General features: G+C 36.0%; 8 protein-coding genes and 1 pseudogene across 10 annotated transcripts in view; 2 read left to right on the top strand and 7 right to left on the bottom strand.

The window, feature by feature from the left end:
• LOC135688500 (uncharacterized) overlaps positions 1 to 2754 on the top strand; it is a 15826-nt gene extending 13072 nt beyond the window's left edge. For both annotated transcript variants that reach the window (XM_065205370.2, XM_065205369.2), the window contains exons 3-4: positions 976 to 1125; positions 2050 to 2754. In XM_065205370.2, the coding sequence (XP_065061442.2) occupies positions 976 to 1125; positions 2050 to 2303 (404 nt within the window). In that variant the 3' untranslated portion in view covers positions 2304 to 2754. The remainder of the gene's footprint in view (positions 1 to 975; positions 1126 to 2049) is intronic.
• Positions 2755 to 7300: 4546 nt separating this feature from the next.
• LOC148957921 (uncharacterized) lies at positions 7301 to 8648 on the bottom strand (annotated as a pseudogene).
• Positions 8649 to 9486: 838 nt separating this feature from the next.
• LOC135688506 (uncharacterized) lies at positions 9487 to 14063 on the bottom strand. Its single transcript, XM_065205376.2, has 3 exons — positions 13708 to 14063; positions 11522 to 11653; positions 9487 to 10662 (listed from the first exon to the last, which is right to left on the bottom strand). The coding sequence occupies exons 1-3, from the start codon at positions 13898 to 13900 to the stop codon at positions 10484 to 10486; spliced, it is 504 nt and encodes a 167-aa protein (XP_065061448.1). The 5' UTR covers positions 13901 to 14063; the 3' UTR covers positions 9487 to 10483.
• Positions 14064 to 16683: 2620 nt separating this feature from the next.
• LOC135688498 (uncharacterized) lies at positions 16684 to 22435 on the bottom strand. The gene is made up of 9 exons (XM_089114083.1): positions 22376 to 22435; positions 21426 to 21474; positions 20814 to 20956; positions 20042 to 20326; positions 19326 to 19820; positions 18630 to 18871; positions 17815 to 17937; positions 17294 to 17354; positions 16684 to 16872 (listed from the first exon to the last, which is right to left on the bottom strand). Exons 1-9 carry the CDS (start codon positions 22410 to 22412, stop codon positions 16715 to 16717), a joined length of 1593 nt encoding a protein of 530 aa, XP_088970209.1. The 5' UTR covers positions 22413 to 22435; the 3' UTR covers positions 16684 to 16714.
• Positions 22436 to 22685: 250 nt separating this feature from the next.
• LOC148957920 (uncharacterized) lies at positions 22686 to 26650 on the bottom strand. Its single transcript, XM_089114113.1, has 5 exons — positions 26589 to 26650; positions 26049 to 26105; positions 25045 to 25171; positions 24234 to 24323; positions 22686 to 23321 (listed from the first exon to the last, which is right to left on the bottom strand). Exons 1-5 carry the CDS (start codon positions 26635 to 26637, stop codon positions 23111 to 23113), a joined length of 534 nt encoding a protein of 177 aa, XP_088970239.1. The 5' UTR covers positions 26638 to 26650; the 3' UTR covers positions 22686 to 23110.
• Positions 26651 to 28125: 1475 nt separating this feature from the next.
• LOC135688504 (translocation protein SEC62) lies at positions 28126 to 34813 on the top strand. Its single transcript, XM_065205374.2, has 9 exons — positions 28126 to 28314; positions 29299 to 29419; positions 30017 to 30125; positions 31045 to 31210; positions 31327 to 31377; positions 31644 to 31697; positions 32682 to 32745; positions 33239 to 33358; positions 34364 to 34813. The coding sequence occupies exons 1-9, from the start codon at positions 28264 to 28266 to the stop codon at positions 34762 to 34764; spliced, it is 1137 nt and encodes a 378-aa protein (XP_065061446.2). The 5' UTR covers positions 28126 to 28263; the 3' UTR covers positions 34765 to 34813.
• A 1071-nt stretch (positions 34814 to 35884) lies between these two features.
• Positions 35885 to 45191, bottom strand: LOC135688496 (uncharacterized). Its single transcript, XM_065205363.2, has 6 exons — positions 45004 to 45191; positions 44374 to 44418; positions 42189 to 43726; positions 40455 to 41214; positions 38691 to 38885; positions 35885 to 36433 (listed from the first exon to the last, which is right to left on the bottom strand). Exons 1-6 carry the CDS (start codon positions 45110 to 45112, stop codon positions 36213 to 36215), a joined length of 2868 nt encoding a protein of 955 aa, XP_065061435.2. The 5' UTR covers positions 45113 to 45191; the 3' UTR covers positions 35885 to 36212.
• Positions 45192 to 47455: 2264 nt separating this feature from the next.
• Positions 47456 to 59028, bottom strand: LOC135688499 (uncharacterized). 2 transcript variants are annotated; one of them, XM_065205367.2, is made up of 9 exons: positions 58604 to 58952; positions 57364 to 57423; positions 56681 to 56833; positions 55452 to 55569; positions 54907 to 55082; positions 53783 to 54192; positions 49657 to 49870; positions 48696 to 48887; positions 47456 to 47962 (listed from the first exon to the last, which is right to left on the bottom strand). In XM_065205367.2, exons 1-9 carry the CDS (start codon positions 58767 to 58769, stop codon positions 47703 to 47705), a joined length of 1749 nt encoding a protein of 582 aa, XP_065061439.2. In that variant the 5' UTR covers positions 58770 to 58952; the 3' UTR covers positions 47456 to 47702. The 2 variants fall into 2 exon arrangements, with proteins under 2 accessions (XP_065061439.2, XP_065061440.2); XM_065205368.2 differs by lacking the exons at positions 47456 to 47962; positions 48696 to 48887 and having other exon boundaries at positions 49843 to 52941; positions 58604 to 59028.
• A 1701-nt stretch (positions 59029 to 60729) lies between these two features.
• Positions 60730 to 67703, bottom strand: LOC135688505 (zinc metalloproteinase nas-1). The gene is made up of 5 exons (XM_065205375.2): positions 67298 to 67703; positions 65448 to 65645; positions 64243 to 64360; positions 63167 to 63354; positions 60730 to 61523 (listed from the first exon to the last, which is right to left on the bottom strand). Exons 1-5 carry the CDS (start codon positions 67461 to 67463, stop codon positions 61201 to 61203), a joined length of 993 nt encoding a protein of 330 aa, XP_065061447.2. The 5' UTR covers positions 67464 to 67703; the 3' UTR covers positions 60730 to 61200.
• Positions 67704 to 69057: the final 1354 nt, after the last annotated feature.

Below are 69057 nucleotides of genomic sequence, written 5' to 3'. Positions count from 1 at the left end.
ACGTTGTATCATACGTGGAAATGGAAGAAACTAAGTTGAGCAGCACTGTAAAAGAGTTTGCAGCCAACTATGCTACTGATGTTTCTACGGATCTACTAGAAGAAATGATTCAACTACGACATCTCCATCGATTGAAGTTTGGAGACGTTTGTTTGAGCCCCTTAGATCTCCTTAATAAGCTGAGAAGTCTGGGATTAATGAGTCTCTTTCCAAATCTCTTCATCGCGTTGAGAATTTTTTGCTGCCTTCCAGTTACTGTTGCGAGTGCAGAAAGATCTTTCAGCAAATTCAACCTCGTAAAAAGTTTCATGAGGACCACAATGGGACAAGTCCGGCTTAATAACTTGGCTGTGCTATCACTTGAGCGAGACATTGCTCGAAAAGTAGATTTGCAAGATGTTATTAATACGTTTGCTGAAAGAAAACCTCGCAAAGCTTTACTCTCGGACAGTTACAGACATTAAAGCTTACTAGAGTGTTACCTTGCCTGTTAATCTATTCTGTTTACTTGATGGGTATTTTGTTTGTTAACGGTTATTTGATTTATTATTATGACTTCCCTGATTCAAAAATTACCATTTTGAAAAATTGAAGATCTGGCGCCGGGCCCCTGGGCAGTTGCCCCCCTTGCCCCCCCCTCTCGGTGGGTCTGTGTGTTACAGCTTCGCCTTGATTTGCTTTAAGTTTAAATTAAACCAACAACAGTGAAGAGTCATATCAAAATTGGTCCGTTACTGAATTGTGCTGCTAAAATGCTTGCGCAGGGACTGGGTCTAATGACAACACAGTGATGTTACCTGGAAGGTCGAGTGGGTGTAGATGAACCCACAACATTTGACGAGAGAAGCTCAAAAAACTTGTTGGTACTTTCACTACCTTATTATTAATCCTCACAACTGCCGTGGCTACACCATTGCAATGTAATATATGACTGATAATATGTGAATTTCTGACTCTTCAGTCGTCTGTTTCTAGGTTGGGAAAAAGCCGTTGCAGGTCTTATGGTTACAGCAACTGTCATAATGGGGATCGCTGTTGTTCTAAGCGGATTTTTGATGTTATCAAGTGAAGGGAGATCAGGCATTCTCAGTGATGTATCTCCTGTAATTATTGGCAATATAGCAGGTATTCAGATAACATTTCACTTGCTTCAATGAAATTTAATCTCTTTTATTTGTTAAATGTTGAGGCCCGGAATATAAAAATAGATAACATACTGTAGTTAAGAAACTCTTAAACAAATAATGACTGTGGAAATTTCCCAAGCGTTAAGAATCTGCAGTCCTCAACGTTGACATTTGTTTCTTATAAAAAATGAGTGAATTTATTTTTTATGACCAGTATGCTTAAATGTACATAGCACATTACTTCTTAGATTGAAAAACATTGATTACAATGCTAATGTCATTTTTAAAGCTGATTCTAATGTGTTGATCTAAAGAGCCGATGTTTTCGAAGATTTTGAAATTTTGTCCATTGAAGGTTCTTGGAACCATTGTAGTTTCAAACTAATTTCTGCAAATACCTTCCCATTGTCTTTGATCTACCTGATAGATTTTGTGTCAGTTTTGCCTCTTCTGAAGGTTTTTCTAGGTAGGAATCCTTGCACCAAAAACATGTTTTTAATTGGCTCTAATTCCGCCTAAGCTGTAATTCTGAATACAGAAAACACAGTTCCTGCAAAGTTATTGTTTAAGTTTGGTTTCTGGCCTTTGAAGTTGTCCCATTTCAAAGAATTGAATTTTAGAGCCTTAAAGTTAAAAAAAACCCTCCAGATTTAAAGAACAGAATTGAAATGAGATTAAACACAAATGACAAACAATTGGAAAAGAGGAGAAAAATGATGAATGTAATAAAATTTTTTCTCCCGTTTTATCAATTTTATCTTTTTTTATTTCGGGCATCTTCTTTAAAATACTAAAGCAATAAAAATATTTCGCGATGAACTTTGGTTCAAATTTGAAAATTCGATGAATATATTTCTATGACGTCATGATTTCTGCACTCTTGTGGTTTATTTTGCTAATTGCAAGTATATTCTATCAACAGCTGTGATTGCTGTCATCGCTTTGATTATCTACAACAGCAAATACGAATCAATCAGAAATAAGCTAATTGGTGTTTCGGAAAAGGAGTACGTTGACGATGAAGTTACTTTCGGCTATTCTCTCTACGTTGGTTGGCTGTCTTCGTTTATACATTTCATTAACATCTTCTTCTACTTCATCTACAAAGCCTGGGCGAAGCACACATTAGAGAAAAGAAGAAAAGGTAAAGGCCACGTAAGAACGACGCATGCTTAATGGACTTGGATCCTAAATATATCTTTTAGGAGAAGCATGCCTTCTCCAGTGTATTGTCCATCTTGGACTTTGGTGGAGAACCGAAGTATGTTGTTGGAATGTAATATGTGACATTTGAAAAAACAAACAGGACATTTTATTAATGGCTTCTTCGGAATCAGGTAACTGTTGCTTAAATGCACTTGTGTCTGCTTTGACCTCCAGTATTTGCAATTTTTTAAATTTCATTCGATAAATGTAGCTTTTCTGTCCGTGGCCATCAAACGTTTCTCAAATAATTCTTCATAAAACATCGTCAATTTAGTAGTAGATAGATTTGTAATGGGTATTCAATGGAAAAAGGAATTTATCCGAATCATTTATTGCCTAAGTGGCCTTGTTTTATTTGTTCTGAAGAAATTCAGCAGCATAATTATACGGTCAGTGCTTTTATATGGTGTTCATAAGATTATCATCGGCTCATCTTTTTTCTTCTAATGCATCCTGAAAATGATTTTGCAGCTTTCAATTAATCTGTCTGGGCTCTGGTGAGAACCATGGGCTCTAGGAGTTCCTGTCCTACTCGCCTCGGATACTGGTCAATGTAAACTTCAAAATGTAGAAAGCATTACATTCATTTTTTGTCTTAATACACACTCAGACAATAACCAGTGCATTGAATTCCACCCTAGCTGTTCTTAAACTTTTTTGGAAAACTCGAGGCTGGACTGTCCCATCATGCCCGATCGTCATTTGCCGACATGTTTGAAAATTCACCAATAACGCACCCCTAATTGGGAAAAAACTCTCTGATTTCAAAATGAAATTTTCTAAAAAGGTTGATCTACATTGTTAAAAATTACATTTTACAGTAGCTTAGCTTAGTTTCAGCTTGTTCTTAATATTTTCCTAGCTTTTGAAAAATTTGAGGCTCGAGTTCGGATTTTTCATATAAAAAAAGAGTGTAGGTCCTGATAATATCTGAGTCCGTTGCATTCCATGTGGTTTTTGCTTTAACAACTGAGTTCGGGCAGAAAAAGGCAATTTCCCCCCTTCCCCTTTCCCATTCCCATAATATCAATTACTTTCTGATACAACAAGGATTTAGTGATTTGAAATACAAACAACCATTGCATTGATCAACATCAACAAATCTTTTGATAACCTTTTCTTGCAAAAAGACAACTGTATCGACAAACTTCTTTTGCCCGGACAAAAACCTTTTTGTGCCAACGGACAAAGTATTCAGGGGCACAGTGCCCTTTAACTCCTTTGGCGACGCCCCTGCTAGGCAAGGGGATCGCGATTCATTTGGTGTGTCTTGATCTGATCCACACGAGGATCGCTCTCATCTAGAAAAGAATCATACCCTTTTGAGAATAACAAACAAAAGCAAAGATCCTTGTTCATTCCAACGTGTATTTCTGTTTTGCTAGCACTTGATTGCTGTTTCTTACATAATCAAGCTTTGAGTAATTGAGGAATATCAGCAAATTTGTTACATAATCCTCAAGTTGGACTGAGAGGAAATTCTCGCCATAATCTACCATTTTCAATTCGGTGAACAGTGCTGCAGATACTTTGCCGTTGGGTAAGTCGTGTGTATTTTGTTTACTGCCATGGTTTGAAGCCTATCAATATATTTAAGTTGAATCTGACGAAGAATGTGTTTATTTTTCTACGCAAAGCTATGTATGGGCCGAGAGAGCGTACAACGGCGTACGGAACTTTTTAGCGTAATCTAACAAAGGAACGTAACGGAACCTTGAGCGAAGATGCAAACCTTTCTCTACTTGACCATAAGTAGTAGGCCTAATATGGATGCGGTGGCATGGTAATAAAAGAGCTTGGTAAATAACAAAGACAATTTTTGTCTTTAGTCGCAAAGTGAGGAATTCTTTAAAAGGCATATTTCGTATGAGCAGTTGTTTAATAAAACAAAAGCGTTTGGAGTGGAATTCCATTGTTTCGTGACTCTTCATTTTTTTAAATTAATTTTTACTGCCCTAAAAAATTCACCCTCATTTCCATGCTTTGTACTAAAGCAAAAGAGAGAATTGTATTGCATTAGCCAATCATGTTCACGACACATGCCCTTCTATCCGCTGCCATTTCTAGGTATCCCAGAATTCTTTTTATTATTGTTTATGCAATCAAAGACCGAGATACAACTTTTTGTTTGGGGGGAGGCCTGATAAATCAGTGTAACAACAGCCATATTTAACAAAATAAAAATAATTCTCTTATGTGACGTAGATTTTTTTGGGTGGGGCCAAGGCCCCCCGGCCCTTCCCGTTATCTCGGGCTATAAAGCTGTGAATAGCCGCTTGTTAAATGCTCAAGCATATTTTTTCTAAAGAGTTTTAGAGAATGGATTTTCCATTTAGAAGTAGGACTTCCAGGATTTTAAAATGTAGGCGAATAATACCAGACAAACAAAATTTCCATACTTGGTTTTTGAAAAAGCGATACATAAAAACAATGCTACTTCAAGTTTCAAAGCCCATTTGGCTGGTAAGAAATCGGTTTATAGCAAGCAGCTGCCGTTGAGGTTGATTTGATGAACCAAGATTTTAAAAGAGGGTTCTTTCTCTGAGCAGTTGAGAAATGTTGGTTAAATTACGTACAAAAAGGCTTAAAATAAGTACTGTCTGATTGTGAAATAAGAATTCCTCTGCGATTTTTTCATATGCTCTGATCTTTTCCCGCCTCTCAATCAAAATGCTTTAACCTGGCTTTACTCTTAGGCTATTTTTGTCCAACCCGATTTGGTCAGAATCTTATCTTGATTATCTTCAAAGGGTACTAGATTTTGCAAGTATCTCTATTTTGTTAAACGATACTTAAGAATTCTCAATTTAGTTGCAAAAAATATGTTTGGTCAATTTATAATTTCATATGACTTGAAAGCATTTTGCAAATCTCTTGTTGTTTCGTAGATGATTCCATAAAATTTATTTTGCTTTATTTCAAGTTGTGTTCAAAATGCTAATGTAACTAACGTTCAAATTTTTAGTTATTTAATGAGAAATCCTGGCAGATATGCTGTCCAAAATTTTTGATCACATGTAGTGCTATAGGCTTCTTCTATCCTTTGAATTCTTACCTTTACCCTTTCCCCGTTTTATTGAAACCCCTACCCCCTCTGATATAAAATAAGATTTTATTTGACCATGCAAGTCATATCTGAACCCATATTATAAGATCAATTTGCGTATAATGTAACTGACCAAATATAAATTTGTTTGGCAAGTCACTCAAAATTGATTAGGACTTTTTTCAATGGAGGAGCACTTCAGCCCCCATTATGAGTAATCAAGCCATTATTATAACGCGAGAGAAGGTCGTAATAGAAAAACCTTTAAAAATGCAAATTGATATCACTAGCATTTGTTGGGTTTTACCTATCTTTCTTCCACCGGGGTTTATAGTTCGATATGGACTTTGTGAATACATATGTTCAAAAAATTATTGTTTCTATCAAAAGTAAATGGTAAAACGAGAGGGGCAAAAAAACAAAAAGAGTACAAAGCCTTTGTTTTGTAATTAATTTATTTGCGCATACATAATGTAAATATGCGGGGGGTGTGGCACCCTTCCCTAGAAAATTCTTGTCGGCAAATTTTCTAAAAGTAGAGTTTTGTCGGGTTTTGCTTTCAAAGTTCCCAAAGCAATAGCTTTAGTGAACAGCTGGGATAAGATGAGGATGTGAACTTAAAAGTATTGCCCAAAAGCCCCCAGCAATTCAAAACAGAAAAGTATAGCGCTATGGGTGTCACGGAGGGGCAAATGTCCCCCAAAAACTTCAAATGACTCCCTTTCGGCAGCCGGAGTCTAGAATCTAATGTCCAATATCAAGGGCGACCTGATTTCTACCTAACGTTTGGGGTTTAGGGAAGGTTCAAAGTTTATTGCAAAACTCTGAACGTTGATCCTGGAGGTAAGCAGGGAAACTGTAAGCAGGGAGAGGGGGCAAAGTGCCTCAGGGCCTTGAGGTCGAGGGGGGTAGTAATGAACTCCATTTTAAGAATGAAATCAATAAAACGTAAATATACCTAAAAATAGTTAAAAGTTCTAAACGATTGCAAGAAATGACTGCAAGAAATATTTTGAAATGCATTTTGATGCAATCTAAAGGGCGTGGTTGCAAAAATTTTCTTCTCGCTCCGCTCGCAGGGGGACATCGTCTTTCGGTTTTGTTTCAAGGCCTTCCAAGCCTAAGTATCCACAGTCACTCGAAAATTGAAGCGATGATTGACTAACATCCTCTTTGATAAACAAAATCAATTGCGTCAAAATGCCACACCCCCACATTTAAATATCTTAGGCCACACCCCATTTTGTCGGCAAATTGGTGACTGGCACCCCCCTAAGTGAAAGTGCTTAGCGACGGCCCTGTGGATCTAGAGCAAAGATGGAATCGAATCTTTTCCGTATTTTTGCAAAAAACTTCAGCAACTATATCATGGTGTCAAGCGAAAGTTGCCTATTGTTGATTGTCGCAATTTGTGAACGAAGAGTAGTGTCGGGTTGGTTACTGTGTCCAAGGAACGAAACGCCCAAAACATCTTATCCACTGCTTGAATAAATCTACAAATTCTTATAAGATAAGAACCGTATCATTAATCTCGACAAATCAGCATTACAAGAATATTCATTACACGCTTTTTATAAAGTCTATAAAGAAGCGCCAAGACATGCAAACATGTGTCACATGCCCTGTGAATATTTTCAAACCATTTCTTCAAAAACAACAGCTGCTTTTATGATTGAAATGCACTTCATCGCACCCTTGATCCATCGTATTACGGTTCAATGGATCCGCCTTAGTTTTACCTTGGAAGTAATTCTAATACTTCTAACTTCGTATCCCTGTTTCTAGAGATCAGATTCTATTCAAATGAATGGACCCTGGCTAGCAACTTGTTTGCAGCACTTCACATTTCCAGGCGTGCGGAATTCTGACCGCAATCCATGATTTAAAACAGTTGTTTTTTCTCGTACAATGTAAAATTTCACTAAATGGGTGGTTTTCCTCGGACTTTCTTGACTTCGTCTTCCTCTTTGTTTTCCTCTTCGTCTTTGTCTTCCTCTTCCTCTTCGTTCTCGTCCTCGTCTTGTTCTTCCTCTTCGTCTTTGTACTTGTCTTCCTCTTCGTCTTTCTCTTCGTTTTCCTCTTCGTTTTCGTCTTCCTCTTCGTTTTCCTCTTCGTCTTCGTCTTCCTCTTCGTTTTCCTCTTCGTCTTCGTCTTCCTCTTCGTTTTCCTCTTCGTCTTTGTCTTCCTCTTCCTCTTAGTTCTCGTCCTCGTCTTCTTCTTCCTCTTCGTCTTTGTCCTCGTCTTCTTCTTCGTCTTCATCTTCGTCTTCCTCTTCGTCTTCCTCTTCGTTTTCCTCTTCGTCTTTGTCTTCTTCTTCCTCTTAGTTCTCGTCCTCGTCTTCTTCTTCCTCTTCGTCTTTGTCCTCGTCTTCTTCTTCGTCTTTCTCTTCGTTTTCCTCTTCGTCTTCGTCTTTCTCTTCGTTTTCCTCTTCGTCTTCGTCTTCCTCTTCGTTTTCCTCTTCGTCTTCGTCTTCCTCTTCGTTTTCCTCTTCGTCTTCGTCTTCCTTATCGTTTTCCTCTTCGTCTTTGTCTTCCTCTTCCTCTTAGTTCTCGTCCTCGTCTTCTTCTTCCTCTTCGTCTTTGTCCTCGTCTTCTTCTTCGTCTTCATCTTCGTCTTCCTCTTCATCTTCGTCTGTGTCTTCGTTTTCCTCTTTGTAAATGTTTTCAACTTCGTTTTAATCCTTGTCTTCGTCGAAATATATTGCATCTCAAGTGGTAGATAGAGCTTTTTATAGTTTTAGGCACGAGTTCACGAAGTCGGATTGGTTTGTACAAAGAATTAGTTTTTATTTCTGATTTCATAGTCTAAATTCACCTATATTTGCACAGTCTTGTCTTATATCGTAAAAAAGCTACAGATGTTTGACTTCAGTCGCTACGTCATCCTTCCAAGAATGAATAAAGCCTGACTTCTATGGTTTACCAAAAGTGTTACAAGGTCACCAAGTGCCCAAAAGCTGCAGGAAAATTTGCTGCAAGGTTCAACAAGAAATAATTATATAAATCCGCGAAGCAAGAAAGTACAATGTCAAATGTTGCATAAAGGATAAAAACAAAGCTTCACGTTAAAAGCTATCTGAAAGAAGTTTGAATTTGTTTCAATTTCTTTTTAAGAGAAAGCTTACGAACATTTTTGGATATACAGATTGCTTGATTAGCAACTGTTTGGGCATAAACTTGGTCAAAAACACAGAATGCAGGTCCGAAGGTCCTTTTTGTGGTGAAAGTAAACTCGTGAGTAGTAAGGCTGTATTTCGATAGTAATGACATGGTCCATGCTGCACCACTTCTCTGTTACTTTTATATATATAATGTATATACCAGCACTATGAATATGATCGGTTTTATAAGCAAAAAGTTCAAGCTTTTATGTTTTCTATACAGAAGATTTCGTGTATAAAATGATAATTTTGTGTATAAAACGGTTATCAAACCGTAAGAGAATCATGTTTCTTGTCATTTGGAGGCGTAGGTATCACGAAGTGTGGTCAGTTGGGAAAGAACAGGTCACAGTTCAATAATCATAGATTATCCAAAAAAATACTTTTTGTCGCTAGGTAGGAAACAATTACACAAGGTAATGACTAAGTAACTTTTTATGCTGGCCTGGATCTTTTGAATTGACATTTGAAAACTTGGTTCAAATTCCTCGTCATCAATTCGTCATCTCTTCTGCTTTCTGTCAAAATTTCCCCCATCCCTTTAAACCTGTTTGTATCACCGTATCATCGTAAAGCTCCGATTAAGTGGTTGTTTTCAGTACTGATAGTCTTTTATACGCTTCTTGTCCTTTTCAGTGACTCTCCTGTAGTTTGAGAGCGTGGTTGAAAAAATCTCTTTCCCTCACTGTCCCTTGCAAAAATGACTGGCTATGTCAGAAGTGAAAGATTGTTACGAAAGTTTCAGATTGCTTTTTGCTAAGCAAATTTGAATTTGGTATATGTTTTAGGCTGTTTTAGGACCATAAGGATAGAAGGCTTTATCAGTCCGTATGAGATCATAAAAGCCATTTCAATTTTTGGAAGTCCGTATATACACGTTGCGACTGTGTATTCTCACATTCTTAGTAATGGAAAACGTGGTTCGAGAAATTTATTACAACACAGCGTAAGTTTGAAAGGCAATTTGTTTCAACAAAAAGGCATATAATCAAACAAAGTCTAGCTAATAAACTTTCCATCACCAAACATGATACAAAACGGAGTGTTGTAATTAAACACAAGATTTCTATTACACAAAACATTAAAAAATATTATCAGGGTAAAGAATCGCAATAAGAGAATAGATGAGTTTACTTGAACGACAGAGTAAAGCAAATTAGTTATTTCTTCGCGGTGTTCAAACTTCGTTTCGCACTCTTTTTTGTAAGCATACTAAAAAATTTGTCTAACCTCGATATTCTTAAAAATTTTGGTTTTGAACTCGAATATATTCTGAAAGTATTCTTATTTTTCCCAAATCTGATATGGTTCAGGGGAACATCGTCCGCCCTCGAACAGAAACCATGATATTTGTAAAGGTATGTCACTCATGCGATTCAATGTTCTGAACACGGCCAAAGCAATCAACTGCTGCAAAATGAGATGCTATCTAAGTCTGTGTAATATTCTCATAATATTCTTAAAAATTTCATGATTCTGAGCCAGAATATTCTTATAAACAACATTCTTATAAAAGAAGAGTTTATGGCAAGTCAGTTTTAACCCAGATCCGATCCTACTCTGACGAACCATTTTCAACAGCGGGCCTACTTCATATCCTAACAAATGTTGTGTGTGCTGCTATTGTCGCTTTTATTTTGCTTCGTAGAGAAGTTAAAAGACAATACGGAACTAAAAAAATTAAAATTTGCAAAGTTTTTTTACACTACATTAAATATTTTCTAAAAAAAACAGGCCTTTAACAGAGCAACTAATACCACTTGTTATATAAATCTTGAGATAAATAAAAAGTTAAATTCCAATAATGTTAGTTAGATATGTTTAATGGAACCAGGAGAAGTTCATTCCGGTTTATGCAGTTTCAGCCCAACATAAATAGCTGCCAAAAATATAAATAGCTGTCTGGATTCTCGTAAACAGTTTTAAAGTTTTGAGGGAGATAAGCTAGAGCTTTACTCCTTCCGCCTTGGTACCATCTGAAATGCCAATGACCGCTGCGACCAGAGAAAAGAAACCAATGGTCCAAGCGAGCTTGAAGGCCCAGCCTAAGTCGAAGAGAGGAACGCCTTTTTGATATGGAGACTGGAACGAGTAAACTATTAATGCCAGTATAGTGAACGTACCTGAAAAGAAAGTGAGAGAACGATTAAAGAGGTTGGGCAAATGTAACCTTCTTCTCCAAGAAATTTCCTCAAAAAGTAGTTTCAACAATGCATTGCATCATTTATTACTCATTGAGTTATTAAAAGGAATTTCAAGCCAGTCTCTTCCCTCGCCGATCTGTAATTTGCTACACGGTTTCTGCTTGCATTTAAGATGTAGAGGCTCATTTATGTAGATGTAACAGAGTTTTCACCTATCGAATGGGAACCAAATTTTCAATGCTTTTACCAAAATTCAATGTTTAAAGGACAGCAAAATATATTGCTCGCCTTAAAAAGACTCAAGAATAAAACAAGCAGTATTGTGTTTATGAACCCAAATTGTAGCAAATACCACACATTAAATGCAACAAAAAGGCATTGAATTCACAAATTCATCTGAAACATTCGAAAATTTTGCTTCTTTGTCGGTGTTATAAAGTCTAGGCCGGTGCATAAAGTAAATCCATTTGTGAGATTTTATGCAATTCGTGTAAGAAAATGTGCGTATGCTACTATTCCACTCAGCAACCATTACCAAGAAACCTGAAGTCATGCGCCGGAGCGATTTATCGAAAGACCTGACAACTTATTGGTCGACTAGGAAAGGACTGGGCACCACCCTATTCCCAGGACTCGATCGCTCCAACAGTCAGGACTTTTATGAAATTTGAGCGTTAGCCCCCCTCTAAATAACCCCCACTGCGTCTCTTTATCACTGAACAAACAAGGAATTGTCTGAATTTGCAGTTTTTCACTTAACGAAACTAATCTGGGCTTTGTATATTTAAGTATTACTTTGATCGAATAAGATGCATAGGATAAACCCTAAGTTACTTACCAACAGCGAACTCGCCAGTTCCCGCCAGCCAAAACCTGAAATTCCTCGTTTCGGCAAGAACTAACCCCACAAATGTCAGAATATGGGACAGTAATCCCAGAAGCATGCAAGCTTGGGCTGCCCGAAACCAGTCTAGAAAGAAAAAAAATGAAATTATAGAGAGCTTTAGTGACGAGGTACCCTGGGTTCCAGAGCGTCAAGTGTCTTCCTCTCTTCTCTCCTCCTCTGCACTCTCCCGCAACCCCCTATTTCCTCGACGCCCTATTTCCTCGACGCCCTATTTCCTCGACACTGACGCTCTGGAAACCAGGGTAGTGACGAGGTGGCCACACACAGATGTCGGGACCGGAGACACTAGAGGCACCCACCCACATCTTTAAAAAAGTACAGCTTTTTGGACGTTTCTTTCTCTATAATTTTTGGAAAAGTGTCCTTCTTTAAAAGCGACCGTTCTTATCTGTAGCCCTTAAAATTTTAAACATTTTTGGGGTCTTTCCTGCAACAACGTCTCTTTTTGGTGATTTCAGCATCCAAACAATTACATCTGCTAGCAAAATCTCAAATTGTTAAGAAAGATTCCTCTTTAGCTGTGTGCTGTTAGGACTATACTTTAAGGATCTGAAAAAGTTAGCGAGTGCCCCCGCATTTCATAGCCTGCCTGCAGACTCCAGGGCTCTCACTATCGGGGGGGGGGCAGGGTGGCAATGCCCCCACATTTTTGCGAAGCAATTAGTTTTAAAGCTGCAATGAAAAGGGAAATAAGCCTTGGCCCCTTAAGTTTGCTAGCCTTGCCCCCCTCCCCCACTTCCAAATTCGTGGCAAGGGCCTTGGACTCCACTGTTTCCTTTTTTCTACCTTTGCGTTGAGTTGAATTATAAGTTCATTGTTGGGCATCTACTGGGAGCCCAACATTGAAGTCTTAATTCAACTCAACGCAAAGGTACGAAAAAGGAAACAACAAACTGTCTGAGTCTGCACGCAGGCTGCTTTTAAGGTTTATCCTGTTGCTAATAGGTCAAAATTTCTGCTGAACACGTGACAATGGCTTATTCTATAAAAGTACGAAGCCAGAAAGACCTTCAGGGCATAGCTCAGATACGATAGCCTGAACCAAGTAAATTAGAACAACAATAAATGGGAAAATCAGAGAAGAGATGAGGGTAGGGTGGTAAATGCCCCAAAACCGAATCACTTTTTTCAAACAGCGTACGAGATTTTTTAACAATACTTGTTTTCAAAAGACTGTGATCTGCCTGGCTGATCTTATGAAAGTTTCATGATCGTAACCTGCTTATATTTTGTAAATAAAGCTTCTGAAATATGCAAAATGGACTCTTGCGAAGAAGTCCTAATGATAAGAACGGCGTGGGTCCAGAATACATCAACTATTATTTTCATTTTTGTTTCTTTTCAATTTGACTTTGTTTTCAATTTCAATTGGGGTTTTTGGCCGTATACTAAAACCTTATCTCTTATAAAGTATAACATTTCTTCGAAAAATTTTTCAGTTGTTGTGGTGTTGGTGTCAAATCTTTTGTTTCCGAAGATTTACTTTCAACTGGACTCTAAAAATGAACGTATAAAAAAAAGACCTATCTGTCTTAAAAACCGAAAGAGCAGAAAATGAAAACTGGCAAGATCCCTGACTTTTCTCAAAGTGATATAGGGCCTAGCTCACTTTGATCAAAGTGATCTAGCTGCGTCCACTTCAGGTTAATTTGATTTGGTTCTATGAAATTTAATCAGATTTGATGTTGGACCTGAAAGTGGAGGCTCCGAGCCCCCTTGAACCGTGCACAAGATTTCATCAATGAAGGGACGGAAATTGTGGGGGTGTGAAGGGTAAGAGCCCCTGCATTTTCTTAATTGTCTGTTCAAACATAGTTTTTAGCCCTGTTATCGGTAATTTATTGATTTGTCGGTAAATTTGCCTGTTTTTGGAGGTTTCAACACCCCCCCCCCCAAGCTGAAAGATGAATTTTCACTTCTGCATCAAAACAAAACAAGATTCCATTGAGTGATTTTCCGCTAGCAATTCTCAGCCCGGCCTGGATCATTCAGAGAAGAAACGTTGCGGAAATGCTGCCGGTGTGTGTATCTGAAATACATATATAGGACAGAGTAAGAGAGAGAGAGTAAAGATAAACGGACAGAAACAGAATATGTCGTTTTAAAGGTATACTCACGAAGGCAACTGGAATTATCATCGGTTAGTGCGCCACAAACGTTGTCATTCTTGATATCGGGTGAGAATAACCCGTAGCTCGCTCCTCTGTACGTCGACCATCCTTTTGCAAATGTACATATCAATGAAAACAGTAGCGAAAGAAAACTTAAAAGGATGAACGCAATCCTCTTTCTGTCTAGGTACAGATTCATCTTGAACAGCGATTCATTCACACGACGTGCTTTCCCTTCAAAACAACGATATCAGCAAGCCTGCAAAGTCTTTGAGATTTCGTAAATGGGATAACCCAATTGTTTCCAAGTCATTGGTTATTCACGGTTACCTGCAGCCGGCTTTAGGCCTCTTTTGTTATGGTATAAAATTACTTATTGTACGTTTCGATAATTATAATAGAATGAATAAATTCTCGAATGGCATTGTTAGAATTACGGGCAAGAGCTTGCATTTTTTATATGGTTTTATTATCCATAAAAACAATCTTTTGCAGCTGCTAACAATATGTGATACTTGGAGCGTGAAACCGAGACCAACATGTGCTGAATAAACAAAGATTTGACCGACAGCCGGAAAGAAGATGTAAGTGGATGGTATAAAGAAAATTGAGAGAGCATTTTGAAAATATGGCTATAGGAAAGCGCACTGTAATTTTACCATTTGTTGATTTCTAAAAATCTTGCTTTATCATCATGATTATAAAGATTTAATATAAAAGGGGGAAAAGCAAAAAAACCATCCATTGCAAAATAATCTATTTTGTAACTAGAAATATATATACAGTATCAAGTCTACAAAAGTTTTATAGTTCTCACACCAATAGCCAACTCACTCTGTATAATTGGCCGAGATTGCTTGATGGCTTGGGTCTTCTTAATGTTTTCCTAATTTCAGTATTGGTTTTCTATTTTTACTATAAAATTTGCTCCTTTTGTCAGCATGAGTGTAAATTGTCCTTAAAAATATTTCTTTTGTTGTAATTTTTCATCTAATCTGATCAGGCACCGCGCAACCATTGGGCTTGCAGAGGCTATAGCCCCGCCCCCTGCTTTTTGCAATAAAAGGAGAGAATTTTTTTTGGAAAGTTTACTCTAACGAAACTTTATTGATATCTTCTCTAAATCAGACGGTTTATGAAATTCAGTGGAAATACGCAAGTATTTTCTAAAAAGGGCGTCGTATGGAATTTTGGAGGGCGTTGCCTCAAAATTTTTCGATCGTGCCTGTTTCAGCCCCCCCCCCCCCCACCTTCAGATTTGTACGTGATGCCTGATGATGGTAATGTTCTTACAATGCTCTTAGCGAGGCAACATCAAAGAATAATGCAATTTTGTGGCCACGCGGTTGTTTTCATACAATATGGAATTATTCTGAAATTTAATGTAATGAAGAATATTCACAATTTAGTATTTTGAATATACTCAGCCTCCAAATAACAATAATATTTTCAAATATCATTTTCTTTTCATTTTTTAAGAAATCTGAAATATATCCTCTACTTACAGTCAATTTTTGGAAATGTAAGTAGGTTTAGTAGTTCGACCCTCATCCAGCCAAAGTCAGACAGCAAAAAGAACATGGGTTTTAGAGAAAAAACATTCTAATACCGAAATAATCTGAATTTCAACCAAGGTCACATGTTTTACAACTGTCTGAAGCAAAAACGAATTTTTATTATCAGAGTAAAATGCAAATGAATAAAATTTTATTGAGTAAGAGTAGAAATCAGAATACAGCAAGAAGTTTTTAAATATCAATAAACTGAAGAACAGTGGACATACCAACCTATATTATAGCTGCAAATGTAAATATCACCTAAATCAAAGTGTAACGATAATATAGTTAGCAAATAAATTTAGTACCAGAATGAAAATATAATAGTTTGATTGTTAAAAACACGACGTTTCGAGCATGTACTCGTTATCAAATGGCTAGAGAAGAAACGAGCCGAACAAAGAGAAGGCGAGATTCGATATATAGAGAAGAATGCGAGATGCGACACAACCGAAAAAAAAACAGAATAAGGGAATGGGGGGAAAGTAAGGAGAGTAAGATAAGAGAAGGAAATAGATATAAAAAGAAATTATTGAAGAAAATTAAAATGTTTATTAAACGGAAATTAAAAATTAAACGTTTTTCCAAAGTCTTCCGTTTGGTGGCGTCTTGCGGTGCATGCAATAAGCCAAGGATGGACATGTCGGCAGTAGAATGCTTGGAGGAGTTAAAATGTTTAGATCTGTTCCTTCAACTCATTAGAATGTTAAAATGTTTAGATACATCGATGACATCGTCGGAGCGACATCTCTTCTTTATTTGTTAACTACACCAATAATTTTCATGCTCGCTCGAAACGTCGTGTTTTTAACATTCAAGCTATTATATTTTCATTCTGGTACTAAATTTATTTGCTAACTATATTATCGTTATTCTGGAGGAAGTACCACACGCAACGTACATATTTAATTGGATAAACCAAAGTGTCTTTTGTTAGAGGGCTGGTGGAGCATTTTCAATCAGTGAATACCGGATGGAAGGTTTTGCTACTTTTTTGAAGGTCCAATTTTAAAGGCTTATTTTCAATGTCATTTCAACAACAGTTGTAAATATCAACTGATCTTTTTTACATCAGAAAGAAATTACAATATACATCCATTAGGGATGGATGTTTATATTATAGTACTAAAAGGCAGGGTTGAAACTCCTATTGTTCTAAGTTGTCCTGTTTTTGGGGGGGGGGGGGGGTTTCCTGTTTCTCTATGAATAATTTTGGAAATCTTTGTTTTCAACGAACCATTCTTTTTGTTCTGTGCTCTCAAATAATGGTGCCCTACCAGTTTTGCTATTTTTCTACCAGAGTAAAACTAAGATTAATCCTGTGCGATTCTTTTTCTCAAACTTCAATAAAAATTCTTTATTACCGGCATTGGCGCAGAATCTATTGAAAAATTAAGATTTGTTGTTGTTATTTTTTTAAAGAACATGCAAAAACATGTAAAGTAGTATCTGGCTCATTAGAAAAGAGAAAACCCTCCTTGGTTGTCCTCGTTTCCGCTTGCTGTAAAACTGAAACTGAAACTCTGGTTGCTTTGGGCTTGATTTTCTTGGCCAATAGAACAATTTGAGAATAAAGAGAATCCACTGGAATCGCCTGCTTCTGTTCCTTGTTTTTCTGGTTAGTACGAATGAAAAATAGGTTAATTCTTACACAACACAATTAAAGATGAAATTTGTTCAAAAAATGTTTTTTTGTCTTGTTTCGTTATAGGTTATCCAATAAACAGAATAACTGCCATTCACAGATCTCTAATCGATGAACACGTAATTCTGCCCCAATTAGAGCCCTGTGCAAATAGCCGTACTTCCCCATAGAACCATTCCCTTCCACAAAATAATTTCACTGTATATTATCAAGAAGCCCTTTGATCCAGAATACATTTTATAAAAAACCATGTGATTGAAAGGAATGTATGTCTTTCAATTGATAAGATAAAGAATTTTGGAAAGATTAAACTTTCCTTTTGTACAGGGAGTTGTAGCTAGTTACAAATTGATAAAATAATATTGTAAGCAAACTGCAAATGGTACAATACCTTCTGAGGCACTGGGCCACTGAAACGGGACTGGTTGGCTGTTGCCCATAATTTCATCTCTCTAGAAAGAAATATTCATTGAAATGCATAACCTCGAGTATTATCACTGTTGAATTCGACTTTCTGTAGGTTTTCCTTTAGAAAGAAGCATCTGGAATGCTGAAAGTTGTCTAAAAGATAAAGCAACTACCAAAGACAAGGAATGCATTCTAGCAACTTTATTGAAAGCTTTGAATTATAAATCTTTGAAATCTGATTTTAAATCTGTTTTAAAGACAAAATGGAGTTGAAGAAGATTTTGAAAGTAACTCAATATTGTTTGAATTTTTGAATTTAACAGTTTGTGGAGACTAGTCTTTACTGCTAGGTATTGTGTACTTACCTTTGAAGCATCGCCTTTTTATTCATTTTTGTTTTTCATAAAAGTTTCTCTAGGTCGACACGGAAAACAATTATTTTTGATGTAAAGAATAAATGAATAGTTTGAACTTTAAATGTATAGAATGTGTTTAGTTGCATACCATATCAGGACTCTGTTGCTCATTGCACGAATTTCCAAACGAGAAAATGGAGCCACTGTTGAGAAAGGAATCCGAGGCTAGGAAATTACCAAATTCTGATCTTCTTGGATTTTCTGGCTGGCTCTAAAATAAGCACAAAAGAAAATTACCATCTTTCTTTCAGATCCTTTACACTTGTAGACACAATGGAAACTCAAAGATGAAAACTTCTGTGATGTGCAGAATCAAACTGGAGAATAATCATATTTTGTTTAAACATATCGCAGACTACATTTAAAAATGACAAGTAAGAAGTTATAAACGAACAACAAATCATGGCGGTCTTTGATCATCACAATACAGTCTGTTCTTGCTTTATATGTTTTGACTATCCAAATGACAAGGCCATCAAAACAGCACCGAAAAAACTCTCTATCAAACAGATTCTTATTCTTATTCAATAATATTCACATATTCAATAATATACAAACTTATTCACAATAATACAAATTCATAAGTTTTAAAATTCATTTACCAGTCGCTGTTTCCATACTGTATAACAAGCAGGAAGATATTCCTTCTTAGTATATTCCTTAAGTTTAATTTATTTTGAAAATTTTATCTCGTGACATTGGATTCTCGTCGTCGCATGCTTTATTCCTGTATATCTTTCGTAACAACACTCATTGCAAGATTCACAGATTCCGGCGGACAGCCTATCCTGCGGTTCTTCCTTCTTACACACAGGAAGATATTGCTGGACCTTTCAACTAAGTAATCTATTGTCAAAGTATCTTAAAAGCACATCATAAGGATATGTTTATAAAGATACTAACCATGTTTGCGTCACTTTCTTCAGAAACTGTTTGATAAAACATTGGCCTGCTGTTCATAATAAACCCATCACCAGGTGACTTTGTAAACTTCTTCATGTTTTCTTCGTGAAGATCAATGCTCAGATGAAAGGGAGAGCTGAACTCTTTCTGCATCTCAGAAAAATTCTTTGAAGCAGAGTCCCCAGTCCGCGAGGCAACATCTAAATCACTTTCCTTTGACTGTTGATCTGTCTGCCTTGCAGCTGTAAACAATTACAAAGCCCCATAAAAGTGATAAATGAAATTTTCATAAAGATACAATCTTATCCGTTTAGTAATATTACAGTCTTTAAAATCTCTTTTAAGGGCGAAATAATTTGAATCAAAGCATAGTCCTGGCTCATAATTATTATTGACGTATTTTGTTATACTTGTTGCTATAGATACAGCAACTTAGCAAGTATAGTACAATTTAACAAATATTTTGGCTTCAGTAGTACATACTGAAATCATCACAATCAAAGACAAAATTGTCCTTCTATTATGACCCTGTTTTCTTTCAATGTTTTACTGCACCCATCCTTAGACAATCTAAAGTACCCTAAAACTGATGTTGTTCTACAACTGTTGATAATTTGGTTATCTTGCAATTCGACAGGGAAACAACGATCAAAGAGTAACAAGCGAAAAGTTACACAATAGGTTACAAAAACCTACTTGGAATACACTCTGTGTTGGTTATATCGAATGGCTCATTCAAGTGGACTTCATCAACTTCTTTGAGACTTTCAAGAGACTTTCTTCCAACACTGGGTCCTGGTGATGTGTTAGCAGCTTGAGGGTCACTTTCCAAATCTAGATGACTTTTGTCGTTTAATGGGGACAGACCAAGACCAGTTGGACTCCTTTGCTGTGCCACTGGTTTTCTAGGGTAAGGCAAATTGTTCCTTTTTGAACCAGGAGAACCTTTAGTTGGTGCTTTCATCAGGCATCTGTCACTTATAAGTGGTGCTTTTTCCTCTATTTGTGCAACTGATTTTGTATGAAGATTATCAACGGCTTTGGGAAGATTTAACGACATGGTAGGAATTCTGAGAGATGTTAATTTATCATCTAGCAGCGAAGAGCTTTTTCGCACTGGCATCTGCAAGCTGAAAGGCTGCATCTTTGGAAATGCAATATCTGGCTGGCACTCCTGATCTGCATCGACCTCTAAAACAGAGCAGGTAAAAAGAACTTAATGACTTAATGGGAATCTTCTTAGGAACTTCGGCAGTGGGTTAATTCTGGCCTTTGACAAAGAGAGGTCCCAGGCCTGGAGGGGCAATTGCCTCCTTAGTTAGTATGTTAGAAAGGATCTTGTGGGCAAAATATTTGACATGGTTTGTCAGTCACCTGGTATTAGAAGGCAGTATATACTCGTTTCTGCTTACCTTTTCCCATGTTAGTCTTGCTTGGCATTAATATCCTAGGCATTGGTGGCATTTGTGGCATCTTTATGTTCATGAATCGATTACCTTTATAATTCCCTGACTCTGAGCTTGACCTAATATTCAAAAAGGTCTCTTGTGGCTGTTGCTTAAGAATGTCTCTGGAATCATGTGTCACATGACCAACATTCTGATCCTTAAGGGCTATTTCTCTAGGAGATCGGTTGGGCAACGTCTGCATGGTGGCCGATTCACTGCTGCAAGTAACATCACTGAGTTGTGTTGTCTCTGGTTCAAAGACAAATGTTTCACAATCATTGTCAAAATGTATAGCAACTATGCACCTTTGTCTGTTATGTTAGGGAGGGACCCTTACATGGGGGAAAGAGATAGGCTAATAATAAAGAGAGTTGAGGGTAAGCTTTTTAATTTTGTTTTGAAAGAAGACAGGCTGGAAAACTCTGTAAATCTTTTTGCATCGGACTTCATTAACAGGAAGGACTTTTTTCACCCTTTTGATATATTTTCACCCTGTTGAACTTCCTTATCAATATCAGGAATAAAATGTAGGGAGGGAAATGGCTTTACCAGAGAAAATAACCCATAATTAAAAGCAAGAGTCAAAGCTATTTGGTACCGTTTTTATACTTTAATATGGATTTTTCTGAAAAAAAGAATCAATTGTGAAGACAGTCATGGATGTGCAATATTTCTGCTGTGTGTATTAAAAAGTATAGTTTTCAATATGAGAAATATATTGTTACAAGTGTCATACTTTGGTGTGATTCTAATTGTTTCTGCAAAGCCACATTAACCCTGTTTTGCAGTTCCATCTCTTCGTTAGAAATTGCCTCTAGTTGTATTTTGTTTGTTTCAACAAGAGACTGATGCTTTGATGATTCCATTTTGACTTTAGCCCTGCATTCTGTTAAGTTAGCTTCAGTTTAAAGTAGTAGCAAGTAGCAGAACACAAAGGAATAAACCTGTGTTTATTCTTTCTAACCAAGTTAATTATTGTGATTTCGGCAATGATGTGAATCTGACAAAATTGCTTTATTGTGGTACGTAGGGAGCTTGCACGCTCGATTGGCAAGTGTTAAAAGACAGGTGTAACAAAGATGGAAATGTTTGGAAAAACTTCGGTAGACACAAGGTTCGGCATGTATGAAATTTGATAAAAAGAGACAATTGCATTTGTTTTAATGCTTTGTTTGCTATGAAGAAAGAGTTTTGTATGACTGATCGATTTTTTCACAGTCTGTAAGCTATTTTAAAAAGGTTAGATATCTTAATCGAGGATGCAGTGGAAATAAGGATTTTGATACAGACTGTAGACATTTGAATCGAGGAAAAACTTTGCAGATATTTCAATGTTACGAAAGGATACATTGCCAATATCATTTCAGCAATTCTTTTTCTGCCGTTTTTCTTGGAATCTAAAGCAAAGGCAGAAAGAGCATAATAATTATTGTGCAATCAGAATATATGCAAGAAGTAACGTTGAAGTTAAACTGAAAGCAACATTGAATAAAGAATAAACAGTATTTTAAACAGAAAATGGTTCTGAACTTATGACACTACTGCACTTAGGTAGAGCAACTGAAATTTTGCACAATCCAATTTTCAATCGTGTGTAGCAAAATATTGTGTGTGGTTTGAATAGAATAAACGCTGCAATCAAGTTTGTACAAATATCACTGACACAATGGGCTCCAAAACAGGTGGGTAAGTGGGAGTTAGGGGCAAGAAAAAATTTAGCACCTATAACAAAAGATTTTGTAAAAAAGCTCTATTGTTTGCAAAAAGTTGGGGAGGCATGGCTCTCGGCCCCCCTTCGTCGGAGGCCCTGGATACTTAGCCAATAATTATACCTGTCGAATATGACAACAAATCTTAGCCAATAATTATTTCTTGACTTTCAATCTTATCTCCATAATAAATGTCTTTTAAGGCTTTCTAATTTTCTCTGGACCAAAATTATGTCTTTATTTTTGGATAACACTTAAATTTTGAATATAAATTTGAAGATTTTGGCTAATTATTTAAAAACTTTCTAATGGATAAACGTTGATGATAACATCAGCCCTACGAAACTTAAATTAGACGACGATATTACAAGAAGACCGCAAAACGTACACAAAGATTGCAATATTTCTATATTCTGTTTTCTGTTCTCAGGGACAAGTATAATTAACCTTTCTTGTATGTTACAGATAAATATCCAAATAGTATTTGTTGGAATTGAAAGCAAATATGTTAAGATATAATTATTATGTATACTTGTGTTACAATACAGTATCTATAGGCATCTACAATAAACATTAGTATAAAACTAACCTCTTTTATTTATTTCTTCATCAATGCTCATTTTCATATCTTTAATTCTTGCAGATATTTCGTGCACTATTGAATATGTAGCATGCATTATAAAAACTGCTATGATATCTAAATTGGACGATTATTGATTCAAAAAAAGTACTTGAGCTTGATCACTGCTTATAGGACATTGATTTTGAATGCACAATAAACCTTTTTGTGAACATGTGTTTTCTTTTCATGTACCTTTATGACCCAACTGACACTATTTTAATGCCAACATCAGGGGCGTAGCTAGGGGGGGGGGGGGGGGGGGTGACACCCATTTAATTCTTCATGAGCTTGTCGGTAAATTTTAGTTGGTGCAAAAATTGTCTTGTTTGTCAGTAAAATCGTTTATCGGTAGGTGAAAAAATAGCACCTATTTCTCTTTATCTATGACTTCATCGGTAAATTTTACCACTCATGACCTTCCACCCTCCTAGTCTGGAAGGTCAAGCTACGCCACTTGCTAGCATTTCTTGTAATTCTTTAGAAGCAATGTCATAATAAATTAGTAGAATTTATCTTGTAATACTGCGATGTAGAGTGCTACTAATAACTAAGCGTTCATTGATACTTTCATTGATACGGAAACAGGTAGCCAATGTTCATGTTAATATGTTCCATTTACAGATGTGTCCAGCAGAGACTTGTCCAGACAACAACTAGTATTGGTGATATTAAAAGAGTAAGAATTATATTATTTCAACATTGTCAAATAACCAAACATTGTCGCGAAAGCTGTGTTTTTAAATGTTCTGAAACCATTTTGTTAAATCTAAGATGAAACTCACTTTCATGATCCATGTCTTCTGCGCTTTTTCTTGTTTGAAAAACTTCCTTTGCAATTTCTTGGCTTTTCCACATCTTTTGATAAATTTGCCATTTTGCTGTGTAATTTTCCAGCTCTTTTCTTTGTTTATTGCTAAGTATGGCAATCGAAAATTGATTCTTTATACCTAAATGACTTATACCACAATGTCACTCAGCTAGAATTGTTCATCAGATAACATCGGATATTCCTATTGTCAAAAGAAGGTTAACATTTTCTCTGCCATTATTATGACTTGATGCAAAAAAGGAAATTGAAATATTCAAATATATTCTTATCTAATGTATATCTGATGACCAAATCTAACCTTGCTCGCATGAAGAAACAAAGAATCTGAGAGGAGTAATTTTTTAGTGCAAATTCAGAAGATTCTAAGAAATCTAGTAAAAATGATGCTTTAGAAGAATAAACACAAAATCACAAAAATAGTGTGTTCGTTTATTCATTTTTTCGTTTTCTTCTATCTTTGCTTATTCTCTGATGTATTAGTGTCCTATCAGCCTTCTTTTTGGCAGGACGTTTTTTGTATCGGCCAATACTTCCTTCGTATTATTTAGAAGACAAATTTGGTATGAAGAAATGCAAGGTAAATATGCCTATTTTCTATTTTCATAAATTTCCATTGAACAAAGGAAATTTGTGATTTCACTCTTCTGAAACACAACAATAGACACCAAGAAGTGAAAGTCTTTATTGTTTAAAAATTACGAAACGCCTATTTTTAATGTCCCCGTCTTTTTAGCGTCTTTCGATTCAACAAGCAGGAACAGAACTTTTGCTTAAATAAAATCTTTACCATCAAAAGGTAAGAATATTTCTGTTCTTCGATTGTTTGGAATGTCGGAAAGTTTGTTCTTTCAAAGTATCATATAAAACTTTGTTTTAATTTTGAAAAAAGAATGGTATTTAACGTGTAAGTCATGATCTTCACGCATTTAGATCAACTGAAACATTTTTGAAATGCAGTTGTTTTACATAGCAGAGGCAAATGACATAAAATATTACCTTTGTTCTTCATTTTTCTTGGAGATCTCTTCTAACTCTTTCTGTAGCAAGCCAATGTGACTTTCAATAGGATACGAAGACTTTCGAAAGCTATAGTATGAAATTTAAACAATTGATAAACATTGCAAAAACTATTGGGAAGAAAGCATAGTGAAGCGTTTTACTTTTAAGTTACCCACGAAATTCTTAACGATTCCTCACAGTTTTCTGTGTTTGGAATTATCATTCAAACGTGTTGTAATAATGCTCCAAGCGTGCTGATTTCTAATGCTTCAAGAATAATACTTAGAATCTCAAAAGAAGTTCTAGCCCCATCTAGTGCATTGTATCCAAATATCTCGCGGGTCTTATCAGAACATATTTTATTAGGTACAACCCTAAACTTCTTTATTCAAAGGAACTTCTAAGTTCTAGCCTCATCAGTTTAAAAAATTGAGCGTTGCAGAAGTTGACCATATCCAAATTATTCAAAAATTGAGGGAATGGCATGACCACGGCTATTTGGCTATGAACGCCACAGTTCGAGGCGTATATAACAGTTACATGGCAAGATAACATGGCATTTCAAACATTGTAGCACTAATGTTTTTCTGAGATCTCTTTGTCTTCAGGCTAGTATATTTTCATTGAGGTATCTATCTCAATCAGATAAATGAACAGTTATTTAGATGACAAAAGATATTCGACTTATGACGTGTTGCTCAATACACCAAAGCATGACGAGTTGTTCATTACACCTATACGGCATTGAGCACTATATGATAGACCTGTAATCAGTTATTTTGATTGATCAATTTCTAAAAATTTTTACCTGTCAGCAACTTCTTTATTCTGTTTAATCTGAGAGGTCAGTGTCTCTGTTTCTTCTTGCAGTTTACAAATCGTCTTCTCCAAACTTGCAACAGCATCGTTCTGGGCTATGATCTTCGCATCAAGGTCTGAAAAATATCAAAACCAAAATGAGCTAGAATTTTCTCTTGATTAAACATCGAACCGAGGACGCAATGGCAATTGTGCACCAGATTTCATCAATGAAGGGGCGGAAATTATAGGGATGTGAAGGGTAAGAGCCTCCTGCATTTGCTTAATTGTCAGTTCAAACATAGTTTTTAGCCCTGTTATCGGTAATTTTTTATTTGTCGGTCAGTCTGCCTGATTTTCGAGATTTCACCACCCCTCCACCCAAGCTCAAAGATGAATTTTTGTTCACAAAGCCTTAATTTGCCACAGGTTTGGACAATTCAGAATAAACATTGCCATTGCCATGTACTCAGTGCACTTCGTATGCCCTATGGGGTGATCACTTAGGCAGGCAGTTACCATGAACATTATCCTCCAGGATCGTTGTGAAAGACGGCTAGTCCTATAGAACACAAGAAATATGCTATTCTCTTTCTTTGAGTAGAATATCTGGATATCTCTTTAAGTAATGGGTTTGAAAGTAAGAGGCAAACGGACTGGCTAACATGTCAACCCTCTACCTTACCATTTAGTCTATACACAGCAGATACAGACAAAAGATCCAAGAGTTCGTGGTTAAAGTCCCTGGCATGACCAAACTTTTACCTGGAGTGAGAAGAATCGCCAGCTCCCTGTAATTCCAGGTGTACAAATCATGAGATGCGGTCATATCGAGAAAAAGGACAAGCACACTGCCCGAAATGCATAGCTTCTCGGTGTCTTAAAAACTACCTTCGGGTGCCAGTTAGCAACAAATACAAAGATATACACGAATGAAAGCATTTCATATAAAAATTGAATAAAACGCAGTTTGAGATTTTGATAAAAAGTTGATTTGAATGATGAGTTACTAACCAGCAATAATTTGCCTTTCTTCCTCTGTTTGACTTAGCAGCTTTGAATTTTCATACTCTGAAATTAGTCAGGCAACAAGAGGTCAGCTTAGTATGAACATTTCTAGCATTTTATTTGAAAGTATGTATTACTATTCTCAGTTATAGATATATTAACTATTTTATTTATATATCAAACCATTGCAAGCGATTGTTTAAATTTTTTTAATTTGCCTTCAATGTTACAAAATAGCTGAAACATTAAGCCATATGGAAGTATACTTTCTTAAACTGTAAATGTTGAAGCCTTAGAAAAAATTAGATCAATTCTTTATTTGCTGGATACATTTTCTTATCTTATTCAAAATTTTAATTAACATCTGAAATTAATACAGGTCAATTCTATTTCCACTAGTTTTGTTTCAGTTTGCCCCTAGTCATAAAACTTTACCACCCAATTGCCGTATCCTAGCAATCTCTTCTCATAATAATCTTGAAACTTTTTTCTTGTTTTCAAATTCATCATTCTGCATAAGAATTGCTGCATGAGAGCATACATTACCGGTGTCTTTTATAAGTTTTTCTAAACCAGAAATCGATGATACATCCATTGTTCTTTGCAGCTTTTATGATAAAAAGGAAAAGGCATGACGATAAAAGACGAAGCAAGTTATAAGCTAATCGATTTTTGAATTGTGAAGCAAAGTCTTTTTGATAGTCTAAAAATAAAAGGTCGGAGACATTTCCACGCTTTAATCCAATGTAAAAAATTTGAAAAGGAAAATTTCATGTTTTTCATCCTTAGAGGCATAGTATCTACATAGACTGAATAACTAAAATAAATCGAATTTTCAATGCTTAATCGATGTTTAGGTCAAGTATCGTTGATTTTTTGAATTGGTGAAAGATGCTGCTCGTACGCTCAAACTTCGGGATCTGAAGTTGAGGCACTTCCCAATCGCTAATAAATTAGGAAGAAAAAACATTGGTGACAGACATGAAAAATTTCAAAGATTAAAACGATGACTTACGAAATCTTTTCTTAATCGAGTCTCACAGATGTTTCATGTTTTAACAGATGTTTTAACGAGATGTTGATTTCTGCTTTAGTAAACATTGTATTCGTCATTTTAGTTTTCCCGCCAGTAACTTGAAATCGAGACAGCCTTCTCCGAAATAGAGGCCTTAAGTAAATTTAGAGTGAATTTTCTTTTATTTGTTATTGAGAGTTTTTAAATTCGCTTTTCAGCCCTCTTTCCAATTAGTTCCCGTGATATTAGCAGGCTTTTTCCTCAAGTAAGGGGGAAACTGTTGATGTGAAAAATAATCATAGATCATAGGAAACTTCTTCATAATGGTTTCTAGCGTTTTTGTCAATCCATAAACATCAACAAAAAGTTTTGTCATGAAAAAATCATTGCTATCTTTTTTGTTGTAAGAATCCCTCTGCTAATGAAAATGGCAAAGCCGAGCAGGGAGAAAATTTTTAAAAACCAGGAGACTAGGAGAAAGCAAGCAAAACCTCCAGGCGAAATCGGAAATATTGACACGTCTGTTTATACATGCCACTCCTTGTAGGAGCATCTCTCAGCTCAATTTTTATCTCAGTGTAAGGTAGAAGGTAATTGATGTTTGAAAGTATCAATACATTCTAGCTCAAATCAAATTATTTGGAATAAAAGATAAAAGATCTTTAAATTAACAAACCATTCAAAAACAGAATAATATTTACCAATATTTTTTCTTTCCCACTAGTCATACATGATAATTTCACTTTGCAATAAAATTCATAAAAGTGATTGATTGATTGATTTTTTTTTTGAACAAATAAATTCTCATCAATGATTCAACATTTGGCGCTGTTTATATACCGAAAGGCCGCCGGTTCACAAATGTTTAGAACAAAACTTGAAAAAACTTGAATCTTTTTATTTTTCCCAACAATTTTAACTAATCAATCCGGGATATTGTTTGTACAATTTCTATGTTGGCTGTGTCCACTTGAACTGTTGTTTGCCTATTTTGCTAATTGACTGATTAATTGATTGACTGATTGATCGAGTGTCAAAATCGCCCGGATACATTACGTTATGCCTCTGTGAAGGAGCAAGAAAAGCCTGGATCAAAGATTGTTGCAGGTCAAGATAAATTTAGCGTGTCACAAGCAATAATTTTGCGAATTTCTTCCTGAAAAATTGTACCATCAGCAATTTTCTTTGATGTAGCAGACCACAAAAATGTCAGAAAAAGGGGAGAAAAAAGTGCTAAGGAAACGGCGAGGAAAGAAGGTATAAATTTTTGCTTTTCGATATTTTTAGGCCAGATGTCTCTAGAATATCATGTAACAGATACTACGTGTTGTTGTATCGACAGATTGTCGGTGATTCATTCAAAATTTAGATGTCCGACAATCTGATATGCAGAAAAATTGTCTGGAAAAAGCTTTTATTAATTAATTAGTTATCGTTGTGGTTATTTCGAGTGTTGAGACCAGCGGACCGGTGTATTTAGATAGGTAGTCGCGAGGATAAAGTCGGACACCTTCGATAGTTTTTCTAATTCTTAATTATCGATGCTTTGCCTTTAAATTGATTTTTGAAGTGGTTTTGATATTGCACTTACAAGAATGAAAGCTTCCAAAAATCGGCGCTAGTCACATCCTGTTTAGTGGACAATATCGGATATCCATGGGTTTTGCCGGACAGGCAAATTCAAAACAGTTTATCACTGTATATCAATATTGTGACTATTAATATTAGAAAGCTTCCTGGTAGACTAAAATTCTTGCTCTTAATTCAAATCTGGGGTCAAAATATTTTTACAAAAAAAATTTTGAGAGAATTTTTCAAAATGAGCCTGTACATAACAGACAAATCTTAATAAGTTCTTACTGAGATCCTCTCCTTGGGAATCCTCCAAGAATTTTGCCAATCAGCTTGCCAGAGTTTGCTTAATAAAAATATGCCAATTAGCTTTATTGCTTTGATTGGCAAAATTTCAACTATGTTTTTGAGAATTTGTAATAGGTGGTTTCTAAGCTGATACCCTGAATTTTAAACTCAATGCAATCAATGCAACCATCAGGCAACTAGAGTTGCTGTTTATCTGCTTTTACCCCTTGAAATTGCTTGCTAATATGGCTCAACAGAAAAGGATATTGCTTTTGAAGGCTCAAAAGTAAAATTGGTTATATTTTATATTTACTCAAAATATGCTTATATTTCTGTTTTTACTCCTTATTTTGTACTTAAAAGAAAAACACTTGTTTCAAGGGTGCCAATGACGCAGAAGAGAAGCTAAGCAAAGATGAAACAGAGGTGGCAAAGTACTTAAGGTGGAATATGAAGACAAAAAAGTCCTCCATGTTTGGTGACGAAGTATATTATTTCATAGGTATTATCTTATTTAACTAATTTTTTTATTCTAAACTTCCTTATAAATGAGTAGAATGTGATTGGATGCTAAAGGAGCTAAAACAGTTACCTTCACTTTCCCAGCCTTATATATAAATTTCCTTAGCTTATGCAAAGTCTAAATAAAATCAAGAATAGATTTTAAATCTTGAGATAAAGGAAAGCTTTTTAAAGCCATAAACTGAAGAACTGAAATGAAGATGTTGCTGTTCCTTGCCCTGGAAATGGAAAACAAACCATACAAGAATTGGAATCTTTCTCATGTAACTAGTTGGTTTGCTTCTTTTATTACTTATAATAACTTTCTTTACAACATAAATAACTTTAAGTGTAAAGACAACTGGATTTTTAAAAACAATTAATAGATAGTGCAGGAAAATAACCGACCCAAGCGATCCAATGATTTTTTATGGAATATGTTTGTTGTTGAGCGTGTGCAAAATTGGCAAGTAAACTGTTCTTTTAAACAATATTCAAGAAAAGAATTGAGTTTTCATAGAGATGTTGCTATGCTACTTCAGTCAGGTTTGTAGGGTTGAACATGAATCATGTAGCCATCATATTTTGCTTTATGCAGGATCAAAAATTGTGGATTTCATGCTGGATTCCAAGTGGGCAACTGGAAAAGCAAAGAAATCTTCTATTGCATTTACTGACAGAGAGTCAACATATGCCATCCTTGACAAGTAAGCCTACTTGCTGGCTCTTTATATTAAAATTGTGCATATTTTTTTTTAGTTTTTCCTTCTTTTTGGGCAATTTCAAGGATATTTTGCGATGTGGAGAGGTTAATCTTGTATGAACCCCTTATGAAATACACTATATATAAAAGCCAGACTTATTCTCCATGTTTCAACTCTGGAACCTCTGTTTCTGAAAAGGCAGCTTTGCTTTTAAAAACAGTTTGGCACTCTTTTCAAGACACAAAATGACATTTGCAATTGAAATGAAATTATCCAAATGAAAAATTTGATTGTTAAACTGTTTTGAAAGAATTTATTCTTCAAAAGAAAACAGCATGTCAGATATGTTTAGTCAAAGAATGCATTTTGCAAAACAACACAGATAACATTCCACAATGCTATGCAACTACTAAAAGACAATAGATTTCTGGAGCAGTGTTGAAGCATAGCGTAGTCCTGTAAACGGAAGTGAATTCACTATGAAATGAATCTGGTATCATGTGAACTACATATTGGTATCAGGCTGGGTCAGTGAGTATGGTATGAAATGAATCCAATACCATGTGAGCATGTGGCCTAAGTCATTGCCTAAACTCAGTTTATAAAGTGGCAAGGGCTTTGAGCAGGGACTTTTGTTGAAATTCTCTGGTGTATTCCAAGCACTTTTGTTTTCCAAAATCATTTTTTTGGCTAGTGGAAATTTTTGGTGAAAATGACTGTAAGGCATGCTAGATGATGAAAATTGATTTTAAAGTGGCCAAGCTTCTACATCCTTTGTAAGCTATATGAATTTATCTAAAAAGTTGATCCATTAGCACTAATCGGATAGAAAACTTGACTCCTGCTTAATTTTGTTAATATCTGTAAGCTGTTGTTCAGAAGCTTAAGCTTGCATATAAACATTGCTTTGTTGCGGTTGTAGAATGATTGCCCTTGGCTTGTTCAGCCGTGTGCATAGAACATACAAGGAAAAAGAAAAGAAGGGAAAGGAGAAGAAAGATGAAAAAAAGACAGACAGCAAAGACGTCAAAGAGGGGAATAAAGGAGGGGACGTCAAGGATTCTCCCAGAAGCAAGAAAAGTGACAAGGTAAAGTCAGGCCTTAGTGATGATATTGTTTCTAAACATTTTCATTTTTGCTGAGCCTTTTAGCACTGACAAAAAACTGCTTTACAAAGTTTGATATGTCTTTTTCTTTGTGCAAGGGTAAAGAGAGTGCAATCAAAGAGGATAAAGATGGAAAAAAGAAGAAAAAGGTAATGATCTATTGTATTAAATATATGTTTTGATTGCATGTTTAAAAATAAGTAATGAATATGCAAAAGTTAGTAGAAAATGATATGAATTGTGTTATAAGGTATACAAAGGAGTTTATATATACATTAGCTATTTTTTTTGTTTCTCTACAAGCAGAGTAAATGTTTCTTGTCTCAGGAACTATTATTTTCATGATTGGTCGATTTTAGTATGTTGGCAAAGCATAGCATGACCAAATATTGCTAATGAAGTATTTATTTTTTAGGTGAAAGTCAACCTGGAGCCTCACGAGCATAACATTTTCCATGATTCAAGTGATGTAAGAAAAGTTTTGCTTGATATTTTATTTCCTTATTTTGCTAGACACAGTGCCTCTTTTTACTCAAACTGCAGGCCTTGCTGAGAGAGGTGTTCAAGCTTGGTCAAGCGGCTTCATATGCGGCAAAAAAAGCTCTATGAATTTGATTGATTGTCTTTATAGTGTATGCTATCAATACTAGATTAAAAAAGATCAACTTTTTTATTGATGATCCATAATTATATTTTGTAGAATGTTTTTGATATTCTTTAAAATGAACTCAAAACAGGCTTTAAATGACAGGTCATCAAATACATAGGTATATGCAGGCCCTATGTTTGCACCTTATTAGCTTGTAAAATTGGACCTCTCTCGCCCGTACAGAGTTTTGATGCCAATGTTTTCATCTAGGGCATTATATTCCCAAAAAATAAATCTGCACAAATTATGATTTCTAACAGAATTTTCTTGTCACACTTTGAAAAAGCAAACCTCCATTTCCTAACTATTGTTGACCCATAATTGATTAAAGTAAACTTTCGAATTGAGACATACCTTGTTCCCAGGTGCTCTATTGAGCGCCTAGAAAATTTCAGGTGTAAAGTTTGTCAAGCGCGTGTTTTTGGCTTCCCACGAACCCTACCAAACTACTACAAGTCCTCTGTTATTTTAGTATCATAGCTTTCAAAAGCCTAACCATTGGTTCATTATGGTATTTATCAGTTTCTAATCAAAAGATTAGCCAAATAATTTTGAGATATGAATGTGCCTTTTAGAATCTGGGTTGAATCCGGTTATAATGCGATGAGAATCTAGTACCTTAAACAGGTCTTTCTCCAGCACATTTTTAAGCTTCGATGATCAACCTCATTTTATTTTTGAAGTTGTTAAATTATGTTTTTTTGATACTTTATCGCTTGAGCACTTTTTTAAACAAAACACATCTTATTTTGCAACAGAATTTGATTTAACAGCTTGATTCAACAATTTCGATTTTTTTAACAGGCTGTCTACATTTGGATATACGATCCCGTTCATCCGAAAACCTTCGTTTTGGGCATCTTATTGGGTAAATTTGAAGTTATGCTTTCTATGCCCTATCTTCCCCTGTAACGCTTTAATGTCTGTCAGTTCCTAGAAGCTATTAATCTCTGTAGGCATAGCCTTTCTGCTCTCCAGGGTATCGTCCCAGTAATATCGTAAAGCATAGTTATTTTATATAGTATATAGCATCGCTTGTAAATCTATATTCTAATCTTTAAATGGTTATTGATAAAGTTCCTTGAATTGGATTGGGCAGCCCTCACAAACTTGTATTCAAGTTCCGTAAGTAAGAATTTGATAAGCGTTGCTTCCTATCCTTACGAAAGGTCTTTCTGTGAATAAACCTATCAGCTTTAATTCTGACTAGCGTTAAGAAAATATAAGTATCTGTTTACATTCGGATTTGGTGACTTGAAGTTTCTAATGAGTGTAAGGAAATTCTGTATTTATTTCGTTTTTTTTCTTAAGTTTCAAACTACTTATGTTTTGTTGTTAGTGTAGCTAATTTCATGTTCCAGTTATTGGTGCTGTCGCAGTTTGTCTCTTCCCACTTTGGCCTGAAAGCTTTCGTGTTTACAGCTGGTATTTGAGTGTTGCTGCAATGATTCTCTTAGGCGCTGTACTGTTCCTTGCACTCTGTAAGTATTGCAGTTTCATTGCCATTAGTTAAGGTTGGTTTGTAACTTATTAATTGTTAGTTTAATACATATACCAAAAGGCGTTTTTCTGACCAGCGTTGTTTGTGTTATCATTCATCATGAGAACCACGCCATTAATTGCTCAAAATGGAAACGAGTACAACGCTTTCGCTTCAATGTTATGACAGCCTAGCCAGCCAGCCTAGCCAGCCTAGCCAGCCTAGCCAGCCTAGCCAGCCTAGCCAGCCTAGCCAGTCTAGCCAGCCTAACCAGTCTAGCCAACCTAGCCAGCCTAGCCTGCCTAGCCTGCCTAGCCTGCCTAGCCTGCCTAGCCAGCCTAGCCAGCCTAGCCTGCCTAGCCTGCCTAGCCTGCCTAGCCTGCCTAGCCAGCCAGTCTAGCCAGTCTAGCCAGCCTAGCCAGCCTAACCAGTCTAGCCAGCCAGCCAATCTAGCCAGTCTAGCCAGCCAGCCTAGCCAGCCAGCCTTTCGAAAAAGCCCCTTTTTAAGCACGTGAGGGTGATTTTTGAATAAGGGATTTATTCAAGGCTCTGGGTGTTTGTTCCAATGTTATTCGGACTAAGGTATAAATTATCAGAAAATTTGCTCTGTTGTTTTAACCCTGAATTCTTCTGTCCTTTAATGTTGCGTCCAAAGTATGATGTTCTTTTGGTATAGCTTGTGAAATTTCGTCTAAAAGATAGGCTCCCTTAAAATGTAAAGTTCTGTTGAAAGATCAATTATCGAGTCTTAATTACAGTCAAACCTTTTGGATTATCCCCGACATGTTATCATAGATTCATCATAGATTTTTGTTCGTATTTTTAGTTCTCTGACTTTCCATTAAAATCCCCGTTTCTTATATTATGGGGAATAACTCTCTGTTTTTTATTCAAGATCGTTACCCCTTTTTTGTATCTTTTGGGGACTAATTCTCTGCTTTCCATTCAAGATCGTTACCCCCTTTTATTATTTTGTGGGTACTAATTCTCTGCTTTTCTATTCAAGTCCGTTACCCTCTGTTTTGTATCTTATGGGGACTATCATTTGGCAAGTTGAAGTTCTGGCTGCTTCCAAACTTAACTGCGGATTGTGGAGTGCAAGAGTCTTTTATCCCGGTTTACGAATACACATTTGATGATGGAAATAACAGCAAAGACGATGACAATGATGCTGAAGACAAGGAGGAAGATGAAGATAACAAAGAAGAGAGCGAGCAAAGAGCAGGCTTGGATGTTCAAGAGGAAAAGAGTGGGATTGAAGAAAACTGCGACAAAGATAATACGAAGACAGAGGATGCAGGACAAAACTCAGGAAGTAACAAAGAAACGGATGACGGAGAAGCGTGGGTTAAAGTAAACAAGTCAGACGCAGTTGGACATATGAAATCGGATGACGTAAAATGTTGAATTTATAATTGTAGTGATAGATGTATGCAAAGATAGTATTGAATTTTGATTGTGACTTTTTTTCAGGTACTGCTCTGCTGTTGCTGACGTTTTCTAACTTTGTGATATGGCTCCAGTACACTTCAACATTATTGGCGATAACGTTTTGGGCAAACTGTATTGCGTTTTCAGTCTTTCGATTTATTAGATAGGGCTATTTCGATTGAATTTGCTTTTTGCGAGAAATCTTTCTGTTTGAAAATCCCAACTTTAATTGAAGAATGCAAATTAGTTTACATCTATTACAATGTCATGAAAAAATACAACATAGAAATTAACATATTTTTAGTGAAACATGCATTGTTGACATGTTCATCCGTCACTATACCGTGTATCAGCGATCTTATTTTATGGACAGAGAACGTAGCTTTGGTGGAGACTTTACTTCCCATTGCGAAGGAGAGCAAGGGGGAAGGCACAGAAAACGTGGATGCAGATAGAAACAAGCTTAATGTTGAAACTGCAAAATGTAGTTATTCGCGTTCTGTATAGAGGAATTAAAGCCAAGCTATCTACAGCTTTTTATACAGAAGTTGGAAAATAAAAGTTAATGCGAGCAATAGCAAAAAGAAATGGCTTGGCAACTAATTTATGCAGTGGATAGTTTCGAAAAACGACACGGGGAGAAATATGATTCAAATTGAAATGTTGTGGAGCTTTTGATGAAAACCAATAAGAGGGCCTTGCTCAAATAACTAGGTTTTTCGATTGGCGAAGCAAACATGGTAACTAAAGTAAATTTCACAAAAAGCTTTATTTTATATTTTAAAGAAATATGTTTTTTAATCCTTTATAATTGAAAAACATTTTATGTTTGTTGCTCAAAAGTATAAGAATTTATGTTAGTACGCTAGCCATAAAGTTTCCTGTACAAGCACGGCCTTGTGCGTCATTCATTCCATTTATTTGTTTAATTCGAACGGTTTCTTCCCTGTATTTTGACAAAATCATTTTTCAAGACAGCTTTCTGTGTATTTTCAAGAAATTAAGAATAAAGTGATATTCGGAACATTGGTAAACTTTCATTCGTTGATTTGTTGCGATGGTTTGAGAAACAGTGTTTGAATAAGACAAGATGGTATAATAAATCTAGTTTTGCTTTATGTAGAAAAAATTGTATTGTTGGGTAGATAAAAAATAATCTAAAAATAGTCGTTTCCTGCAAAAAAAGACATAGACCTTAAACCTATCTGTGTCCTATGTGAAAAATAATATTTGCATCTTTTAATGATCGTGGAATGTATTTCATTTAACTTCTCCGGAAGGCACCTTCTCGGCATGTAAATGACAATACCATATGGTGAAACAGTTAAGTTTTCGATGCAACCTAAAAATTGGCTATATAACATGTCCAAAGAAACAAACATTTCTCAATCGCCCACAGCTACTGGTGCATTTTTCACATTCATCTATGACCGTGTTGCGCAAAGGTAGTTATCTCGCCAGAATCTCCCTGTCTCTGTTGGTTCATCAATCTTCAGGCACCCTATATGATCGTTTTCGATTGAACCATTGTCCGACCACATGAAGTCATAAGGGCTACTCTTATCTACGCAAATGTAGTTGTCTTGCCATGATTCTGGGTCTTCCGGTTCTGATGCACGTGTACATTTCATTCCATCTATTGGGCCTGGAATAAGAGCAAACCAGGTTAGCTTTGTCGTATATGACGTCATTTCTTAAAGCTTTTGCGAATAAAAAATCCATGTAGCCTTTGTTTAAAATGTATTCTTAAGGGAGGATAGAGGATTTCAGCACATTAGTTTCCTCTAGTTCCCTTTAGTCTGATTTCTATGGTCAGCTAACAGCATAAATACACACAACACAGTTTTATCCCTAACATATTTAAATAGCATATTCTTCAGAATTTTCCTCAAATGAAACAAAAAGCATACTTGTGAGATGGTATTTGTAGCTTTTTACTATAAAATTACTATATTTCTTTAACCCTAAATGCTTCAATAAAGTTTCAGTATGTTTTTGTCATCTTCTCATCTGCTATCAACATCCGGGTGGTTCTATCAACATAATTTTGCACATCCTTCTTGGTCATTTTGCAAACATTGGTCAAACGAGGTATTTTTATTCATTCTCTTCATGAAAAATGTGAAATATTCCATTTCAATTGTAAATTTCTTTAGACAAATGTTAGAGGGCTGTTTCCTCCTTGCTTTAGACAAATGTTGGAGGGCTGTTTCCTCCTTGCTTTAGATAAATGCTGGAGGGCTGTTTCCTCCTTGCTTTAGACAAATGTTGGAGGGCTGTTAACAATGTTGCCATAGATTTCTTTAGGCAAAGGGTGCAAGACTGCCCCCCCCCCTGTTCTTCAACAAAGTTACCATATTCCTATTTGTATATTTCTCTAGACAAAGGGTGCAGGGCTGTTTTCCCCAGTTTTTCAACAAAGTTGAGATACTTCTTATTTATTCGTATGCTCCTGATTTGATCGGACACTCTAGCAGCAATTCTATATACTTGACCTATCTGTAATAAAATTTTCCAGGAAATTCAAAGTTTTGATTTGTGGTTCCTTTGATGAACATTTTGTTAACTGTACTTTTTTTCATATATCTAATGCTCATACTGAGTCGATTTTTATTATTTATGTTGATTGTTCATTCTGCGTTTGTTTCGAAACAGATAAATAACGCACCAGAAAAAATGGCTTTCTTATCGATTGATATGCACAAACCACAGTTGCCTGACAGGTATGCATATATAGAATGGAGTAAAATTAGTAGCTCGACGTACCCGAACCAAAGCCACGAAATTTCGAGCAAGGAAAAAGACGACAGGAGCGGAGAAGCTTTTATCTGAGAGGAAGATTCTTTCTTCTCAGAACAGCGCTCTTCCACGTCTCCCGCCTTATCTTCCATTTCCATTCTCAAATTTATGTGGCTCTGGTACCCAGGGTAGTTTCGACGGTCCCGACTTTTGATGAACCCATTAACCAAACATGCTATGTTGTCAGTTTCAGACCCGTCGGGGCCGGTGGGGGGCTGGGGGGCTGGATCCCCAAATAATTGTTAAGCTGTATGATGTTTCCTTTATAACAGTGTACTGAATGAGAAGGAATACAATGGACAGCCCCCCCCCCACCCAATATGAATTTTTTTCCGATGGCACTGAGTTTTCCATGCTGATATTCTTGCAATAGTCTTTTTGTTTCTTGATTTTATAATACCTGCTCTTTTGACCTTTATTGGCAATGACATTGTGTCGATCTTTAGGGTGTCGGGGAGCGCTCATTAAAAAAGAGGAAAGTGCTATTGCGTGGATTTACGGTACTTTGTGGTTTAAGTAGACTAAAATCGAGTTTTAATCTAATTTTTCATTTTATATTTAAATATCATCTAATTAACTTATCCAGTCATTAGAAATTATCGAATAATTTGGTGTAAGTGTTTTTCGAAAATCAGGAAAATGAAAGGATATCTCGATGAACAGAGGTAATAAGAGAATGGACATTGGTGTAACGGGACGGTAACCTTATTTTACGGAGACGGGAACTTAGGCCCCAGCGAATACTGAGACGGGAACCCTATTTTACGGACCGCAAGAAAGTCCGGTCCACGATGTAAAGCATGTCCAACACAATAGCAAAAAGTATAAATAAGAATTTTTTCTCATTCATTAGAGGGAGCTTGATTTATAGAAGCTTCATTTGAAGAAGTATAAAGGTTTTTGAAAATGAGGTGAACTGGAACGACGTCTTGAAGCAAAGATATAATGATTCGACAGTTCCACGGTACACAACTTGCTGACTACTTTTGTTATAATTTTGCATGTTCACAGAATTTCTATTCTGTTGCATGGAGGAACAATCTCTAAGGAGAATATTGCAAAAGAAAAACAGCACCCAGGGATTTCTTGGAAAAATTTCTCACCTTGATGCGACCATCGGATCTTTGGATTGTACTTGGTTTTAGCGAAGCAGAGGTAGTTGTCATTCCAAGAATGGCTATCTGCAGGCTCTGCAATGTTAACGCAACCACAGTCGCATTCAGACCTGCATTGACAAGACTCTGGCTTTCCGTTTGTGTTCCAGCTGAAGTCGACAGGCCAAGAAGGAAGCAGCTTTTCTGTAAGAAAGGATTATGTTTTTTGTTTACCTGAGCCAAGCTTACATAGATTATTTTGGCAACGCAAAACATGTTGATGGCTGCTATTCGTTCTAAATCTTCGCAAGCTGCACAGCTAAGTGTGAAGCTGTAACAACTTGCTAGGGTGAGATTTAGGCCAGTCCAGGGTGTTAAAATCGATGTTGCAAGGCTAGAAGTTATATTGCAAAACAAATGTAGCAAGTTGTCCGTTTGGTTTGATTTTCTTATCCGATTTAGCGTGGTTTCTTTTATGTTTGAAGTCTTTTATCACAAACCAAAATAAAAAATCAATATATCAAGTTAACTACATCATATTAAGTTTATCTTTGATGTTCGCCACTTTTATCGTGTTGAACACCAAAAATTCCTACGTGAATAGTTTTACTCACAAAATGAAAATATTGGACTAAATTATAAATTAAACTCATCGATTTCACTTAAGTATTTTTGGACATGGCTCTTCATGTTAGAAGGCACATATACGCTGAATCCAAGTGTCGATTATTGCCATGTTTTGCGGTAGTTTGAAAATAGATGTAGTATAAATAACTAAATAATTACCATCATTAATATTTTCTAGTCTTCAACTAAATTTCAGTTCTTAGTTTAAGTGCAAATGTAATGCTTATAGATATTTTACTTCCCCCGGCAGAATATCTTGCTGCAAGAACTTGTAGAGGTGCAAAATTCCACAAAGGGGGTTTATGAATAACCCAGTGCTGTGGCTCATGTATGCAATCCAAATTATACGAAATCATACCTTTTACCTCTAACTGGAAAGATTTATCGCGGAGAAACAACGTGACAATTGTTTTGGTTGTTGCCAAAGTATTCGAACGATGATATAAAAATTCCGTCAACTTTTTTGGACTTCGAAATTTGATGATAGTTCGCCAATGTTTTGAATAGAAAATTCTTGAGATATGCCTCTTTCTTGGAACTTTTTCGTAAGCTAAAAGCTAGCTCATTTTTTACAGTTCAGTGCCTTCCGAAGACCTATATGTTTATTTTTTAGTGAGCTTGGATTTTGGGGGTAAAGATTTAAACTAGTAAAAAGCTGCAACTTTAAATGAAACACGACATTCCGGTTCCATTTGAATAAGGACATTGCATTTTCTTTAACTATTTAGAAAAGAAAGGAAAATTCCAATATTTTTCAATGCGTTGCACTATCGTTATATTTCATAGAAATATGCTTTCAGTATCACAAACTAAACACTTTTCTTTTCTTCTGTATTAGACTTTTCTATATGATAAAATATGATTAGGGTTAAAACTATAAAACCACCCGTTATTGGCACGTCGAGTGAGATTTCGTCCCTGAGTAGAAATTGCAAGGTAAGGCTAGTCGGTGCATTCAAAGAATACGTCTGCGAAGGAAAGACATCTCTTTTATTCTTGATCAGTTTTAAGTGTCATTGCAGACTTTGAAAGTCTAATACATTTATTGCAAAGCACTAAAAGTTAGTGTCTGTTAGAGTCTTTCCTTTTCTTCTTCCCAGGCTAAGCCCTAAGGTGGTTGTTAAGTCTACCAAAGTCATCACGTACCCGTTGCTTTGCTGGTGATTTTAGCTTGACTTGTAGCTTCGCCTTGCCCTGAGCCTGATGCGGCAGAATCCTCATTTTCACTTGCTGTATACGAGGCTCCTTCAGTCTTGGATCGTCCAATGATACCTCCATTGTGATTCGGTGTGTTATTTGGCTCACCCGGTTTTGGTATTCCCTTTCCTTTAGTTGGCTCGGCTGTGATTTGTTTTGGTGGTGTTGGCTTTTGTGTTGGCTTAGGCTTTTTCTCTCCCTTTTTTGGCACCCCTTTTCCTTTCGTTGGCTGTGTAGTTGGTTTAGCCCCTGCTTGTTGCTTCGCTGGCTTTTTATCTTCGCCCTTTTTTGGCACACCCTTACCTTTGGTTGCTTCCGTTTGTGCTACTGTCGTTGCAGCCTGAGTTGGTGTGGCTTCTTGTTTGGTCGTAGGTTGTGGCTTGGTCGTAGGTTTGGGTTGTGTTGTAGGTTGGGGTTGTGTCGTAGGTTTGGGTTGTGTCGTAGGTTGGGGTTGTGTTGTAGGTTGTGGCTTGGTCGTTGGCTTTGCTGGGGTTACAACGGGCGTCGTTTGCCCGGCCTTTGTTGTTGGCTGAGGCTGGGTGGATGGAGCAGCTGCTTTTGTAGTAGGTTGTGTAGGCGCTGGGGCTTTGGTAGTTTCCTCTGGTTTCGCAGTAGGTGTGGCACCGGCAGCTTTTGTTGTAACTTTGGGAATGCCAGCACCTCTGGTTGGCTGTACAGTTGTAGGACTTGGAGGTGTTGGTTTTCCTTTCTGCAAAAGCAAGTAAATTCAAAATAGTAGCTTCTGTAATAGTTTCATCAATTTGACAAACAGGTGTACATGGAAAAGTATTGAAAAGTCTAAAAAAGTTCAATGTCATCAAACCTGCGAAAAATTTTTTCCATCCGGAACTTTCTCAATACAGTCAAAGGCAAACCTCAATACAGTTCCAGTTGATGGTATGTTTTTTAGATGCAGTACTAACTACCACCCCCTGGTCTCCTCGCGATTAATATATGAGTGCTAAATACCTATGACAATAAGGTACGTCGGAACTACCGATAGGCAATTGGGGCGGACTTCAGAAATGGGCATTTGAAAAAATCTCAACTTCTACTAATTCTTTTGTAACTATCATTTTTTTGGATTTTCTGTAATTGAGCTAACTGCTGACACTTTTTGTAAGTTTTGGGAAATATTCAATAATCACAAAAGGGCAACGTCAAAGGTACTTTTATAAAAAGGGAAAATGGCCCCTTCCACCTCCCATCAAAAGGCCCCCGCGTCCCCCTTCGATGTCCCTGATGACAATAGTAAACATCATAATTGATTGTATGTTTTGGCACTGTCTGATAACTTGTAACATGATAGAAATTCAGATCCCAGAACGCATGTAACATAGTTTCGCTTATCCAAACCATATAACATACAAGTTTGTTTGCAAATGAAATTCAGACTTTAACAGACTTGTGTAAACCATTTTGCCAAGTCAGAAATTGGTTTAATCATTGTCCTTATGAATTTTTGAGAATATGTGCTTCTTTTGAAACCATGTAACATAAAAAGTAACTTTTCAATGTGAAACTGACAGATACTTAATTTGCATTGTTTCAGTAAGCCTGACAATCAACTGCTACGAGCGCATAGCTTTCTCTTTCGAATTTCGAGGAGTTGACGTGATAAAATTTCATTATATTATGAACAAAAATCAATAATTTTAAGCTTCAAAGAACTGCTTGACTTACATTTGCGTCTTCTTTCTCCTTTTCTGCCTTCTTCTTCTCCTCTTCTGCCTTCTTCTTTTCCTCTTCCGCCTTTTTCTTCTCCTCTGCTTTTTTCTGTGCTTCTGCTTCCGCTTTCTTCTTTTCTTCTTCCGCTTTCTTCTTATCTTCTTCAGCTTTCTTCTTTTGCTTTTCCGCCTCCTTCTTTTCATCTTCAGCCTTCTTGCTTTCAAGCTCGGCCTTTTTCTTGTCAGCTGCGGTTTTCAGCATAGCCTCTACTGCCTTTTTTTTAAATTGCTCAGCTTTCTTCTTAGCTGCTGCCAGCTTCTTTTTTGCCGCTTCTTCCTTCTTTCTTGCTGCCTCGGCCTTCTTCTTTTCCTCCTCTGCTTTCTTTCTAGCCTCCTCTGCTTCTTTTTTTGCTTTCTCCGCTTTTTCTTTTTCCTCTTCCGCTTTTTTCCTTGCCTCTTCGGCGGCTTTCTTTTCTTCTTCCGCTTTCTGTTTCGCTTCTTCTGCCTTCTTCTTTTCCTCCTCAGCTTGTTTCGCCTTTTCTTTTGCCTTTTTCAACTCCTCTTCCTTCTCTTTTTTTTCTTTTTCTGCCTTCTTCAATGCTTCCTCTGCTTTTTTCTTAGCTTCTTCTGCCTTTTTCTTATCTGCTGCTTTTTTCGCTTCTTCTTCTGCCTTTTTCTTCTCTTCTTCTGCTTTCTTTCTCTCAGCCTCCTTCTTTTTCAACTCCTCTTCTGCTTTCTTTTTAGCTTCTTCTGCCTTTTTCTTGTCTTCATCTGCTTTTTTCTTTGCTTCTTCTGCTTTTTTCTTGTCTTCCTCTGCTTTTTTCTTTGCTTCCTCTTCATTCTTCTTTGCTTCTTCTGCCGCTTTCTTTGCCTCCTCGGCTTTCTTCTTTTCTTCCTCTTCTTTTTGTTTGGCTTTCTCCTGTTCTTTCTTCAACTTCTCTTCCTTTTTCTTTGCTTCTGCTTCCTTTTTCTTTGCTTCTTCTTCTTTGTTCTTGGCCTGGATTTCTTTCTCTTCTGCTTCTCTTGCAGTTTTTTTGTCCTTTTCCACCTCTTCCTGTAACGCTGCTGCTTTCCTTTTACTTACATCTTCCTTTTCCTTTGCTCTTGCTGCCTTTTCGTTTTTTTGTGCAGCCTTAATGTCAGTTTCCTCTGCCTTCTTATCAGATTCTTGTTTTTGCTTCTTTATCTCATCCTCTTTTTTCTTGGCTTCTGCTAGTTTCTGCTTGGCTTCTTCCTCCTTTTTCTTTGCATCTTCCAACTTCTTCTTAGCCTCAGACTTTCTCTTTGCCTCTTCTGCCTTCTCTTTGGCTTCTTCTGCCTTTTTCTTTGCCTCTTTTGCCTCCTTTTCTGCCAACTGTGCTTGTTGCTTTGCTTTCATCGCTTGCTCTTTAGCATCATCTGCCAAGCCTGGTTGTGCGCTTTTCTGTGTTGTTTCTAGCAGCATACTTGAGTCTGCTTGACCACCGTTTAGGATGTTGGACAAAATTTGAGACGTAGCACTGTCTTTCTTCGATGCTGCAGCATCTTTGCTCTCTTCTGAAACGTTTGTCAAATCTAAAAATTGAAATATCAGCTTCTTCACAAAGGATAGTCAATACACAGCTAGAATAGCTGGAAAAATGTTTGAATTCTCTCCTTTTCTGTCACAATATCTTGCAACACATATATGTGAAGCGCCGGGAGAATAGTCTTGCAAAATTTTACAATTTATTTGTGTTTACTTGAATGTGCAAATCTTGGAGCAATTTTTCAAACGTTAGGCCTAAAGAGTTGTGCGATATAGTCATCATCACAATCTTCTTGGTCATCGTGAATATCATTGCTATACCTGCTTAAATGTTTAAGCAAATTTTCGTTTTACTATAAAAGCTTTAGATTTTGAAGGAAATAGCTTTAGTCCAGTTCACTTCCTTTGTTTTGATGTTGATGTTCAGAATTAATGGCAAAAAAGCTTGATTTTAAATTATCTTGTTTTTTCGCTGTATTTTTTGTCAAAGATTAAAGTCACAATCAACTACGAAACCAAGGTACGAAATCGATACGAAATCGATACGAAACCAACTAGTTATAAAATTTGTTCCAAATATTATCCCTATTAGAACAGTACTGGTCTACTAGAAAAGCTAGTTTTCAAGGTGCAAAATTTGGTATATTTTTTACTTTCATTTTATTTGAATTTATTTACTTTTAAAATCACTTACCTTTGTTTTCATTATTGCTGGCTTGAGGTATAGCGCTGAATTCGGCTGAAATAAGATAATGATATTTCTTAAGACTGCTTTCTCAACTCAATAAAATCAAGCAAATATTGTTTACGTAGAATAGGTCGAAAACTCTGCAAGGAGTGGTCTTAATTCTCAAGTCTTTGAATGCAATTTCCTCGTTTTTATTTAGCAGTACCTTGCTGCAACGTGATGCAAAGTGTCTGGTCTGCTTGAATCTAAATGCTGATTGAGACCAGTTGAAAAAAAAGCTTTTAACCTGTTCAAGAATTAATGTATCTGACCAAAATTGCAGAAATTCACTAGATTTTTGATCTCCTAAATCTATTTTTCTTTTTTTTATTTGTTTTACTGAAATATAACATAACCTTGGCTTCTTAAGAATGTCTGAAGAACTCTCAAAAAATTATAATACAGATTGCTTTTTGATGAAGCTATTCCAAGGCTTCTTTTTGTTGACGTAAATTTGTACATTTCATATATACATGCAACAGTATAAACCCTGTCTTGAAGGTTTCAATTTCATTTTTGATGCTGCAGGTTTTTGATCAGCTTTTGTAGCTAAATGTTTGTACTGTGTTTGTGAACAAAATCATAAACAAAACTCACTTTCATCTCCATTTGACGATTCTTGATCAGCAAACCTCAAAACCCAGCCGCTTGCACCAAAGGCAAATATCAGTAATAAAATAACAAGACTTGCAAAGTTTCCCTTCATCTTGTTTATTCTCTTTTTTTATCTTTTCATCATGCAGTTAGCCTTTGCGTAGTCACTTCGTAGGTGGCTCTTGTGCGATCATGCATGGAATTAAAACAAACAAACAGGTCAGGTAGGATCTGCTTCATCGATTTACCGTAAGTGAGCACGCAATTATAATGAACATGATCTTATTCAACGGACCCGATAGTCATTTCTCCAGCGTTGTGTAGAGCCGAAGTTCACAATAAGCCATTAACACTTCTTGCACGACAGATCTCTTCCTGCACATTTGGTTGACTGAAATAGCCTACTGCTATATAATTCCTTTTGCAAAAAAAGCGCAGTGTTTCGGCGTCTATGGCTATTAAGCGAAGTTCGTACAGACGGTTGAAATGGTCCGTTTCTGATCCAAAGCCCTTTACAATGCTCTGTTTCTGATCAAAAGCATTGATAATGTTCCATACCTGATCCAAACCGTTGATAATGGTCCGTTCCTGATCCAAACCGTTGATAATGGTCCGTTCTGATCCAAACCGTTGATAATGGTCCGTTTCTGATCAAAAGCGTTGATAATGGTCCGTTTCTTATCAAAAGCGTTGATAATGGTCCGTTTCTGATCTTTGTCCCTTTCTCACGCTAAAGGTTTCTACCTGGTAATATCATAGCTTATATCGTCTCATTGTCCTAATTCAGGGTTGTAAGGTTTCATAAAGGTTACAAGCGTACGAAGAAAAGAGACGAGATAAAGTATGTTCTAAATATATTTCCAGCAACAATCAGGCAAAATTTTCGAGTGTTTCTTTCCTCTTTACGTTTACACTAAATGCTTATATTTAACCAAAATGATCAAAGAAGTTTTGAACAAAAACATTTCTTTATGGACACACCGCCACTCTTGACCTCATTTGCAACAAATCTTGTTTATTCTTGTTATTAAAAGAAAAAAATCAAGAGGCGATGATTATAGCATGAGTCTACTAAAGAGATGATAAGAATTCAGTGGCGGATTTAAGGGGGGCCCTCGAAGAGTTGAAGCCAGTCTGTGCGCCCCTTTTGACTGTGCGCCCCTTTTGAAATATAAGAATCAGGTGAAAAAGTTTCTGGGACCGACAGGTTAATTTGCTTCAAGGAGAACTTCAAATTTATGTTGTTTATTCCGGAAATGGATCTGAAATTATTGTATACAGCGTAAGCTCGTCACCAATTCTTGGAAATTTTTCAGCGCCCCCACTACCATCTGCCCCTCCTTCAAGTTTGCTCTGGATCCGCCTCTGATAGAATTATTTGGCTAGACATATAATTCTACCTGAGACTAATTTTTTTAAGCTTTTATCACTTTCATAATGAAAACCCTTCCACAAAACTTTTTGACACGTTCATAGTGTTATACATACAGTCGCTTCTCAGCTGCTAACGAAACATTATCTTACTTTCGAAATAGCTGATAATTGATCAAGTCGATGATACTGTAATTGCGGAGGATTATCGAATATACAAACTTGTTTACTAGATCTTTTGTGTAAAAGAGTTTTGTTCATATACTAAGGAATAAACAATTTTAACTCCTGGTTATCTCAAATTATGCCAAATTCGACTTAGCTATATCAAGTAATGGAATAGCAAGACTATGCAAGGAGTTTCTTGAATGTAAAAAGAAGGTTCTTTATAGTTGGTTGCCTTTTTAAGGATGTTGCGTTTACAGCTTCAGAAAGCAATAAAATTATTTAAAGTAATTTTATGATGCATTTTGTAGTTTCCAATGAACATTTTTTCTATTAGAATTTATTGGGGACAGGGCATTCAGTTAAAGTGTAATGGGCTCTATTCATGCTTAAAAACAGCTTTCTTTACGGTCCCACTTCTAATCAATAATCCAATTTGAAAGTACCCCATTTCAAAGGAATCAAAACAAAAACGGATACATCATTATATTCATGGAGCTTTTTTTGGCTTTTTGCTTTAAATATAAGGCACATTATATTGTAGGTGAAGAAAGATGCAAAAAAAATGACTGTCAAATTGCGTGTCAGTGCCTAATCTAAAGGTAATTTCAAAGAAAAATAAAATTCTAGCAGAGAAGGGAGAACCTTTTGGAAAATAGCTATATCTAGAGGAAGCAGGTGCGCCATAAAAAATTATCGCTTTTTTAGGCCACTATTTCAAATTCCAAGACCACAATTAGTGGGGGAAACACGCACTTATGCATACGCAGCAGTACATAAATGACGTAAGTGCTATTTTTATAGGCAAAAATGCTAATTTGATATGCCAGAATGTTCAGTATGATTGCAAACACAACAAACTTTAGAACAATGTTAAATAAATATGCAACGACAACAATCTTTGAAAGAAAAAGGCTAGTTGCACTTTTAAGGTTCTTTGATTATTCATATAAACTGCACAGAAATTGTTCTTTGTTTAACGTTAGTCGTTATTCACATAAATATGTTTTTAACACTATAGGATCATAGGCCTTTCGTACATACACTGTTTCCTTGCTACTACAATTGTTGAATATACTAACAAGATTATAAACGTTTTTCGCAATTTTCACAGAGCCAACTCTGAGCTACATTAGTTGTCTATTTTTATCGATGGCCAGTGTTTTTCATTTATCATCGGTAACTCCAAGCTTTCTTCCAACATCTGCAGTTGTCTTTTTACCGCATAAGTAATTATCTGTCCAATCTTTTGGTCCATCAGGGACTGCCATTTTCAAGCATTCTATATCATCAGCTTTTACAGGGCCTCTGAAAGACCATACGAAATGGTACGGACTGTCTTTTGGGACGCAGAGGAAATTGTTTTCCCAATATTTTCCAAAAGTAGGATCTGATATATGTGTGCACCTTTTACCGTTGATTTCTCCTGCAAGTGGTAAATTAACAGATTAATCTGGCATTTTAAAATCTGCTTATACACAACAAAGTTGGCTGTCTGAATCATAGCTTGAAGCAATTCATGTCAAGATCACTTTATCTCTACCACGGTTTTCCTTAATGAAAACGTATATAAACTGATTTGCTTTTCATCTATGAATAGGCAACCAATCAAAATGAATCTGCTCTTTGTTACAAATCAATTGCAAAAAATGGTGTCTTTAGTTGCTGCTCAGTTCCTGTGCAAATTGAATGAAATTTCAAATTTCGTTAAGAACACCAGGATTTGTCAACTAATTCTCTTCGATTAACATTCGTAATTTTTAAAGAGGCAAACTTGAACATTTCACTCCGGTAACATTTGCTAATTACAAAATAACATACTAATCGTGATAAAAACATCATTCTTTGAAAGTTCCTACCCAAATGTTACTTTTCTGAAGTAAATAACACCATCCTAAAACTGTTTTTTAAATTTTGGTCAATAGACGGAAAGTTTGTCGCAGTACTTTCTCTCTTAGACTTTCCTGTTTTTCTTTACATTTCATTCCCTTCCTTCTTTATTTGCTTCATTCAAATTTTTCTAGTGATCTTTCGCATTTAAGCAAAAATCGTTGGTCCATTCAAAATTTTTTTCCAATAACACTCAATGCAGTGTTTTCTTAATTTTCCTCACATCATTCAAGCCTATCAATATCACATTATTCAAGCCTGTCGCCTACCGTTGTATGACCATTCGATCCCTGGTTCGATGTCGCCTCTTTTCTTGTAGCATAAATAATTATTTTTCCATTCAACTCCCGCCGATGGCTCGTTCATATGCACGCACTGGCAATTGCATGTTTGACAGTTGCATGTTTGTGGTGCTCCGTTTGTGTTCCAGTTGAAGTCTTGTGGCCATTGTGGATATGTTCCTGAGAAAAATCATTACAAAGAAGCGTTAATATCCTTTCTCTCGACACTCAAGTTTTATAATTGTGAAGTCCTAACTTATATAGCAGAGACTAGCATACATAATTTGTTCAATTGCTAATTATTTGGTTTATCACTTCTTCTACTGGGTGACAACTTTTTGTTTAAGAAACCAAATAAGCAAAATATTTTTAATTCTTCCTTGCACTGAAGATAGCTTCCACTGTCGGGTTATATTAGGTTCAGTATAGATGTTTTGATAAAGTTGCATCCTATCCCAGAATTCACAGATATAAAATATGTCTGCTTTTTTTACGGTCTCAGCCAGTGTTTCAGGTCTCTATCTCACGAAAAACTCTCTTTATCGCGGCAAAACGTTTGTCCCGAATGCATGTTGTTATGTGAAGGGGGAAAGTTGTGAAGGGGGAAAGTTGTGAAGCTTAATAATGACGATAAAATGGATGACTTGAGACGAAACACTTTTTCAATGATTTACATACAGAGAAAATACTTGTTTTTTCAGAAGCTAGTCTCACGGGGAGGTCAGGAAATGAGGGTACATCCACTTGAGCTGTTAAGTCAAGTCCTTAAGAATGGATTTTCATCTCAAGTCAAATATAGTATCCACTTCATCAGCCACACTTAACATCCTTTTTGCTGTAACAATGGAGGGCCACTGAAGATTGCAAAGACTCCGAAATTTCCAAGATTCAAAACTACAGGTCTTTGTATACAAGAACAGGTTTGCTTATAGGATCAGCTATAACTTACCAACGGCAGCTCCAGTTTTTATTTGTATAAGAACCTTATGTCCATGACCAGGACTGACAATCACTTCAGGGGTTGCTGGGCCGGCTGTTGGATATACAGTTGTTACTTGCGGCAGAATTCCAGGTGAAGGCTTCTCTGAAGGAGAATTTGTGGCTCCCGGTGCAGGGGTTGGCGCTGTTGCTCCGGTTGTGCCAGGAACAATTGTAGTTTTGAGCTAAAGAGTGAACCTGGGTTTTTCACTTTCATGCGATGTAAAAAAATTAATGAAAGCTGATGTTGTATGAATTAAAGTAGTTGCTTTTTGGCGAGATTAAAATAATCTCAAAGAATGGATCAAGTTTTGAATTGTTTGCTATTCATCGGCAATAATTTTTGCAATATACCACGTTATAGGATGACCGAGTAATATACAAAAAAAACACACAATATAACGGGATTTTATATTAGTTTTCAAACAGCAACATAGAGTAAAGCTTCAACTAGCCTCTGGCTTGCATGAGTCCCTACTAGCTAAAGTAAAAATAAGCGTTTTTATGCAAAAGCTGTGAACAGGAATTGTTCTTTTACTACCAAAAGAGGTTACAATGCATCCTTTTAGTCTTCTATAGAGTTCTATAGAGTATGACGTCATAAATATAATCTGTTTTTAGAATTTTTCAGATTGAGTCCCATACCCTAAAAAGCACCAAGAATCAATGCTTCTAAATATCTAAAATGAAATGGGTATGTCAAAAATCTGGCGAAATATGGCCAATAAAAGATTTGCAGTTCGCTAACGGATTACTGTTACTTTGTCTTGTTTCTTAAAGTTATTACCAGAGACCAAATGACCGAGGTTTGATGAGGAAAGAGCCTGCGCTTATGTGAAAATATCTCAGCCAATTCGTAACACATTTAACTGATTTTGCACATTTAGCGGTATTTCATGGTGCTATTTCAGGTTGTGGGATTCAAAGTCAAAAATTGTAAAAGTAGATTTTTATGAATTCATCATTTCTATCAACAGTTGTTTTTACACAATACACGATGTCTAAGGGCTCGGGCGCATTAGAATTTGAAACATGACAAAATCGCGACAAACGTAATCCTCATTGTCTTCTAATGATCGGTGCAAAATCTGCTATGTAACGCCCGGGCCCTAGATGCCAAAAGTTTTAAAAAATGTAATATAGAAGGTAAATCTACAGCAAAGCATGGTCGATTATTTTCAAAGAAACTATGTGTTGCCGTTCGCAGATATATTTAATGAGAAGGAAAACAATGGGCAGCCACCCCCCCCCTAAGACTAGAAAAGTGAAGGGGTTTTGATTTCGGCTGGTTGATAATAGTGTGGGGGGGGGGAATAGTTTTTAAAAGGTTTGAGAGGAATTTCTTTGACAATACGATTTCTGCCTTAGAAAAAAGTAAAAACCATTTTATCCCTTTTCAGAAATACAAGGTCCTTGGTCATGTTTTGATATGATTGAATTGGGAGATATGAAGTCGTAATGGCTGACTGAGATGAAAGCCGTCTATAATGTCTATAAATATAAGGGAAGGGAGTTGTGTATAGGCGCCGACTACGTGGGGGCTCGGGGGCTCGATAATTTTTATGTATATTCGAGGGCGTGGGGGCTTGGGGGCACGATAATGTATATGTTATATGTATATTCTAAGTCTCATAAATGTGAAATTTATCTATTGTTAAAGAATAATTTGAATCAAACAAATCCCTTGTGAAAAATTTAGTCTAAACTTTATGTCTCCTACGTCATCTGTTGATATTTTAACTTGTCTATTATCGTTATTAAAGCGACAGGGAATTTCTCTACCTTTTAACTTTTTTAATTTTTTTTTAATTTGAATTTTGAGCTTCCCCCCCTCTGGGAAAAATAAAAGTCGGCGCCTATGCGTGTATGGATGAATAAAATTGCATGGATATAAAAAAACACAGAATAGAATGAAAGCAGTGAAAAAATTTTGTTTTCAACATTTGAACATGATTTAAAGGTAATTTTGAAAACACAACAAGAAATTCATCGGTTTATCTACCAAACTTCCCTACCAAACTGTCTCACCCTCTGTTTTGCAAATTGCTTTAGGCAAGCGTATTTGTTTTTTTATTTATTTATGTTTAGATATAAAGAGTGTAAGTAAAAGTGGCATTAGAATGCAAACATGATGTTTGAAAGCTTTTGATTTTATATGCATTTCGTTAAAATTCTTATCTTTCCAGTACATTCCCTGTGCCATCAACAGAAGCTAAATATAAAAATGTCATGTATAGTAGCTAATTTGCATATAAGATCTAAGGTTAGTACTTAACGTAGTTATTGTATAGTAGTTTTTGCGTTGCTGTATAAAAGTATTGTGTGCTGTGTATCTGCGTGTATATGAGCAAAAGTGTGTTTGGATGTATATGATGTTGCCTTACTATAAAAATATGACTTAGGTGTATTTTACTATATAGGATAACGATTCTGTTCAAGTCAACAATATACAGTCAGTCAAGATAATGTGTGTATGTATTTGTATCCACAAGTCAAATGTTATTGCCAGAAATAGCAAGAGCATCTTCAATGTATTGCGTTATTGCCAATGTACCCAACACAGTATTGTTTCCCTTTTCTCTCGCTAGCTCTAGTCCATGTCTCATTTTCTTTGATTTCTCTTCTAGTCGTCGTCTTTACGATCTTTTTCCTTTTCATTGCTCTTTTCCTTCTTTTTGTCTTCTTTCTCGCTCTCATCTTCCTCCCAGTTGTTCCCTTGTTTCTTGTTATTCTTCCCTTTTCGCCCATTATTACCTTTGTTTTTATTTTTCCTTCCCCAGCCCCATCCTTTGCCTTTGGATTTGTCTTCTTCATCTTCATCTACCACACTGCCTTCTTTCTTTCCGCTTTTCGTCGGTGGTGCCTGTGTTGTATGCTCAATGTGCATCTCTGGTGTTGGAGTGGTAAAAGCGACCGTTACACCAGTTGATGGGTTAGCTGTTTTCTTCGGAGCCTCGGTGATTTCTGGGGTTGTTTTCGTTGGGGTTGTAGTTATTGCTTTTGTAGAACTCTTACCTTCCCGTTCCTTAGTTGACGGTTTCGGCGATGTTACTGTTAATGGTGTGGGGGTCGTAGTCTTTGCCTTTGTTTTTGTTGTTCTGGGGGTTGTTTTAATTTTCTTACTTTCCTTTATGGGCGAATCGGTCGCAGTTGCTTTTGTTTGAACGGTCGTTGGTTTTGCTGTGGTCGTTTCCTCGAGTTCAGGGGGTTCTGTCGGGCTAGTTGTGATGGCAGTTTTTACAGTCGTTGCCTTGTCCTTAAATATGTATTACAAATTGTCACTTGTTTATTAGTATTGTCATGTAATGTTGCGTTAAGCCAATTGGATTTCGATATTATCAAAGTTTGATACAGATTTATGCAGAATATTCGGCAGCAATATTCTACTTTGGCTATATTAAAATTGAAATATCAATTTGACGATCTTCTGCCTGTTAGAGCTTTTTGTATATTGCTTTTTGCTAAAAAGCTTGGCTCTTACTGATGACACAGTACGAATGCAAGGGACTTACGAGCCAGCGTGGAAGGGTGTGGAGCAGCCACAAAAATATCGAAATCTCAAGTTCTTTTTGCACACATACTTGTGTTTGTGTTGTTATTTTAACTTGTGTTGAGAAGTAATGAGATTAAAAAAGTGCAAGAGCTATAGGAATTTAAGCTGAGCCTTATGGTTGTGTCTAATCCGTCCAAAGGCTTTTCTTTGCAGTTATGCTTGTGGTTTTTTGACTAATTAGGACCAACCTTGAGTAAAATAAAGACACGAAAAAGCTCTGAAAAGGTGATGCATTGAGTTCATTTAGATAAACCTAATTATTCAAGACCCTATCTTTTTTTTCTTATAGTTCAATCGACAGAAAATGATATGGTAAGAAAGGTCTGAACCATTTTCTACTGGCTTTGTGAAATGTTTTCACAAAGGCTCTAGTTCTAAGTAATGTAATGCACTGTATTTAGGTATGAAATTAAATGAAAAAAATCTTCAAAGATCATCTAATCCCTGAATAAGTAGAGTTGAATATCAAAATAGATTTTTGGTTTCAAAATGGATTTTCTTTGTTAACGTCTTTCTAAACATAGCAAAATTCAAAATATCTTACCGGAGTCTGTGATGGGGCAGCTGTTGTAACTGGTGCAGCTGTTGTTCCAGGTTGAGCAGTTGTGACAGGTTTGGTTACAACTGGTACAGTTGTGACAGGCGCTGCAGTTGTGACAGGTGCTGCAGTTGTGACAGGTGCGGCAGTAGTGACAGGCTTTGTAGTCTCGGCTGGAGCCGTTGTTGGATCTTGGCATTTGAACAGCTTCTTTATTTGTGTGATGTCAGTCTCACTCATACCATCTCTCTGGCCGATCTTAGGTGTCGGGCTGACCGATGCTAATATTTCAATGGTTTTTGTACCGTCTTTAGAGAATGCGGTCTCAGGATAATGCATGATACTGTTGAAGTCATAATCTGCGCCAAGATAATCAGCTGAACCAACGGCATATTTTTTGAAATTGTTTTCCATCCCTGTCAAGTTATATATAAAGGCTTCAAAATTTTCGTATTACTTGACATTTTACTGAACTGATTTTCCCTTTTTTAAACTTTAAATTTCACAAGGATCTAGTTAAACAAAACGACCACTCCAGTTGAATAATGAAACAGAAATGCGATAAACTGCACTGAAAAGCTTTATCAATTGGCTTGCACTGTTTTGTTGTTTAGGCCAAGCGGCAAGCTTTATTCTCTAGCAAGTCATTCTATTTTACCGCTATTTCTTCAAAGCAAGCCTGTAGTACCATAGCTATATCAGCTGCTAGTGTACCTATGCCCCTTCTCTGCATATTCAGAGAAAAAAGTACACGGAAAAACTTTTTACGAATAGCTTCTCAATGCCCTCGAATCATTAACAGTAAAGTACCAAACGTCCAAGTTCCTTAAATGTAGAGGAATTTTCACTTCAGAGTCTAACTAGATATAGTTGCATAGTCCTTTTCTTTAATTTCTAGACTAGAGAATACATATCGGGTAAGGCTCAGTAAATTGTGTTTATTCCGGTTCCTTTCTCTATACGCACTTCTAAGCACTGCCAGGGGGCAAAAAGACAATTTAGAAATGTATATACCTGACAAGCAAGTTTTACAACACAAAATCATTCCTTAGTTCCTCGTTGCGATTTCTTGCTCACTACAATTTACTTAAGACTCGTGTATATTTTGAATATATTGTGGAATGACTTACCAGTTTGGATTGACCCCCACTTAATTGTAACGTAGTTATCCCTATCCAGTCTGGTATGTTCGTGAAAAAAGCCCATTGCATGCATACACTCATGGATTATTGTTCCTTTGTATTCACAACCAGCGCCAATTGAAAGGTCCTGCGAGCCTCCATTTTTACCAACAAAAGAGTAACAACTGTAAGAAGATAGAAAATTCTAGAAATGGATATACAAACTATGTTTCGAATAGGATTAACCAAATATATTCATCGGTAGCTTTTGCAATGCCGTTTAATGACAATTAAGTTCATTTTGTACTAAAGTTTGTCTTCATTTGTATTTTATATTTCATATTTCTATACACATTTATATAAGGCCATGAACCTGAGCTCATCCACATGTATATTGATGGGCTCAGATGCAACTGTTTTTATCTTATGCAATTAGTCACAGTAATCTCGATAAAGCTCCTGAGTATTTGACTGGAATGATTTCTGTTTACCATTCTAGTAGATCATTGCAAAATGTGATGATAGTAAAGAAAATAGTAATGTTCCTCACTCACCCTTTCCCAGGGAAAAATCTGATGTAATCAGCCTGACTCGTCCTTGGCACAAAACTAACGCAAGTGAATTTACTGAAGTCTTGGAAAGCTGCTTGGGCGGCGTCTTTAGCTCGTTGGCCTAAAAAACAGAACTAGGATGAACTTTGCATTGCAGAACAGGTAAGGGTACCTTGTAAATTAGGGGTGTGTAATTACATTTGGTAACTACTACAGCCTATCACAAACCTTTAAAAGATTGTATATAGCAAACAAAGTGCCATGCAGAGTGCTTTATCTATTAGCTTGCTAAAGGCACATGTTCCGAATCATTTCGATGGCCATTTAAATTTCCCATCGGTTTGACTATACAATAGACCTATCGTTATGTATTCAATCGTCAACATGAGACTAATTTTAAATGTTTTCTCAATAATAACGCGTCACAAAGCCAATTGTTTACACAGAACACTGAAGGGGCAAAATGCCTTTATCCGGACCCGATTATGAAAGAAATAGGCCGGGCAACAGGCTACATATTCATTAGACACCTAAAAGTAAATTTGCCTGAAAATCGTTAAAGCAAAGTACTGGTCTACTTCATAGTATGAGAATGCAGGTATGCGCTGCTCGAGACCTGTCGACTGCAGATGGTAGAATTTCGATTGTCTTTCGTTAAGCACCGTTTGCTGCTCATGATATTTTTCAGAGGCCACATTTTATCAAGTCACAGTATCAAATATCATCAATAGTAATGAGTGCTCCTACTATCAAATATTAGCAAACTAAAACATCTCAACCAAGGCACAATTCCTACTTAGCAATTCTTCAAAAAGCATCATAGCAAAAAATATTGCTTAAAATCTCAAAATGAAAGAATACTCTTCAAAGCCAATACTTCCAAACTGATGTAAGTTAGTTATAAGGATAGGACCGTGGTTTATTCGCTTAATACTAGATGTGGTCACATAGATAGAAATACGATCCAAGACACTGCTCGATAAGCATAACTTTTCAGTGTTCTAAAACTGCCTACGGGGACTAAGAAGCAACAATGCATACAAAACAATATGGTATTGGATTAAATCTTCATGAATTGTCTCATTTGGACAACTAAAGCAATAAGATGTCAATAGAGTGCTCGTGCCGGGAGGCTTCTAGTCAAGAATTTTTGGTTTTCGAACATTTGGTATGGAAAGTTTAAGTGGAAATTATCGGTTTCAGGTTGAAGTTAAATTTGTTTTAGTTCTTACTCAACGAAGGATCAAAGACGTAAGGTATAGCTTTTTCTTTCCAATGCATTGACTCAAACGAAAGAACGTCTCTTTCTCCAACTGTCTTGTTCGCCTTTTCGATCAGTTTCTTCAGCTTTTCTGTCATCAAAACATCACCTTCAACGAGGTCCGCTGAGAAAAGAATATTTAATATAAATTATCCCTTATACGTATCATAACAGTACTAATATCATGAATATAAATTGATGTAATCTATACAATGGATGCAAGTCTGGAAAATTTTAAAGGTGTCTGGATTATATCGTTATTGGGAGAGAGTTTAACGGTAGTTTGAATAAATCTTTTAGTAAAAACTTATGTGAATAGATGGCCTCAAACGGACTTTTCACAACTACAGATGCTAATATCAATACTATGGTTCAGATACTAAAAGTGTTGAGATACGAAATACGGAAATAAAATAACACAGAAAAACAGAAATACACCAAAAACTACTTTTATCGGACATTTGACACCGGACAAATGCTACTGTACGTCAGCTATGTTTGCTTTGATAATTATGCGTAGATTAGTCGATTAAGACCTTGCATCTAAAGCTAGCGTTCTCTCTTCGTAATGGAAAAATGTCATAAAAGGACTGTTTTAACTGCAACAAATGTGCATATTAAAAAAAAATGCAAGTTCATAAAGGTTTCACGTACGTCTCTGTTCCTTTTTAAGTGCTTTCTCTTCCTCTGCCTTTGTTTTAGGACAGAATTTATCTGAAAAAAGATAGGCAAGAAAACAATCGATAATAAGGAATACTTCAACGCGCTTAGAACAAACAATAATGAAGTAATATGTCGCATGAAGTAAATAACACTTTTGAAATGATGCAAGTTTTCCACAGTTACGGTGGTAATTATTTAAAATATTGTCAGCTGGCAAAAAAGAAGGGAATAAAATTTGATCCGGATCAAAGGAAAGGGGGTGTGGGGGAATTCACCCTATTCCACGAACCCGATTCTATTTTTGTTTGTCTGTTTGTTGGACAACTTAGCTGAAACTAGATGCCGAAAGATATTGCTTTAAAAAATACGAAAAATAGAAGGCAAGCAATATAGAACGAGAAGTAAGAGCAGAATGCTAGAATCTGGTATTGTTAGCAGATATTCCAATGCCCAAAGAGGGTGCACTTGAGACCCCAGTCCCAAATTCGTAGTACTTTTTCCTCCCAAATTCTCGATTATACGTTCTTCATTATCCCTTTCCACACAAAGATAATTGTTGTATCATTAATAATAATAAGCGATTTTGCGTTGGAAAAACATGAAATATTTTGATTCTCCTGTCACAGAGCTAGTACTACAGATTTCCAGAGAAGCATATTGAGTTAATTTTTCAAAGTGACCTCAGTGAGATGAACGTATAAGTACTAGCATAGATAGCGAATAGAAAATTCACTTTGCCGTTAACATATATGTAGATTCGTACATCATATATTAGATTTATCATGTTTAGTAACGGTTTATAATCGATGCAAAGTGTCTATTGAAACAAAGGTCTTGCACATTCTCTTTTGCGATGTAATACCGTGTGCATCAATATTATTAATCACGATGCTTGGAAAGAGCAATACGATTGTGATCATACATCTTACTTTAAAGTTTGTGAGATTGTTTGTATCAGGGATTCATGGACTGGGGTACGGGCTTGTTTGAAAACTCATTGATTGGTCAAAACAATGTTTAGGCCTAATTGGAAATACATTGCCACGCGTCTCCTGCGCATAGCTGCCAAAGAAATTAAACATAAACAAAATTTGTTGAACAAGAACGGATTGAAACAGTGTAGCCTGCAAATCAAAGCTCGTGATTGTGATCGAGTAGCCAAAACGAAACGTGTTCAGATTGAGGAGGTTAAAGCAAAAGTTGAAATAGTTTATATGCATAAAAGTCATACTGTTCTCTTTGCCAAGAATTCTGGTTGCCACAGCTTTTTTCTTCGTAGCAGATCTCAGGATCGTCATCAAATCTCCATTGTCATCTCTGCGACCCCTCATATAAGATGGTCGACAGTTTATCTCTGACGCAAAGAATAATAATGCTAATAAACTAATGTACAACATTTTTAATTCAATTTTCCACTCATAATAACGAAAATATGGCGGCGTTGTTGATTTATACACACGGTCGAAATTACTCGATTAGTCGTCTTCAAACTGAATCGCTTAACCTGTAACTACCTGGACCAGTGAATCTTCGAGAGCGCTCATTCGCAGGCATTGTCTAAAGTAACATGTTATTTTGAATATTGTGTTTGTCTTGACTGAGTACCCGAGCTCTTGAATACAACTCTAACGAGGACGACACGCTCAACGGGCGCGAGTACTTTTAACTGTTACGCAGGCTTCAAAGCATGCGAATTAGCTTTGTAACATATGTAAACACTGGATTTGATGGCGCTATCAAGAGGCGTCTGAATATTTTCTGCACGAAAATGGGCTTGTCGCAAACATATAGAAATGTTGTTTTGGTCTCCACATAATTTATCTCAAACAACATTAGTTGATGGTATTGGGAGCAAGGCATAAACAAAATGTATGCATGCATGCTTTTCGATAACTCCATTTAGGCTGTATTGTCTGCTCGATGCACGAAATCGTCTTTCACAGTTATGGCAATAGCTTCCCAACTTTTATGCGAAGCAAATGATTTAGAAGTGGCCATAAAAAGTGAAAGACGTTTTTCCCCCATTTTCGTTAGCCTTGGCCCCCCTACATTAAACTTCGTGGTATGGGCCCTGGACTTCCGGTCGACGTTATGACCTGTGAACCTGCGAAGTAAACCATCATTTAGAGCACGTTGGTTTTGAAAAAAGAATACGAAGATTTAGGCCTAAACATCAAGCGCAATTCAAGACAAAAACTGTGAGATGAGAGACATAACTCTGCCTTCTCTTTACTGAGAAAGACTCCCGAGAAAGACGCCCAGAGAAAGACGCCCCGAGAAAGACGCCCCGAGAAAGACGCTCCGAGAATGGGTGCTACAAACTGGGCCTACTGACCACGAGGCTGTATGATTGGGCCTAAGTATCAACACTGTCTAAACTTGCTATGTCAACATCACATTCTACCATTCTCCCTTCTTTTTAAATCTCCCTTCTCTTGTTTTATAAGCCTCCAATATTTTCCTTTTTCCTACCATCATTTGCACAAAATATTTTGCATAAAAAACCTAAATCCAAAACCAAAGAATTAAGACAGCGCTTTTGATGACCTTGTTCTGTGTTGGCGTCATAATAGTCAATCTTGATCAGATCCTAAAACTTGCTTTCTTAGTGGAGTTGGTAACAAGCAGCCTTGATATGATATAAATTCTAAGTACATTATAAATTATTCATTGGGAGGTAGCAACAACCAGCTCAAGCTGAAGCTCAAATAATTGTTTTTAAAGCCATTTGATTTAGCTTAAAATATGAGTATGAACGCTTATTAGACTTTGAACCCTTATTAATACATTTCAAACAAATAGGACAAGAGTTGTCTCAAGTTGCTTCTTTTCGATGACTAACGACTACAATCATAATAGGCGAATAATGTTGAATATTAAAGGCGATATTATTAATCATAGCCAGATAATATAAAGTATTATCGTTTAAGTCATTTTGGATTGATATGTTGTTTATGTATGTGATTCAAATTTTGTGACTGTGAATTAGAGCTAATAGTACGATGTACTGTCAGTATATATCTATGACCATGACAACAAACCAAAACTTAGATTTTGGGATAGTTGGAGGGTCATGGTAGCCAACCTTCTGATAGAAGATGGTACCTGATGATGACTTTCAATAGCGATCTCGAGATATGAACAGGGTTAACCTCAATATTTGCACAAAACACTAGCTTCTTTAATTCTTGTGGCATCTGCATAATTTATTAGCTGTTTCAATTTTTGTTTGCCATTGGCTACTAACATAGCCACCTCCAATACCAGCCCCCTAACTAATTTCTTGCTAAGCAATTTAACCCTAAATACACATCAATCGAAACAAGAAACAGAATTCGACAGAATTGATACATAACATACATTTCAAAATAACAAATATCCAGAGAAATCAGGAGAGTACTAAATCAATGAAATTTCTAACTATGTTTCGTCAGAATTTGTTAAATACATAGAATTTCAACAGTCAACTCATTTCAGTAATACAAATCAGGTTACCAGTAAATCAGAATATTACAAAAATTGGGACAGGTTAGTTCTCTACTGAAATTTTCACAAATAATAATACATTGTGCACCTTTGCAATCAAAAGCTTTTTCTAATTAAATACCAATGACTATATTCTTACAATGATACTTCATTAGGTAGCCAGGAATCTTTATTACATGTATAAATCTACTACTACACTAGTTGAAATTCTTTCCGGTATATTTGCGTGGTTTTAGAACCGTCCCTTCTATTTTGATGTTTCCTTTGTGTTCATTAGCTCTATTTGTAGGAAGAGGCAACATACGAATGAGGCTAATTGAATATTGCCTGTTGAAATTACTTCTAGTTGCATGTGTATATTGTTTCGCCGGAATCTTTGCTTGCTTCCTCTAACGAATCATTAACAATAGACTGCCTTTTAGTACTAACTGAACATTTAAACAGTTTATTTATTTGAAAACGATCTCCAGCGCTCAGCCCATCTCTTTGTCCAATAATTTTCAGTATGTTCTTTGCTTTAATGGAGCACCCAAATATCGACATGGTATCTTTGCCATTTTTGCTGTATTTGTTTCGACTGTAGTGCATTATACTGTTGTAGTCATAGTCACTGCCAAGAAAATTCTGAACAAATTCTTTGCTGATGCGAAAGTACTTCTTTTTGTCTGAAATCGAAAGAAGACTAACATAACTTGAAAATGGCTTTGAAAAAGCAAACATTTCAGAATCTTCAGTGTATTTATTGTCAAAACATAGATTGAAAATTTTACGTTAGGAAATATGCATACCCAGTTGCGGATCGATCGAAATAGGCCAATCAATCAGAGACGCGAGCACATGACTGTTGAGGTTGCCCAATCAGTGCCACTTACCTATGAAAATGTGATCAATGGAGTCCTGAAGTGAAAACGAACTCCTACTATTCACACAAAAGCGGCTTTTTCATGTTAATGTAGATAGATTCCAAAACTGCTAGATGAACGACAATCGGGCGTGTTTTGGGGGTGTCTTGGGGAAAGTTTTTTTTACGGTGTTTAAAAAGTTTGTTTTGGGGTGTTTAAAAACAATCGGTACTAGTGAAAAAGCAAGAGAATCAATGACGTCACAAGATTTGCATTTGGTTCAGTCTTCACAACAAACACACTAAACAACTTAGTCAGGACTGTTAGTCAAACAATGCTGCAAATTGTGGTTTACAACAGGGGACAGTTTGATAGGAGACAAAAATAGGATATAGAACCTAACTGAAAATTGTTCCCTTTTTCTATTTTTAGACGGGGGTACTTTGCTCCAGAACCTTTAAAGACTGTGTTATCGCTTCTCAGTCGCACTTAAGTACTACGGCACAAATCTTTGCAATATAGGACAGTTGGATACACTGAAAAATATAGGATATAGACCCTGTCTGAAAATTGCCCCCTTAGGCTATTTTTAGACTAGGGTGCTTTACCGCATGAATCCACTAACGACGTTATTTGATACCTCTACTAAGAGTAGGTACAATAGCAGGAAACTTGCAATAAGTGGCAATCTGATACGCAGGAAATGATAGGATGTAGACCCCATCTGAAAATTGCCCCCTTATTCTATTTTTAGACTAGGGTGCACTGCCCAGTCCTTAATAGACGGTATTTTTGTACTTCAATCGTACTTTAATGAATCAGTGTGAAACTTTGCAAAAGCGGACAGTTTGATGCACTAAAAAGATTGGATATGAACCCTGGCTTGAAATTGCCCCCTTAGGCTATTTCAACTGCAGTTTTAATACCGACCTTAATTTTGCTTAGTGTACTAAATGCCAACTGCTTCTGTATTTGCAAACTTTGTGACGTCACGGAAACGCGCGCTTTGTCACAGTTGAAAACGTGAAAATGGGATATTCTACCTAAATTTTTAGACGATAGAAAATATTCACCTCAACATATATCATTGAAATCAGCAAATTTTGCTTATAAAAAATGTGCCTTTATCTAAACTTATCAAATTTGACTTCATAGGTAATCAAATTTGACTTTATAGGCAAAGTTTAATCTGAAAAAGGAAAGAAAGAAAGAAAGAAAAGGGGAAAAGGTCCTGCCTTATTGTTTTGTTCAGATTACTCCAGTCAAAATGAATGAAATTATGGTCTCTAGAAGTAATTTACTAGCAAGATCCTACATCTCGGTAAATAATTACTGCATGTGCTGTGGTGGTGCAGTGGTTAACATCAATGCTGTTGGCAAGAATTAAAACAGTTTTATGCAGATTATATTTATTGTGTTGCTTTTCAACCTCATCTTATTGTATTCTATCACGATTAGATACTTGCCAGGTAGGATATTTTCCCAGTTGATCTCTACATAAATATCTCTGTCTTCTCGGGTATGCTCGTTTAGAAATCCAAACGCATGCATTATTTGGTGAATCACTTCCCCTTTCTTCTCACAGCCGTCACCAATTGAAATTTTCTGACCAACTTTCTCTTTGTCTTTTCGTAATCCAATGAAAGACCAGCATCTATTTCAGAGAATTTGCTTATTAGCTCTTATAAAAAGATTTCACAAGCTAAACATGTTCAAATTTGGTCTTTCATTTAAAGTATCAAATATCAAAATATTTCTAAATTATGTCTCTGTGAGTTAGAGGAGGAAAGAAATCAGTTCTAAGGTCTTTTAGATTTGCTTACCATTTGCATGTTTTCCATTTTTGTAGATTAAATTACAAACTAAAATAAGACCAAATGAGACCAAATAAGACCAAATAAGACCAAATAAGACCAAATAAGACCAAATAAGACCAAATATGACCAAATAAGACCAAATAAGACCAAATGAGACCAAATAAGACCAAATAAGACCAAATAAGACCAAATAAGACCAAATAAGACCAAATAAGACCAAATAAGACCAAATGAGACCAAATAAGACCAAATAAGACCAAATAAGACCAAATAAGACCAAATAAGACCAAATAAGACCAAATAAGACCAAATATGACCAAACAAGACCAAACAAGACCAAATAAGACCAAACAAGACCAAATAAGACCAAATAAGACCAAATAAGACCAAATAAGACCAAATAAGACCAAATAAGACCAAATAAGACCAAATAAGACCAAATAAGACCAAATAAGACCAAATAAGACCAAATAAGACCAAATAAGACCAAATAAGACCAAATAAGACCAAATAAGACCAAATAAGACCAAATAAGACCAAATAAGACGAAATAAGACCAAATAAGACCAAATAAGACCAAATAAGACCAAATAAGACCAAATAAGACCAAATAAGACCAAATAAGACCAAATAAGACCAAATAAGACCAAATAAGACCAAATTAGACCAAAATGAGAAAGTACACAGAATATTTTTCTCTAAATGGCCATTAAACTTTTTCATACCCGTTTCCTTTGAAGAATTTCAGAAAATAATCGTCTTTCTTCTTTTCCCGCATCCGAAATCGAACACACGTGAATTTTTCAATTTCTGCTATTGCTTCTGATATAGCCTTTTTCTTTTCTGGTGGAGAAAAATATAAACAAAAGTCAAGTTTTAGTGTATACACAAATCTTTTGCTCCGTTGATATCAAAGTCAAAGACTTTCATTTGTAGAACCTTTCGTTATTCAAATTCAATGTCACCATGTTGCTTAAAAAAATATTTGTAAATTGTATTCCTGATTGAATTTGTTTAAAATTTGATAAAATCTGTTAAAATTCTAAAATTTCATAGAGTTCCTTTCGAATTTCAATCACAAATGAAGCTCTTTTATTAGTCTTTGTTTTGAACCCACGATATCTTATCTTTTTCTTTAGTTTTCACACAGTTGTTTCATACTGATCCCTCAGAATTTCTTGAAACTTTGATTTTGTGCTCGATGTCTTATTTTCTAGAACGAATCTTTGTGAAAAACAGGATGACGAGCATGGTGTGCCTTCCATTACTTCCAAAAATCTTGAAACACTTACACCAGTTTAACAAGCATATTTAGTAACCCGTATCTCCCCTTGTTTCTCCAAAACGAGTCCTTAGATTAGAATTTTTCATTTTTTTTATCTGACTTGTAGGATATTAGCTCAAACTATCAAGATTTTCGGGGATGATCTATATGTAAAGGAATTAGTACTCGAGGAGTTAATGAAATATGTATAAACAAAACTCGACTTCAAGGGCTTTCCAGGTAATAATTATAACGTCAGACTCTGGCAGATCTCCGTATTTAAACTTGATCCGTAGGTTAAAGGCAATCTGTCTCGTTGTGGATTGGTTAACGAGAACAATAGCTGCAACAATAGCCTATACACAATTCCAGCGCTCCGTCATATTTTTTACAATGCGATAAATTAAAGGGGGACTGGAAATAATAAAAATCCCTTTGTTCTTATAATCAATCAACGTCGTGACAGATTGCCTTTAAAATGGGTGTGTTATTGTCTGTCACCTTACTGATTAGATATTGAGATGTTGAAAAACGAGATAAAATTTTCTTTAGTTTAAGATTGTAAACAGATATATTGTTCAGTAATACTGATAAGAATCCTATCCTATATCCGCATCTCAATACCTCTACATTGATAAAAATGACTGACATCTCCTGATTACTTACTATCATCTATGCTGGCATCTATTTCATACGGGATCTTTTCTCCTGTAGGCCAAAGCTCGAACACATCAGAGTCTTTGTTATTGATCACAACCCTCTCTTGTCCTGCTTCATTTTCGTCGTCATTCTGTCTTCCATAGAGAAAGTCTTTTTGGGTTTTTGATAAGATAAAACCATCCTCTAACTGGCTAGATTCTATTCCTGTTGGTGCATAATTTGTAGTTGAAATATCATTCAGCAAACATCTGTATTAGAATTATTTTAGCAGACGAATAATAGACTGCTCGCACTATTAACGAATGCAATCTAAACAAATAGTAGAAGGGCAGATTGATTCATTTACGATGCGAGTATTATGATGCTAGTAAGTTACATGACTAGGTAATCAAATGCTCTAATATTTGTAAAAGGCCTAAATAATTTAGAGAACATTTTCGTTTTAAGAATGATTTTATTATGAAGCCTTTTTTGAAGAGCCTTCTTTGAGTACACTCATTTTTTTATAAGAAACTGGCTATAAGAAGCGAGTACTGGACAGTCAGAAAAAATTAAGAAACTTCAGTACTCGAAGCAAAAAGATTAAGAAACTATTAAATCGTGATAAAACTGAGAACAACGAAATTTTGTAAAATCCAAGAACAAGATTGCCCTGTTGGCCCAGAACTTGAGACACAAGGGATAAAAATGTTCTTCCCACATCTAAATACAGCATCGGAGCGGAGGCGAATCTCTTGACATGATAAAAAGGTCACGAACATTTCATAACATCATTCATGACATCATAATTAAGAAACTCTTAAAAAACAATGAGTATTGAAATTTCCAGAACATTAAGAAACCGGAGTACTCAACATCGACCTTTGTTTCTTATAAAAAAATGAGTGTATATGACTTCTATGCCAAAACAGTTACACGAGAATGATCCAGCAATGCTGGAGCAAGAGCACGGAGGGAACAGCTGTTTCCTGGACCATAGAGGTCAAAAGAGTGGGCAGAAACTGCAGTTTTTGACATGATCTCATTTACCCTTAGGGTCCTTAAGCTTAGTTTTCTACTGAAATTGGGCTTGGTTCAAGGTGATAGCAATATTTGAGATCCAGACGGAAGCAAAAAAAACAAGCTATGCACATAAAAAATGTACTCCGGAGGATCAACTTATTCTCTTCCCTTCGCCTTTATCACTTAGATTCACCTTAGAAGTGTTTGTTTACGACGATACATTCTACCTGTAAAGTACTTTGAAAATATAAATGTTTAATCAGAGGAAAATGCTATAAAATTTCCGATAGTTTCCGAAGTTTAGTACAACAAAATGTAATTTGAAGTTTGTGTAAGCCAATCTGTAGCGTGTTGTAGCAAACAAATTTCTGGGGGACTACCCTTAAACCCCCTTTTCTCGACTCGCTTCCCTCATCTACCACCTTCATGCCTTTGACAAAAGCCTGTCCCCTTTTGCCCAGTCATAGTTCTGGCATCCCTGGAAACATCCCATATCTTTAAATTTTTATCTTTTAATCATTAATTTTGGTATGTCTTGTAAAAAATTGCTTAGTCTACGAATAATTGAATTAAGACCCTAAATAACTTTTAGATTTTAAAATGGTTTTGAAAAAGCAAACATTTCACAACATGCTAAGAGGTTTTTCGTCCAAGGGTCATAAAGAACACGATAGAAATTTTATATTTTTCTATACTGACAAACACTTCAGTTCTATACTCTGAGGAGTCTCAGACAAAATAAAATTCAATATATTGTGAAATTTTTGCTTTTTCTAAAGCCATTTTCAAGTTTTGTACAGAAAAAATTGATCATATCAGATTTGGCTTAACAACAAACAGTAAAGTTAATAAACCTTGTTCATCTTGAGTGCTTTGCTGGCCACAAAGCTCTGTAAGAAGGCCATTAGGATTTTCCAAGCAGTTCTGCTCTTGAAATTCTTGTGCGTTATTGGTAATTGCTGAATACACCACTCCTATGCAATAACAAATGCAGAAAATGCTAACAGATGCAAGATTCATTCCTAATATCTTTGTCTGAATCCCTTTTCTATCAAATATTTTCAACTTGTCAATTCTTGGGGTATGCTTAGAATTTGCTCAGCATTTCCACAACCAACACGTCAAATCTTTTTCAAATTGACATCATCATCATTGCTTATCTTTGTGTTTTGGATATAACCAGTTTTGGTATTACCGATTATCCCACGGAGAACAAATTTTGTTCAACCAGTCTGATTCTGCTAACTTCTGATAAAGCAAAATTCACTGGTGTTGTTGTCTGGGCTCATGGTTCAATGGGCAATGTGCAACTTTGAAATAGAGGGCGTCTCCGCACAGTTGCACAGGAAAGGATCTACATTAAGTACAACAATTTCGGTGAGATCTATTTTCGGTAAAGCAAGGCAACAAGAAAGTCTTATCAATTTGTATCACTTGTGGCATTATAATATTTTGTTTCTGTTTTAATTTTAAAATATTATTGTATAATTTCATTAGCAATGTATGTATTTTCACAGGCCTTCGTACTATAATTTCTTAAAATTAGACTGAATTTGACTCCGATTATGGTGTGACATGGAAACACATTGGATACCAATTACTTTTAGAAATTAAGTTATCCTTTAGATTTTTGACAAATTTTATTTTTGGACTTTTCTTAATGTTCGGCTAGAGGATTCTCTTTGAATTTAACTTAAGATTTCTTGCAATTAATCTGAGGGGGGTTTAGGCAAACAATACTTCATTTTAGGATTCTTAAGGAAAACATTTTTTGTTAAATTGATAATTTTTTTGACAATAAAGAATATAGAATTTGTATTTAAGGATTGCTGGCAATTTTTTTCTCAAATTCATTTAGAAAGTCGTCCCGATCACTCACATGCTTTAATTGATATAAAGAAATAAATTTTAGAATTTCTGGAAAATTTATTTATGCATTTCATACAGATTGCAAAAATTGCATACAAATCAAAAATTGGGAACCATCTTTTCTTTGCAATACTGCATTGAAGTTCTTATAAGCTATTTCATATTCTCTTAAGTATGCTTATTAATGCATTCAAGACGGCATTGAATTAATTTTTTTGCTTTAATCAACCATATATCATGCTTTGCAAACATATATGTAGCTAAGTTTCATTCAAATAAAGATATAACTTTTTACAATATGACCTCAAAGCGCAATTGAAGGCAGTGGTTTGGATTTCCATTCACATTATACTTCTTTCGGTAAAAATTTTGCTTCAATATTTTCTAGCCTTGAAGATTTTTTTAAGGCAAATGTGTGACTTTTGAGAATGGAAGTGAAGGTCTTTGTATGCAATAAAAACATGTTAATTGAAATCGATACTTGAAACTAGAAATGTTCGCAGACACATTAGTTCATATTTTTTAGGCTGTATAAAAATTGGTAGGCTTTTTGAAACCCCCATGAATTTAAATTGGCAACAATATATTGATTGATTGAGTTTAGATATCTTTAGAGAAAAATTTTAAAACGACAATTGAAAGATTTTTGTGATTTTGCAATGATGCTAATATGGGAGATTTTGAAACATCAACAGAATTATTACATTGCAATATCAACATATATATCATTCAAATATCGAATAAT

The sequence above is a fragment of the Rhopilema esculentum genome, chromosome 19 (assembly GCF_057945365.1).
Source record: "Rhopilema esculentum isolate cy_ngs chromosome 19, ASM5794536v1, whole genome shotgun sequence".
Lineage (NCBI taxonomy): Eukaryota > Metazoa > Cnidaria > Scyphozoa > Rhizostomeae > Rhizostomatidae > Rhopilema > Rhopilema esculentum.
This window is presented reverse-complemented; position numbering and strand designations above follow the sequence as displayed.

Bases quoted from the DNA above. Each gene is read 5' to 3' on its own strand.
- LOC135688506 (XM_065205376.2), bottom strand. From the start codon at position 13,900: ATGAATCTGTACCTAGACAGAAAGAGGATTGCGTTCATCCTTTTAAGT. The intron at 11,654-13,707 runs GTGAGTATACCT...TTTTCTTTCTAG, and splicing joins TGATAATTCCAGTTGCCTTC to ACTGGTTTCGGGCAGCCCAA. The intron at 10,663-11,521 runs GTAAGTAACTTA...CTTTCTTTTCAG, and splicing joins AACTGGCGAGTTCGCTGTTG to GTACGTTCACTATACTGGCA.
- LOC135688498 (XM_089114083.1), bottom strand. From the start codon at position 22,412: ATGAAAATGAGCATTGATGAAGAAATAAATAAAAGAG. The intron at 20,327-20,813 runs GTATGACACTTG...TCTTTGAACCAG, and splicing joins ACAATTAGAATCACACCAAA to AGACAACACAACTCAGTGAT. The intron at 18,872-19,325 runs GTAGGTTTTTGT...AATTGTTTACAG, and splicing joins CAACACAGAGTGTATTCCAA to CTGCAAGGCAGACAGATCAA.
- LOC148957920 (XM_089114113.1), bottom strand. From the start codon at position 26,637: ATGGATGTATCATCGATTTCTGGTTTAGAAAAACTTATAAAAGACACC. The intron at 26,106-26,588 runs GTAATGTATGCT...GACTAATTTCAG, and splicing joins AAAACTTATAAAAGACACCG to AGTATGAAAATTCAAAGCTG. The intron at 23,322-24,233 runs GTAATATTTTAT...TGCCATACTTAG, and splicing joins AAGAAAAATGAAGAACAAAG to CAATAAACAAAGAAAAGAGC.
- LOC135688504 (XM_065205374.2), top strand. From the start codon at position 28,264: ATGTCAGAAAAAGGGGAGAAAAAAGTGCTAAGGAAACGGCGAGGAAAG. The intron at 30,126-31,044 runs GTAAGCCTACTT...TTGCGGTTGTAG, and splicing joins ACATATGCCATCCTTGACAA to AATGATTGCCCTTGGCTTGT. The intron at 33,359-34,363 runs GTAAGTATTGCA...TTTCTATTCAAG, and splicing joins TGTACTGTTCCTTGCACTCT to TCCGTTACCCTCTGTTTTGT.
- LOC135688496 (XM_065205363.2), bottom strand. From the start codon at position 45,112: ATGAAGGGAAACTTTGCAAGTCTTGTTATTTTATTACTGATATTTGCC. The intron at 43,727-44,373 runs GTAAGTGATTTT...TTCAATTTTTAG, and splicing joins CAGCAATAATGAAAACAAAG to ATTTGACAAACGTTTCAGAA. The intron at 36,434-38,690 runs GTGAGAAATTTT...CTCTTATTCCAG, and splicing joins GATCCGATGGTCGCATCAAG to GCCCAATAGATGGAATGAAA.
- LOC135688499 (XM_065205367.2), bottom strand. From the start codon at position 58,769: ATGTTGTACATTAGTTTATTAGCATTATTATTCTTTGCGTCAGAGATA. The intron at 49,871-53,782 runs GTAAGATATTTT...TTCACTCTTTAG, and splicing joins CTGCCCCATCACAGACTCCG to CTCAAAACTACAATTGTTCC. The intron at 48,888-49,656 runs GTAAGTTATAGC...GATTTTTCTCAG, and splicing joins AAAAACTGGAGCTGCCGTTG to GAACATATCCACAATGGCCA.
- LOC135688505 (XM_065205375.2), bottom strand. From the start codon at position 67,463: ATGAATCTTGCATCTGTTAGCATTTTCTGCATTTGTTATTGCATAGGA. The intron at 65,646-67,297 runs GTTTATTAACTT...ATGCACCAACAG, and splicing joins AAGCACTCAAGATGAACAAG to GAATAGAATCTAGCCAGTTA. The intron at 61,524-63,166 runs GCAAGTATCTAA...TTTCGATTTCAG, and splicing joins CTGGGAAAATATCCTACCTG to ACAAAAAGAAGTACTTTCGC.